Raw genomic sequence first — 72,089 nt, 5'->3', positions numbered from 1 at the left:
ACTCCATTTTTTCTAAAAATTGTTGAGACAGGAAATATAACCTTGAGTCATTCCTGTCTGTCTTTCCGTAAGTCATATCACTTCTAACTTTTTGAGAAGTCTGTGATTTTTTTTCTTAGATCATGTCTAGATAGACACACAATTTCATACACATACAGTGTTTCTCAAACTCCAAAGTGCATGTGAATATTCTGTACATATGAACCACCCTGTTCACAGGCAGACTCTGATATAGCAGGTCTGTGGTGGGGCCACTCATTCCTGGATTTCCAACCTTGTCTCCCATGATGTTGATGTTACTAGTCTAATCTAGAGATAACATGTTGAACAGCAAGATTCAAGATGTTATCAGGGCAGAAGAGCTTTTGGTCAGAAAGAGGGAACATCCAACTTCAAATCATTTGTAACTCTGCGTGACTCTACTTGTTCTAGAGAATTTAGACACCATAATCCTGAGGAGCCAAGTGGGTAGAAGAGGCTGAAAAATGCCCCCCAAAAGACTTCACATATAAACCCTGCAAACTATAACTGTTACTTTATATATCATAAAGGGAGTCTTTGGAGATATGATTAAGTTAAGGATTTTGAGATGGAAAGGTTGTCCTGGATTATCCTGATCAGACCTAAATCATATGTATCTTCATAAGAGAAAGGCTGAGGGAGACTTTACATACACATAGGAGAATTCTATGTAAATATGGAGCAGGAAGAGGTATAAAGATATTGACCTTGATGGTTATAGAGTGATACAGTAGCAAGCCAAGGAATTCCAAGAGACACCAGGAACAGGAAGACACAAAGAAGGAGTCTCCCATAAAGGCTCCAAAGAGAGCAAGACCTTACTGACATACTGATATAATCCTGGGGATACTGATTTCAGACTGTGTCCTCCAGACCTGTGAGAAAAAGTTGTACTGTTTTAAGCCACCAGGCTTATGGTTATTAGTTATAGCAACACGGAAAACTAATATAGGAGGATTTGTCAGAAACATCTAATTACATATTACCCTCATAGTTTAGGGAAAGTTTCCTCAAGAACCCAATACTTATATGAGTAATTTATTTTAGTGCTCACACCTCCATTTAACGTTCTTGGAGTTAAATATTTTAATATTCTACATTGGAAGCCAAAGACTTAGAAAATTATGAAACAAAAAAATTGCAAATTCTTACAATATTGGAGGTACACCTATAACACTAAAAACTAAATTTAAAAAATAAGAGCACTAGAAAATATTCTCCAAATAAATCAAGGAGTTAAATCAGTAGGTTTATGAATATGATGCTCTTTAAATGTCACTTAATACTTTTCAGTGATTAGGTTTTCCAAAAATGAAATTCAAGTAGCAAAAAAAAAATTGTCAATTCTAGGCCATCTGCATATGTTTAGCTGCAATATGATTCTAATCAAATCACAAATGGAAATTAAATAAAGTCAATTTTGATTTATACCTGAGGTGTCTCAATCAGAACATTTCATCAAACTAATGAAACTAATTCCCACATAATGTTATGAAGGTAATTGGTGCAAAGCAATAGAAAAACAAATTTTCAATAAGCACTTTAGCAGCTATTTTCTATTACGATGTACTCAAAATCAACAGAACGGGAGAAGGGTATATAGCTCAGGAGTAGAGTGAATGCTTAGCATGCACGAGGTCCTGGGTTCAATCCTCAGTACCGCCATTAAATAAATAAATAAATAAATAAATAAATAAATAGATAAAAGCCTAATTACCTCCTGCCTCAAAAAAAAAAGTGTACAATTCAAAGTCAATAGGAATAGAAGATACACATATATGTGTATGAGTATGCATATGCATGTATGTGCCTAAATGTACTACATTAACAATCCATAATTCTATGCTATCTTAAGGGGAAAAAAATCCAGCAACCTTCATTTTAATCCAGTTTTAACAATTAATACGTCTAAAAAATCAGGAAATAAATGAAATGAGACACTCAAGCCTGGGAATTTTCTTTTTCTTTGTTTTCATTTTATTTTTCTATCAACAAAGGTTAATTTAACCTGTAAAACAGTCATGCAAATTGTCTCTATTTCCTATTTTGTGCATAGGTAGAGGTAGTAGTTTACTTCACTTCTTGAACAAACGAAGAATTCATAAAATATTTTTTTAATTTAAATATGAAAATCAAATGGTTAAGTGTACACTGTTTAGCCAAAAGATACTATAAGGTTTATTCAGAGAGTTTCTTCTGCAGGTACATGAATCATAGCTCTAACAAATTTTAATTCAAGTTTCTCTTGTGCTACTTACTTGCTTTTGTTATTTAATGTAACTATCATGTTATCTCTTAATTCTTAACTTTTTAATGCTATCTACTGCCTAAATCTTATAAAAGAAGGAGACTTAGGTGTCTTATAATATCACCTCCTGTGATAGATACTGTCTTTTTCTATCCTTTCAATATCCTTAACCTAAACATTCTATTTGAAACAATGTTCAGTGTTTTTATTTTTATTAGGCAAATAATAATAATGACGTTATTTATATTTTGTAACTTGTATTCTCTTTTACTCAGAATTAATAATTTATATGTTCTATTAGATTGTTTTCCTTGCATATAAACATTAATTTGAAAATTATAAAATTTAAACACTTTCCTCCTTCAAGAAAAAACACACTAAAGAATTTACTAGTTCTATGTTTTTTCCTTAATGACAACTCTCTTGTATCTCTTTATTTTAAATTGGTGTCATTATTTGCCAACAGATCCTACAAATTTCTTTCTCTTTGTTTTCCCACCTTTCTGGTGAAGATTATTTTCTTACAGCTTTCTCAAAAATAGTTCTTGAAAGCTAAAGTTGCTGTGCCCTTGAATATATAAAAATGCCTTTATTTACCATAATGATTGACTAATGTTGTCAGGTATAAAACACTTAATCAAAAGTAATTTTACTTTAGAATTCCAAAATTTGTGGCAGTTGGGACTAATTATTTTAAGAGGTTTATAAATTTACTTCTGTTGTATTTTACTCTCATTTTCAGCTGAATCCATATTTCAGTAAATATATGGCTGTAGTAGTATGAATGGACTGAGAAATTTTCTGGTTCTGTATTCTCATTCTGGCAGCCAACTAATACAATTTCAATGTTAAATAAAACATACAAAACACTTCATTGGGATCAGGAAATAATGCACCATCAACAAAGATGACAAAGTATCAGTCAAAAATATTAGTGAAACAAGACAGAAATATGATAGAATAGACTTGACAACGTACATCTAACAAATATATTTTTCTCCACTCATTAAATAAATGTAATCTATTGCTCTTGGAAAAAATTCTGTCATTCTTCAAATAGACACCAAGGTTAGTATAATCTGGCCCCTATATTTCTCTCTAGTCACATCTCCTGACTCTCAGCATATTGTGTTTATAATTCTGCTGATCCATGAACTTTTCTTAGCTCCTTGATTCTTTAATTGCTTTAAATCCTTTAACATTTTGTACCTTTAAACCTTAATTATGTTTTATATCCCTTAAATAGTCCACATGATTAGTTTGGGCCTTCTTGTTATAAGAGCCTTGATTTTCATTTCTAAGCATTTTTATATATTTATGCTACTTAAATGAATTTAAATAATATTCATTTCAACTCTGTCTTATCTGAAAGGGGCTCTATTTTGTTCAATACTATATGCCCATGACGCTATACACATGGTCCTGATGTATTATTTGATGTCAAAAACTAACCTTCCAATTTTCGATTTTCATATATACATAACAGACACGCGCACACACACACACACACACACACTTCTTTTACTACCTATCCGTTGAACTGAAGTATGATCATTGGGCTCCTATTAGTATGCATAGTTTAAAAAACTAAATAGCATATTGTTTAAATTGTTACTATAACTTTAAAATATATTTCTTGTCTCTCAGTAAAAGCCACCAGAATTTAATGTCATTTGCTAATTTATTTTAACCTGCTTAAATACTATGATTCAGTAGCAAATTCCTTTTGAAGCTTATTTCCAGTCCAGCCAAGGAAGTACCCTGAGGCTTTTAAACTGTTTTTCTTGCAAGGTTTGTTATTGTTTCTACAACTAACCATTAAGAGCAGCCAGGTGAATAGTAACTACACAGAAAGCATATACAATTCAAGATTGTTACACAAAAATCAAGATGAGTCAGGATTTTCTGACCATAAAGACAAGGATGCACACAAACCTGTCCTTTCACATTCATGATGTATTTACAATGAATTATGTTTTTAAACAAATTTTGCTCTGTTATTAAAAAGTGCACTTGATTCACCTAGATAAACATAATTGAAAATTATCAAGCCAGATAAGTAGTAGTGATAGATAAATCTATTATTTTTTTTCTGCTGAAACAAAGCTATTATATAATGCAAATTGAGGAGGAAAAACAAGACAACATCTTCAAATATCAACAATTTTGCATCATTTAAACTTTAGATATAAAGGGAAGTAAATGGAAGGAACAAGTGAACACAGAATGGAATTCTACTAAAACACATTATCTTGTTCTCCCCACTAGAATGATAGACAATATAAGAGATACTTATTTTCTATCTGGAGTTTTGTGATTATCAGAACACTACTTCCCATTAAAAAAAAAAACAAGTTTATTTGGAGATAAGTAAATCAAACAGGAGAAATATAGAAATTATAACTTTCTTGAGAGTATCTATTTGATATAGTCAATACATATCTCATATGCAGGCTTCATTTTTTTCAAAAACAAAAAAAATCCCTTTCTGATAAACTATATTTCATAGTTTAAAAATAGGTGATGTATTTTGTATTGAAGATTGATCTGATTTAATTTCATCAATTTCAACTTAATGTAAAACACTTCAACATATTATTTATTTAATGAAATAAATACCTAGAATTGGAAAATTTCAATAAAACTTAACACTTCAAAATTCTCTTTGTTAAATTAGAATAGTCAATGTCTAGTGGACATACTGAAAAGTTTAAGCATAGACTTAATTGATGTTTTAAGAATTCATGAGAGTATTTTAGTGAGGAAGGCTTGATTTCTTTGAACTTCTTTAGTCAGAGTAAAATATATGTGGTTACAATCAACAACAAAAAAATCTCATTGGCTTAATATCATGAGTATTTGTCATTTTTATTCATATTTAATCCATTTAGAGACCAAGATTCCATCCATGTTTGGTTCTATCCTTCCTTATGATCTTGAGGTCTTAACCACTGAAGTGAATAAAGAAGAAACAAAAAATAGAATTATATATGGGGAAATTTTTTTTGTGACTAGTCTGGAAATGTCATTAGCTTATTCATCCAGTTAACCAGAACTCAATCACATGGCTACACTAAATACAAGGAAATCTGCTAAGTGTGGCCTAAGTATACATCCAGGAAGGTGAATAAATGGGTAGAGCGAGCAAACTGCAAATCTCTGGCAAAAATCCAGTTATCCCTTTATGAAAATGTTTTAATCCCTCTCTTAATATAAGCTTGGTTTCACAACATAGTGTTGCAAGCCAAAGAACAGACTGCCATCTCGTTTATCTGAATAATGTTCATTTCCACAAATACACACGTATTTTCAGTAATTTAATTATTACACATACCATATCTTTATACAAATATGATATAAATATTTTTTTCTTATTTCCTTAAAAGTTCTCTATATTATCAAATACAATTTCTAATTTCTTTCCCCTTATAAGAGACTGAAAGTAACTATGAGAAATTATGCCAGCTTTTAAGAAAACACAAGATACAGTTACCTTACAAGTTAGATCAAATTTGGTATTAATTTAATAGCATATTCTAATCAAGACTAAACTCTAGTTTATATTACCAAATAATTGTTCCATTGGTCAGAATGTCTGATCCAAAGAATGACAGAATGATTCTCTTAACAAAATTTATATTCACACTAAGGTAATACAAATTTAAATAAAACATATTATTGTCTGCATCACTCTAGAAAAAAACACAATCTGTAGGTAAGAATAATGTAGATTTTACTTTTTGAAAGCAATGCATATTTTAATAAATATGACCGTGGTGAGAAATTATGGCACATACACCAAATTTATATGTATGTTAAAGCTAAGTAGTTGTTTTGGTACCACATTAACAAATGATCATTTATCTAATAACTATTTAACTATATGGGCATAGTTGTGAATTTGTGACCCTGATCAAACCACTAAATTTCTCTGTGCCTAAGCTCGTTCCTCGTCTACAATTTGTATTCTTTTAGTATCAATGTATCAGGGTTATTGCAAGGTTAGATTATTTAACTGAGATTAACTACATCGAATGGTGTCTGCCACTGAGTAAACACTCAGTAAACTCTGTTTGTATTTGCATGTGTACTTTTTCAAAATACATACAATCCTCGAAAATATGCATTCCTTTCATTATATTACAGATGAGGGAAACAAGCCTCACAGTGTCCTTCGTAAGTCACTTATCACTTCTTTAGCAAAGAGTTAGCAAATATTTTATTGAATTGAATAATAAAGATATGAACTAGGATAGAACTAATAATATATAATAGATAATGTATAAAATGTGATGACAGAAAACCTAATAAAATGTTTAGGTTTTGTTAGTAAGATATTTCAAGTTATCTTTAAAGTGGCAACCATGTATTATTTCTAGATAATATTAAATGCATAATGTCTATAGATATTAAATGTATTTCCTCCAAAACTTCAAAAACTATGTGAGAAGCATTTTTGCTAAATTTAACAATATGTAGTGATTAACTTACTGTGTATATTAAGAAGCTAATGAAACGAAGGAAAGATGTGCTCCAGAAAAGTAGAATATGAATCAAATATAAAAAAAAAAGGAATTCTTGTGACAGTGGATCTATGCAGGAGATATGTGATTGGAAGTCCTAAAATGATTATATAAAAATCCTACAGTTGGATTTGCACATTGCAGACCAAAAAAACACACATCCCAAATAGCAGTCAGAGGGCTGTGGATTCCAAGTAGAGGTCTTTAGAAGAAAAGCAAACAGAACTGGTGTTTGAACATTTAATTACATTGTTGAAAAGTAAGTGGCAGAATTGTTTACCATGTACAATTAAAAATAACTAAGTAGAAAATCACATGAGGGAAAATAATGAGACAATAGTTAAACAAAGGAAAATAAAGAGATGTAAAAGAAAAAATATTGTATTATATTACTTAGACTCAGTATTGATTAGTGTTTACATAGACAGACTGTAAAGATTATTTAATCAAATACTTTGGTTTAACTATGAGGGATGATGATAATGAAAATATTGGTGGGAATATTTCATCTTCCTTGTAGCACTCATGAGATTATGCATAAAATACATAAATCATGAAACAGCCTTTCAATCGGGGAATCTAGAAAGAGAGATAAGTTCTGTGAAAAGGTAGTGCATGAATTAAGAATGGCTGCTTTGAAAGAGTATGAACATAGAAAAGAAATAGAGAAAGTGAGTAAAGGTTTTCATTGTAAGATTCATAGGCATATTTTAAAACAATGAGGATATACTGCACTAATGAAAAAAATTTTTAAGTTTAAAATTTTCTATTGTGTAATATATTTTTCTGATTCATTAAAATATATGTCTTAAGCAAGCAGCTCTATTTTCAAATATGAACTTTACTTTATAAATCAAGAGTTACATTCTATAATGTGTATCCCCCTCCCTACAAATCACATACAAAAGATTTGTCCAACTCTCCTCTTTCAAAATACTCTTCTATTTTTCACATCTTTCCTTAACTAGCAGCTACATTCTCTGTATATATCAATTGAGATAAAAGCATCATAAATCCAACATAATATTGGTCAGATGTACATTTTATTTCATAAAGATTTGAGAATGTTTAAAGATAAGCATGTCTGTAAGAATGCATGTCTTAGCTATTCAGTTTGCAGACAGTTCTAAGTGTATATGTGTATTCTCAAGTAGTTTGGAATGAATCTCTCATGTCTAAGAATTTGAGAGAAAAACCTATACCCATCAGAAAACTGTATCTCTAATCGCTTAGAATTGGACTGTTTTTCAATTTCAGTTGTTATTCTTCCTTCATGTTTCTTAGCATTTTAGAGTATCTCTTCAATTATGCCCAAATCCTATGACTACATTGTAGATAAAATGTTCTCCTTTAAATTATGCTAGACTTAAACTCCCACTATTAAATGCCTTAATCAGTATTATGTAAGACATCACTATATGTTTCTAATCAGTAAACATAATATTTGTAAGTTTGCCAATGGAAATGACCCTCAATTAAGTAATACTGGTTTCATTAGAAATGCAAAAAGAGGGACCATAAACATCATTTTATACCGTCTATGTTCTATCTTCTTTATAGGAACTTAACCCTTCAAAAAGGGAATAGGTTAATAAACCATATCATCTGAGTGTCTATATGAAAGACCATGTTAAGAAGTTGAAATTTATGTTAAAACACAAAACCTCTATGAAGGCAGATACATAAAAAGTCTACTTTTTGAAGCAAAATAATATAAAAAGCATGAGTTCTAGGTCTTAAGATTGTAGTGACAAGATTAATACGATAATACATAAATGGATCATTTCTATTAGTCTCATACTTTTTGGTTGCTGCATCTGAAGTGAATGTAACAGAAAATGGAGCACATAATTCGTAGACACCATTAATCGATTTCGAGCTCATATAGATTTTAAACCATTTCTGTTATTTTCCCCCTTTTGGTATGCAGTGTCTTATTAATGCATGCATAATTCAATAACATTTCAGGCTGTTGAACTTTAAAACACAGCAGAGATCTGCAATTATATTTGAGTAATTCACTTTGAGAAATTGCTGGCATGTACTATAATTCTATCATTTAAACCTCTCCTTTAATTTTATCTGTTGATAATTTCAATTATTTTATATTGCCAATAAGTCACTGATGACTATACCAGTGAGATTCTGTTATAGATATTAGTCAGAGAAGCAAATTAGCTTAAGTCGTATACTCTGCAGACAGTGATTTTTTTTTTAATACTGAGAATCGGCTTTTAATATTAATTTTACAGCTGGTTTATTGGGTGTGCTATTCTTAGAAGAGAGTTTGTGTCAGGTGTTTCTCCTTATTTTAGTAGACACAAAGTTGTACATTCCTGGAAAACATTTCCAAGCTCGCTCTCTCGCTCTCATTTGCTTGCTCACTGGTTTAGTTTTGCTTTACAGGTGAAAGAAATTTCTCGTAAATATATTGCTGTGGCCAAATGTTTTGTAAGGTTTTCTGTAATATTTGATATTTATAAAGCTATCATATTGCCCTTTCCATAATCCCCCATCATTCTATTTTGCATAGAGATTGCCAAATTCCAAACTGTTCATTACTACAACAAATTCTTTGAAGTCTGCCCAACATGGCATCACAAATTCCATCTCTTAGAGGACCCTACACGTAGCCTTAGAAAATTTGTCAATTATTCCACATACCTTTTGAAAACGATGCCTTTTTGTTTTACAAAGTCACACCATTACCTATCACCTTAATTTGAATAGTATAATATAATATAGGGATTTACAGTGTCTTTAAGCTATTCTATTCATGATGTTTATTAGTGTTTTACGTATTAAAGATTGAAGTTAATCAGTGTAATTTAAAAATTGCTTGTGGGCATGAGCCATATTTTGTACTTCATTTAAACCACATGGTACTTCCCATAATGAAAAGCATTTTGGCAAGTCAATCTAGCAACCTCATTTAATAATATTTATTTTAACGTTATTCATTGCCTACCTACTAAGCACCAGATACTGTATTGAGTATTCAATACATTTGGCTCATGAAGCTCTATTCAGGTTCCTAACAGCAAGTAGCAGCTTCTTAATTTGGTTATGTATGGGACCATTCAGATGATTCTAATTTTATTACACTTTGCTTTATTGCACTTCACAAATACTGTGTTTTTTTTAATAAATTGAAAGTTTGTGTCAACCCTGTGTCTAGCAAGTCTATCAGCCCCATTTTTCCAAAAGCATTATTTTTAAGTTACGTACATTGTTTTTTAAACATAATGCTATTGCATACTTAATAGACTACAGTCAAGTGGAAACATTAATTTCATGTGCACTGAAAAACCAAAAAAAAAAAAAAGCATGACTCACTTTTTTGCAGTGGTCTGGAACTAAATCTGCAATATCTCTGAGATATTCCTGTACTTGAAAAATTCTGTGCCTATTAAATTCTGTGCTTAATGAAAAATGCATGTTAAGTTGGCTTTATTTTAGATTTTTAACTTATATTTTGTTGGCATCAATACAAAATTGGCACTGGCCATACTGAAGTATACAAAACCTAGAAAAAGGATTAAAAATTAGATGTTGGATTTGAGGAATATATAAATGTTGATACTTCACCAAATAAAACCCTGTAATCTGTAGAATGAGAGAGATTTTTATCAAGTAGCACTGACAGGCTTTCTTCATCCAAAAGCCAGTTGAACCATAAAGGACCTCTCACAGGCACAGGCAAGTAAGAAAATGTGCAGAAAAGAAAAAAGGCAAAGTTCTGAAAGTCAAACAGAAGTATCACAAAGGGAAGCTAATTTCAGTAAAAACTGGCAGATACAGAAGAGATATACTAAGATTATGTTAGACGAGAGAGAATTACTTTACAATTTGTGAAAATATGACCAGACATAGTTGGAGGTAGAGAAATGAAACCAATAAAGTGAAGCAATGTGGACAGCAATACTGAACACACACACATACAGACATGCATTTTCTGTCAGATAGTAGGTAACTGTGATGGTTGATATTATGTGTTAACTTAGCTAGGCAACAGGACCCATACTTGATTAAATACCAGTGTGAATGTGTCTATGAAGGTATTTTTCAGATGCGATTAGATTAACATTTAATTCAGTAGACTTAGAATAAAGTAGATTATCCTCCATTAAGTGGGTGGGTCCCACCTAATCAGTTGAAGACCTTAAAGAAAAAGACAGGTTCAGAGCGAGAGGGGCAGGAATTCTACCACCATACTTTCTTCAGATTCTAGCTGCAACATCACCTCTTTAAATCTCTAACCTGCTGGCTGACCCTGCTGATTTTAGCCTTGCCAACCTCTTCAATCAAATGAGTCAATTCTTTAAAATAAATCTCTCCTTTCTCTTGTGTCTGTATCAATATACCTGTCTCTCTACCTATAAATAAGGATAGATCTATTGATATATATAAATACGGATGGCTGCGATAGGTCAGAAAAAGAAAATAATGCTCTAAGATTGCTCTCCACGGAAAAGGCGCCATGAACGGGTAGCAGTGGTCTCTTGGGGTGAATTTTAGACACCCCTAAGCCGCCGGGAGAAACAACTCGCCCCAAGAATGTGCAACGGAACTCATGCCTGGGTTAATGAGGCCTTGGACCTTGGCAGACACCAGAGAGAGCCCCAGGCTTCTGTACTGGAAACCTGCTTCGCTGCCTCAGGCCCTGTGGGCTCCTGGAAGGTTCTCAGGTTTGCAGCCCCACCATGCGCACTTCACTCCCACCCCCACACAGCCCGTGCCGGCGCCTGCCCCCCAGTACCTGGCAGGTCTCACGCAGGCTCCACTGCGTTGGGGGCGGCTCAGAGGTGTCTACAAGTACTGGGGTATGCCCGGTAGACGACAGGAACTAGACCCCTTACTAACAAATCTGGCGTGAGCGGCCTCGGGCGCCCAGACCACAGGTGTTTCCCATCCCCGCTCTGCCCTGCAGGCCACCGTAGGAGCCCGGAGATCCCGTGAGATCCCGCGAGATCCCGCTTCTTCTGGGAGGTTGGCGGACTCTCTGGCGTCTCGGCCTGATTCAGCGATTCTCTGCGCTGCCGCCGTTGCTCGGCGCCGCCCAGCTGGTCTTCTCCCTGGATATTGATCTGAAACATCGTCAATTTCCTGGGGTGAAGTCTGAACCTGGCCTCCGAGCTCGAAAGGCAAGGAGAGACTGAAGAAAGAGACAGTCCAGTCCAGATTGGTAAGTGGCCGTTTTAATAAGTAAAGGCCTTGCTTACGAGGCTTGTCTGGGGTGGTTCGAAATGAGTAGTTATCCCTCCCCACCTGCCAGAATCTAGGGAGTTTCTATGAGGCCTTAACGGAGTTAAGCCACATGCATAGTCTAAGTGGCCTCGACAACACATTACTTTCTTATGGTTCAGTCCTGGAAGGGACTCCTGGTGCAGGAAAAGTGGGCAGGGCATGCATTCCAAGGACAGAGGAGGGGTAAGGAGCCTCTAATTGCCTGAATTGAGCTCATTTGCCTTCAAATGCTCTCCATGACGTCCTTCAACACTCCACCTGTCCTGACCGGCTCTTACAATATTACAGGCCACCCTCTTCTGCAGTGTGCCCTGAGCTGTCAGGAAGGCGTTTTATTAGCACAGAGATGCTGGCTGCGTTGGTGGCAGATGCCACAGCAACAATTTAGGCGCATGTAAGAGAAAGAACTATTAAGATAATGATTCCCAAAATAGGTAGCCATTTTTTCCACCTGGAGCCTCATGATCTGAAACACTGATTTAAATCTCCTAGGTTGGGAGCAGATCATTTACCGAGTTCACTTGTGTCCTCAGGCGTCTTAATAAAGAGGGTGCATTAGCAGACTCTTCAGGTAGGAACACACAACATTCTGTTTGGATATTGGCACAGGTGTCTCATGGTGAGACAGGAGTAATGTCCAAGGCTATCCTATTTTGGCAGGTACCTTTTCTCATTAGTGTCTTTCAGTATTCCTGAAGGAAAAGCTTTAGCGTTTTAGGCTTGCTGCTGGGTAAGTGAGTAAGGGCTTCTATATGTACTATAACATTCTCTAGGCCAGTGGAGGGACCAAAAACAATGGCCAAATGATTGTACCAGTGGAAAACAGAAAGTGTCTATCTGGCTTTGAGGAGAGGGGAGGTTGGCAAATTTCATTAACGTGGGGCAGATTCTCCCCTCTGTCCAGAGAAAACCTAGGGTGCAGCAGCCCAACCACCCAGGTGGGAGCCATGGCCAAAGATTTGTGCTGCACAACCACTGTGTCCCATTCGGTGCTACCCAGTAAGTACCTGGGCTGCTTAATGAGTCAGTGCCAGGCCAGTTGCTTTCCTTCGATATAGCAGAACGACCACCTGGTTCTGGTGACACCCACCCCATATTCCTGGTACAGTTCTGTTGGTTCTGTTTAGAGTGATTTTTCTGTTCCCAACTTAAGGGTGCACAAGTGCTCAAATGTTTGTAACCTGGGGTAGGTCAGAGGAATCCATCCCCAGTCTGAGTGTAACCACAAGTGGCTCTGATGCTGGCAGTTTTAGGACCCTTTTGGTCAGCTGTTTGGCACGCTGCCTGAGTAGTTTGATTGACCAAAAAAAAAAAAAAGAGTACCCATGCCTAGTGTTATTGGTAGGGTGTGCTGCAGACCAGGTGTCTGGATTAGTATTGGTGGTGTAAGATGAATTAGGAGTACTAGTCCTGGCTTGTTCTTCCTTAATGTACTGCTTTAAGGTCCTCCAGGCCTTTCCCTGGAGTGGTGATAGCACCATGGAAATCCTGATGAGCTGATACAGGCAGCCCACATACCTAACAGTTGAATAGATTCCCTTGCTGGTCATATGAATGGGCCCACTGGTGAAAGCTGTTTCCATCAGGGCCCCTTCTGTGACTGGAAACCACAGTAGAAGAGTTAAGGTTAAAAATGCATATATTTAGTAGGAACTTTGATGGGAAGGTCTTCCCTTTCTGTAAGAACTACACTGTGGCTTGATCCTTAGATATTAATGTGGTTGCTGCTTTAGGAAATAGACCTGGTTGTACATACCATGTGTGTTGACCTGGAGAGGCAACACTGTAAGGAAATGAAATAGACAGGGGATGGAACCTGATGCCAGACCAGGACCTCGACCTGGTCCCCTTTCTCCATGGTGTATGTTTAAACAGGTCCAGCTTGCAGCAGGACAGTGGAATCTCAGGGGGGATTAAGTAGTTTCCTCTCACCAAGGAGCGTGAAGTAAGTCACTCATTACTCATCATCATCCACCCGTCGCTTCCCATTGTCCAAGCCATGGGGTTAATCCTTTTAGAATTATGACATGGGCTCCTGGGTTGTCACTAGCCAAACCATTCTGAGGTTAGGCCACTGGCTACTCTGGTTCTTTTCTGTTTCCATCCAGATGATATCAGTGTCAGACTGAATGGTGACTGTAGTCCATGTGGACACTTTGCCCCCACTAGACCTGTCTGTGTGTTTATTTCTCATTTTTAATTAAATACTACACTGCATAACTCAGTACATGGTATATTAGAACATTAAAAACAATAATAGAACTATAAGCTTCAGTATTTGTGCTAGGAAGACAGAAATATTACATGCTTATTTTTGATGCCAGCCATTAAAATACCTAAAATTGGAAATGTCATTAAATTGAATAAAGGTTTTGATTAAAATTACACATTTAGATATTAACGAGCTTATAACATTTTCTGTCTGATGCCTAAACCCTTCCATGTTCTCAGTTTAACCTATTTGCTACCTTCAAAAGAACAAGAAAAACAAATGATAATGAATTTATTTTTATCTTTCATAAATAAAGGTTGGTCATGAGCAGGAAATAAGCATGTGACCCAGTCATGAATCTGAATAAGTAAAATACTCTGAGAATAAATGGCTTTCCCAATGAAGCAAATTGATTTCTCTAGGACAGCAAGTAATTTAATCATCTTTTCTTCCTTTGTACACAGTACCCTGCTCTCCTGAAATGTTTACATTTACCTTACAGGAGGAAATTGCTCATCTCCAGAGACCTTTACTCATCTGACTCACTTTGCACTCATATCAAAGGCTCATTTTGGTTAAGAATTTCCCCCATGCTAAAAAAACCCAAGTATTTATGTCAGTATATTTTCAACTTTTCTCAATATTTTAAATGCTTTGGCTCAAAACACCTTAGCAATTATCAGAATAAATCCATTATTGTACTACTATAAATATACAGATATTCACTTTATTTTTAAACTAAATGAGCTATATATTACACTTAGCTGTCAGATTTCCGTTTAAGGAGACTCAGTAGGGAAACCAGGATATGTCATTAATGTAACTTAAAAACTGAAAACAAAAATTAGTATGAAATACTCTCTTGCCATTGATTTAACAGAAAAGATTTCAAGAGAAAATTAGCAGTAAAAATACGTGGTAACAACAGGCATAAATTGTATTTTGTTTTACTTAACACAGCACTGCAACCTACCAGTTTATGAAGAAGTATAGTTATACTCTCAACACCACAGTTTGATGTCATTGATTAAATAATATGGCTGTTAACACCTAAAGCAGCAGTAGCTTAAGTAACACTGTAATAAAGTGATTACTATGAGCACATTAGGTAGGCAGAACAATAAAAGTTTGTAAGGGTCTCTAAATATTGTAATTTGAAGAAAACTATAAATGATGGTCCATTGATTTCTGTGTAATATTTTCTGCTTTATGCAGCAGGAATAAAACAAAAGTATCACATAAATAAGCACTTGGGGTAGTAATACATTGAAAAGTATTTTGTGGGAAATTTTCATGTTTTCACTAAGAAGATTTTATTTTTAAACTCATGGGTCTGTGCATGTAAATTGCATAGCAATATTTATAGGGGAATAGGAGAGATAAATAAATGGAAGGAACTTATTTAAAAATCAAACTTGAGGACTGCCTACAAATCAGAGTGAGTTTAAGATTGTGACATTTATTGTAAATGGAACTAAAACTTTGAATTCTGTTGTAAAATTATTGTTTTATCTTACAATTAAATGATGGCATTTATCAGAGGTTTGAACAATGTGGTTCACAGAAAAGAAGTATTTCTGTCAGACCAGGCAAGGATTAAGAATTTCTAAATTCTACATACATCTCTGAAAGAATTCTACTCTCCAACTTGCATTTCATTATCTGCAAAATGGCAAAGGATATGCCCTATATTTTCATTAACGTTTTGAAGGAAAGAGGGTGAGCGTGCTTCCATTCCTTGTGATAGTGCCAGTTATTTCTATGCTGTCCTAAAACATAAACCTCGGAGTGACTTTCAACTTTCCTCTGCCTTTTACATATTAAATCAAAGGCCACTTCTTGCTTTGCTCCATAGCATAGTTTTTATTTTATGTTACCTTAAAAGCACAGCATGAAACAGGACTAGGGCATAGGTAGCATGTAAGTGATGGGTGAATAGGAGTGAGGGAAGGAAAAGTCAGAGAGACAGAAGAGGAAAAGAGGTCAGCAAGGGACTTTTCTCCTGCAGGTTGGAAGGACTCCATTCATCCAGGACTTCTGAGAATCATAGTTGCCTCCCAGAATTGTCTGTTTAAAGGAAGGTTGTCTGGGACAATTATCGTTGGGCTCCTCTCTTCCAGCGGATCTTGGGAGAGAGGAGAGGCACTCAGCGTACTTCCCAACTGCGCTTGTCTGTAGTTTTGGTAAACAGCCTGTGGCAGAAAGGACACAACTGTATACTGTGCACTGGAGTTAGCCTGCTGTAGACAGAGGTTGGCCTAGAGGTGGAATGCGGGAAAACAGAAACATCTAACACACAGAGCCCCATTTTCCTGGAAGTCTGTAAATGCGGACAGATAAAGCCATCATTATGCAGTGCTCCCCACTATCTTTATGAAACTATGCCTCACATACATTTAGGATATATCATAAAATCAGAGTTTAGGTTAAAGGAATCTTGGCATCAACCTTAACAGCCTCCTCTGAATTTTACTCTGTGCATGACAGGAAGAGAGACCGAGATGACTGAAAACAGTGGAAAGTGTTACACTTAGAGAAGTCTTCTAATATGAATAAAAACCTGAAATTTAAAAAAAAAAAAAAAACCTTTAGGAGTAGAATTTTTAAGAGACAAATGAAAGGACATATTTTCTTTTTATTGTAGAAGTTTATGACAAGCATACCTTCTACTTTTTAATGAATCGTCCCTTTGATCTATGCAAATGCTCCAAAACTGTAAAAAAGAAAAAAAAAGTATTCTGCTTCAACCATTCATATCACCATAGTTCTAAAGAAATATTTTGCAAATAGTAGTGAGAAATATATCCTTATAGTCAGTCTTTATATCTGAGAATGCGAGTCACCAGCTTTGTTCTTCTTTAAGAATATTGTTTCTATTTCTGGCCTTAACATTTTTGTTTACAGTTTATAATCAGTTGGTTAACACGCACACTCTGCAGCAATTAATTTAAATCAGTTTCATTTTGAATGTATAGGTCAATTTGGGGGAAAACCAGCATATTTAAAGTATTGAGTTCCCTATTCCTATGTGCATGATCTGTCCTTCCATTTGTTTATATTTAAAATTTTTCTCTAAGTACTATTGCATATTTTTCTGTGTGGAGCTATTACATCTATTTTGTTATATTTAGTGATAGGCATGTGATTTTTGAGGTTCACACAAAATTAAGCTGAAATCGTAAAGAATTCCCTTGTACCCACTGCTCCCACACATGCACAGCATCCCACTGTCAATATCCCACACTGTAGTGTTACTTTTGATACAACTGATGAACCTACATGATACAAAATTAACACCCAATGTCCAAAGTGTACATTAGAACTGTTCTGTAGGTTTTGACAAATGTAAGATGGCACGTCTTCATGCCATCTCACTGTAGTATCATGCAGAGTAGTTTTGCCGCCCTAAAAGTCCTCTGTTCCACCTATTCATTCCTTCCTTTCCCCAACCCCTGGCTACCAGTGATCCTTTTCATGTCTCCATAGTTTTGCCTTTTCCAGAATGTCATGTAGTTGGAAACATATTATATGTGGCATTTTCAGTTAGCTTCTTTCACTTAGTGAAACACATGTAAGATTCCTCCATGAATTTCTTTTAATTGCTCAATGGTATTCCATTGTCTGGATGTACTGAGCTTTATTTTTCCATTCACTTACACCTCTGTTGCTTCTGACTTTTGGCAGTTATGAAGAAAACTGCTGTAAACATGTGAGTGTGATTTCTTTTTTTAACATTTATTCAATTTTGCACTAATATAAACTTGGTTATTATATACTATCTTCTTATGTACTGTTCAACTCAGTTTGTTAATTTTGCTTAAAATGTTTGGATTTTTATTCGTACCAGAGATTTGATGTAAGTTTTCTTTCTTGTACAGTCTGTAAGGTTTTGGTGTTAATATGCAAGCTGAAAGTTTCTCTTCTTGTATGATTGTTATAAAGTTTAAATATTAATGATATGCTAGCCACATATAATATCTTGGAAATATTCCCCTTTTTTCTATTTTCTAAAAGAATTTCTATGAAATTAACGTTAATACTTCTTCACAATACTGTAAGAGTTCACTAATGAAATTTTGGCAATGCTGTAAATAATTGATTCAAGTATGTCATAAATTAGAACTATTTATATTGATAATTTTTCTCTAATTAGAAAATCTTTTTTTCAAGAAATTTCTCTACTTCATTTAATTTAAGAAATTATTGATATTAAATTGCTATTCTCTAGTAGCTTTTAGATAGAAAGAATTCACTGTTTTTCATTCCACCTAAGTATAAATTGTAGCTTTGATTTAATTTTTAGGCAGTCTTCCTGCAGATATGGACATTTTATTAATGTTTTCCAAAAATCTGCTTTGGCTTTGTTAGAGTCCTCTTTTATATGAATGATTTCTAAATAACTATGTTTTGTTCTCATGTTTATCATGTCCTTTCTGCTTTTTCCTATGTGTTGTGGGGACAGAGGAGCTATTTACCTGCTTCTTGTGATGGATACTTAAAATACTGATTTTGCAGCCTCTATTTCTATTAAATGAATTTTAACTATAAACTTCCCTGTAACAATTGGTTTTGCTGCATTCACAAATTTTATTCATATTTTCATCATATATACCATCAAACTATATGCAGATTTATTTGTAGATTTGCTCTTTAACTTACAAGTTATGTTACTTATTTATGTTACAAGAATGTCTATTTCTTACTTTCTAAATATGTGAATGTTTAGGTTTTATTATTACTAAGTTCTACTTTGATTCTGCTGTGCTGATATAAAACATTCTAAATACTTATATTATTCAAAATTTTAACACTTGATTTATGGACTATTGTGGTCTAAATTTGGGCTGTGTATGTTCTATTTTGGTGAATGCTCCATATGAACTTGAAAATAAACTGTTCTGTTCATATAATGCTTTATAAATGAAAATAAGATTCAGCTTGTCAATTACATTATGACATTTCTAATTTACTTACTGACACTATCATCTGATTTCTTTGTAATTTACTGATAGAGGTGTATTTAAAATCTGCAGTATGATTAAGGATTTGTCTTTCTATTACAGTAGTCACTGTTTTATATAGAATAAATAAAAATATAGTATTTTTTCTTCCTGGAAGTTAGCTCTTATCAGTATAAATATCATTTTTTATCTCTAGTAGCACATCTGGCCTAACATCTTATTTTATGCAAGGCTGGTATGTCCATAATCACATTCTTTATTTTTAATTGAAGTGTATTTTTAATTGAAATATTGTTATATGAGCTTCAGGTGTGCAATCAATAGTGATTCAATATTTTATAAATCATACTTCATTTAAAATTATAAAATACTGTTTAAAGTCTCTGTGCTGCACATTATATCCTTGTATCTTATTTATTTTATTATTACTATTATTATTTTTATTTTATACATGGTAATTTGTATGTCTTAATCCCCTCCCCCTATTTTGCTCCTCCATCACTTGTCTCCCTACTGATAAACACTAGTTTTTTCTCTGTATCTATGGGTCTGTTTCTGTTTTGTTACATTCATTCCTTTCTTTTGTTTTTTAGATTCCACATATAAGTCATAATATACAGGATTTGTCTTTGTCTCTTATTTCACTAAGCATAATACCTTCTAGGTCCATCCATATTGTTGTCAATGGTAAAATTTTATTCTTTTTTATGGCTGGGCTATAGTGTATCTATATACCCCACACCTTCTTTATTCATTTGTCTGTTGATGACACTTAGATTGCTTCCATATCTTGACTGTGGTAAATAATGCAGCTGTGAATATTTGGGTGCATTTATCTTTTTGAATTAGTATTTTTGTTTTCTTCGGGTATATGCTCAGGAGTGGAATTGCACAATCATATAGTAGTTTTATTTTTATTTTTTGCAGAAACTCCATACTGTTTTCCATAGTGATAGCACCAGTTTACTTTCCCACTGACAGTAAAGTAGGGGTCCCCTTTCTCCACGTCCTTCCCAAAATCTGTTATTCATTGTCTTTTTGATGATAGCCATTCTGTCAGGTGTGAGGTGATATGTCATTGTGATTTTGTTTCATATATGCTTAGTGATGCTGGGCATCTTTTCATATGTCTGTTGGCCATTGGTATATCTTCTTTGGAAAAGTATCTAATTCAAATCTTTTTCCTGTGTTTTAATTGTTTTTTTGTTTTTTTTTAAATATATATTGAGTTGTAGGAGCTCTTTATATATTTTGGGTATTAACCCATTATCAGACATATCATTTAAAAATATCTTCTCCCATCCAGTAGGTTGTCTTTTTGTTTTGTTGTTTTGCTGTGCAAAACCTTTTAAATTTAGATAGGTCTCATTTGTTAATTTTTGCCTTTGTTTTCCTTGCCGGAGAAGACAGATCCAAAAATATTGCTAAGACATGTCAAACGGTGTATTGCCTATCTTTTCTTCTGGGAGTTTTATGGTTTCTGGTCTTACATTTAGGTCTTTAGTCCATTTTTGTTTATTGTTGTATATGATGTGAGAAAATGTTCTAATTTCATTCTTTCACATGTAGCTGGACAGTTTTCCCAGAACAGCTAATTGAAGATACTGTCTTTTACCTATTGTATTTTTTTGCCTCTTTTGTCATAGAGTAAATGACCATAAGTATGTGGGTTTATTCCTTGGCTTTTTATTCTGTTCCACTGATCTGTGTGTCTGTTTCTGTGACAGTACCGTACCATTTTGATTACTGTAGCTTTTTATTATATCTGAACTCAAGGAGAGTGATGCTTCCAGCCTTGTTCTTTTTTCTAAAGCTTTCTTTGGCTATTTGGGGTCTTCTGTGGTTCCATGCAAATTTTAGAATTACTTGTTTTAGTTCTGTGAAAAATGTCATGGGTATTTTGATAGGGACTGCATTAAATCTGTAGATTGTTTTGGGTAGTATGGGCATTTTAATGATAACTAATTCTTTCAATCCGTGAACACTAGATATCTTTCCATGTGTTTGTGTTATCCTCAATTTCCTTCATCAGTGCTCTGTAGTTTTCAGAGTATCACCTCCTTGGTTATGTTGATCCGTAAGTATTTTATTCTTTTTGATGCAAAAAAGTGAGATTGTTCTCTTCTTTTCTCTCTCTGATAGTTTATTATTAGTATATAGAAAAGCAATGTGTTACTGTGTATTAATCTTACAGCCTGTAAACTTACTGAATTTATTTATTAGTTATAATAGTTTTTGATAGAGACTTAAGGGTTTTCTATATAAAGTATCATGTCATCTGCAAATAGAGACAATTTTACTTGTTTCCTCACAATTTTGATTTTTTAAAATTTATTTTTCTAGTCTAATTGCCGTGCCTAAGACTTCCAATACTATTTGACATAGAAATGGTAATCATTGGCATCCCTGTTTTGTTCCTGATTTTAGAGGAAAAGCTTTCTGTTTTTCACCATTAAGTGTAACGTTAGTGTGGATTTGTCACAAATGGCCTTTATTATTGAGATATGTTCCCTCTTTACCAAGTTTGTTGAGCATCTTTATCATGAATAGGTGTTGAATTTTGCCAAATGCTTTTCCTGCATCTATTGATTTTTCTCCTTCATTTTGTTAATGTAATGTTGATTGACTGCTTTGCAGAAATTGAACCATTCTTCCATTCCTGGAATAAATCCCACTTGATCAGGGTATATGATCCTTATTGTATATTGTTGACTTTGGTTTGATAATATTTTGTTGAGATTTTTGCATATATATTCATCACAGATATTGGCCTATAACTTTCTTTTTTTTTTTCCCGAAGTGTCTGTCTGATTTTGGTGTCAGAGTAATGATGGCCTCATAGAATGAATTTGGGAGTATTCCCTCCTCTTCAGTTTTTTTAGAATATTTTGAGAAGGATAGCTATTAACACTTCATTATACATTTGTAGTTCCCCTGTGAAGCTATCAGGTCCAGGACTTATGTCTGATGGTATTTTTTGATAACTGATTCAATTTCAATACTAGTAATTGGTCTATTAAGATTATCTATTTCTTTCTGATTTAGTCTTGGAAGGTTGCATGTTTCTAGAATTTTATCCATTTCTTCTGGGTTGTCCAACTTGTTGGCATTTAACTGTTCATAGTATTCTCTTGTTATTGTCTTTCTGTTATACCACTTGTAATTTCTCCTCTTTTATTTCTTATTTTATTTGTGTCCTCTGTCTTATTTTCTTAATGCGCTTGGCTCAAGGCTTATTAATTTTGTTTGTATACTCACATTTTTTTTTTTTTGGTTTGTGCCAGCATGGTATATATATTTTTTATCATTTTTTACTTTGAATGTTGTGTATGTTTATAGTTAAAATGAATAGTTTATAAGCAGCATATAATTAATGATGTAGTATACTTGTAGTGTATTTATAGTATATAGATGGCTGACAATTTATTTTATAATATTTCTAATTGGAATATTTCTTTTATATATACTTAAAGGTATACTTATATTTTGAGATTAGGTCTAACACCATACTCTGCTATTTTTCCATGTGTTCTTTTTTCTTTTTCTGTCTACCTTCTTTTGGATCAATCAAATGCTTATTATTCTTCTATTTTTCACTTTTTAGTATTGCAATTATAATTTAATCATTTTGACGGTTATTGTAATGATTACATTATGTATCTTTGAATCATTATAGTGCATCCAAAATTAATACTTTTACATTTTTAAGGCTAAAAAAAGACCTAAGAAGTTTTTAAGGCAAACAATTCTGAAATTCCATTTGCTCCCTTCTATTTGCATATTCTGCTGGTGAATATTTTAATTCATATGTGTTTTAAATGCAGAAAGACTTTTCTTTATAGTTTTGATAGTAAATATTTACTTTCATTTACCAACCTACTTATTCTGTTGAAATATTAATTTCTTTCTGCATGACCATGCTTCCACATCATTACACATAGAATCTGTACACTTTGGCATGGAGAATGTTTTTAGGCATTATTTTAGAGCTATAGTCTGACTAATTTCTCTCCATGTTGTGTGTTTGTGTGTATGTATGCGTGTGTGTATGTGTGTGAATGTGTGTTTTAATTAAGAAGATACCTTTATTTCTCTTAAGTGAGCAAAGATATATTTTCTGGGAGTAGAATTCTTGTTGAACTTTTTTTTTCTTTCAGTATTTAAAGGTGTCATCTGTTGTCTTTTGGCTTTAACTGACACCTTTTTTTTTTTTTCTTTTTTTTCTGGGCAAACGTCTATGTATATAGATGATTGTGACCCATTTGGGTCTTTGATTTGTTTGAAGGCCTTGACAGATTTCCTGTTTACCCTTTCTTCTAAGGGGTCTTGACAAAAAGTAGGGAATGGTTACTAGGACCTGTGTTTCCACAGGCCCAGAACTGCAGCTTCAGGAGCCTCAACATCACCAGTCAGATTGACAATGTCTCTGCTCACACTTTTTAAATATATGTGTGTGTATGTGTGTGTGTGTGTGTATCTCACTTAGGGGTAGGCAGATATCTCCAGGGAAAGTACATGCTCAGTTCGAACTCAGTTATTTATAATTCTCCTCTCTCTGGGATCTTGGGCAACTCAACTCATAGCAGTTTTGAAAGTCTAAACTTAAACAGGGGTTTCTCCAATTCAGTTACAAATGGAGTCCCCTGGCTGCTGCTTCCCACTTGGCCTCTGTTCTCTTTTATATTACTCTTCTCCCTACAGACTCTTGGCTGATTTAATTGCTCTCTACAATCAAGAGAGTAATTTTTTTGAGTGGGGGTATTTGGGATAATTTTTTACTGATTTTTCTGTCAGTGAGAAGATTTAGTTAGTATCTGCTGCTTCTCCATCTTGTCCAGAAACAGAATTTTGTGATCATCTCTTTATATGCCATCCTAACTTTCCTTCTCGTACCCAACACAGTGTTGACACACATACCTCTTCAATGAATATTAATTTAATTAAGCATTGTACAAGCCACTTTAGTAACATAACCCCTTAAAACTACATGTAAATGAGAACCAGGCAAAATTCTCAATCTATGAGTACTTTTGAGAACTACCTGAAATATGGAGTGAATTCTTTTAAATGAATAGCAAGTAAAAATTTTAACTATTGTAGAGAATCTGACTATAGAAAAGATAAGTAAAATAATGATCATAATGTATTGTAATGTGTACATTCATAGATAAAGCAAAGAATCATGTATGAGCAGAGAAGAGGAGCATTTTGAATTGTACTGTACTGGATGGAGAATTTAGAAGGCTTCCATGAGGTCAAACTTTGCCTGAAACCTGAAGGCAAATTAATAATCCAAGTAAAGAATAAGGAAAAGGTCATTACAGACAAGAGGAATGGCACATGTGAAGGCCCAGAGGTATGAAAGTAAATCTGAAACATGAGGAAGGTGCACGCAAATGTAGCTAAATGCTGGGGGCATAATTGATCCCATTAAATATTAGTCAAATAAAGAAATGATAGAATTATAAATCCTGGACATTTGTTAATCCCATAGTAATCACCCCTGTATATGAATAGCCCTAAGGATGGCTTTGATAAATTATGAAAGATACTAGAATATAGATGAAGACTGAGTTATTTAGGGTAGAACTCTAATCCATATTAGCTTATGTGTTGGAGAAAGACTAGTATGCCTTCTACAGAATATTCACTTCTGCTACTCTTGGGGGCAGTGGGCTTCATTAGATCAAAATCATTCTTCTGCTAAACACAGAATATATTTTATTATATAGTAGACATTCTGGATAAAAGTTCAGTGCTGCTTTAAGACTATAATTATGGTCAGATCACTTATTAATAGCACAGTTGGTTTAAAGTACAAATCCCATTTACCTTTTTAAAATGGAAGTGTTGATGTGTTTTCTAAAAATACAATATAAGCAAAATAGTTTTCCCCTGCAGAGTATTTTTTGATTCAAAAGAATGATGTGATCTTACCTCAGTTCTCAAAGCTGCCAAATAGTAGGCACTCATTAAATATATGAAAATAAACCTCAGTGAAGTGGTTAAAATCATCATTTTGTCAACAATGTTTAGATTACACATTCTGCCTCTAGAAAAATCCCTTGTTCATTTAAATGTATTAAATGTGTAAAAATCCTCAAACCCTCATTAAAAGCACCAGACTCCTGAACATAAAGTTTACTTAACACTTTATTTTACTATTCAGTCTAGAAAATGGATTGTTATAATCCAGAAAAACTTTTTTTCCAAGAAATGTGTACGACCTAAAGAAAGAAATGGTGAAAAGCTTTTTTTAAAAGCAGCACATAGGAACTTAAAAACCTCAAATAAGAAACCTAGTAACTGTCAGCTTAAACTTGTGATTCAAAACCAGCATTAAAGAATTAGGTTTGCCCTGTAAGTGCAACGTAGAGTTTCTAAGGAATAATAAAAAAGGAATAAGTTTAATTGCCAATATGTTACAAATGGGTTTCATTTTAGTTCTCCAAAGTGTTGCCCTATTTTAACATCCTTTTCTAATTAAAAGCCACGTTTTAAGAGCTTAACTGTTGATACTCCTTCACCCTTTTATTTTAAATTATTGATATGCACAGGCCTGATGATGCATTCCTCGGGGCACATGCTGCCCCAGATGAATTCAATGGCTAATTTTCTAGGATAAAGATTTCTATACCGATCTATAAAAATCAAAGAAGTGGAACATTGCAGACTTAAAACTGTCACCAGTTGTTCAAACTCAGACAATGCTTCATAGGTAAATAAAGGGGGCTGCATACTGGAAGCTTCTTTAAATGATCCTGTGGGTATTTTGTTGTATTTATAAATTAATATAAATTATCTTGATATTGATAAATCTGTGGTTACAGCTGTACTTAAGAAAAAGGTAGATCCTTAGAGTCTATGATTCCTTTCTCTTTCAAAGAAACATATTTTATTTTTCAAAGAAGCTTAGCTTTTGTAATGTAACTTGTAACTTCATTTAAAGCTAGATTTGTATATTTTCAAATGTGTGTCACTAGTAAATAGTGATCATAAAGTAATTAAAACAATAAAGATATTCATTATCTTTATTAAGAATGATAATATATTAGATGGTACCTTCATTTTTTAAACTGCTTGAAATAGCATTGTCCTCTATAATTGGGTCTTAAATAATTAAATCAGCAAGATTCAGTAAGCGCCATAGCAGTTTGTTAGTTTCATAGCTACTAACTTAATAATAAAACCTCTGTTATCTCTTCATTTTGTGTAATTTCGACATTTCTAAAATGGTGTTTCTTTCCCAGACTTATTTTTGACTAAACTTATTTTTGTTCTAAAACTCTTGAAGTCAGTATTCATCAAAGTGTGCAGTGTCCAGAGGCGGAGCAGTCCAATCGTGTAAACCTGAAAAATTGTGAAGAAAACTGATTTTCTCTGCTCCTTTTGCATTACTGGCTGTATTTAGCAAAGTGCAACAATAATAAAATAAAGCATTTGAGCCTTCAGATTAAAGTCCAATACATAATAATAAAAATGTTTTAAAATGGACATTTGATAAATTGCAGAGTGGCAAGTCAAAGAAATGTAAAACACACTTGAAATTTCCCATTGCACAGTATGTCTCTGTCCTGCAGAAAATAGAAAAAAAATGCTCATAAAATTCTCAAGAGGTTGGTTGTTGAGGCAGTGAAATTTTGTCTGACCATGTCTATTGAAAATAGGAACAGATAGCAAGGGAAATCTCTGAAGTGTCACGTGGAGGAACTTAGTTTGGATATAGTTTTTTCTTTTTTCTTTTTCTTCTGCAACGAGAGTACTGAAAAAGAAGTCTGTGTTTCTATCCACGGAAATGTTTCCCCTGTCGTGAGCTGAGGAGAAGCAATTTTTAACTACCTCTATTTATTATGTGTAATCCTTACTAATTATATTAGCTAACATGTATAAAAAACTAACTCTGGTGCAGGCATTCTGCTATGTGTTTTATATATTCTCCTTGGGCCCCATGACATTTCCATGAAGTGACTATTACTAATTATCCTCTTGCTGTTGATGAAGAAACAAAACCTTAGAGGTCCTACATAGCTTTTGTAATATCAGGGAGCTCAAAGTAGCTGAGCTGGAATCTGAACCCATGGTTGTCTGCTTCCAGAACCTAGTTCTTTTCATGCCATATACCGTCTGTCATTGTAGAAAAGTATTTCAGACAACTCCCACTTTTAAACAGATAAACTTTGTTATGTTAGAAGTTAGTGTTGTAATAGCATCCACTGTAGACATAAAATGATGTGTTGTTCATGAGCTGACACCTTTTAGCCATATTGACATCTTTGAAGTAGAGGGGAAACTGTTATATGCTTAGAATCTACACTCTAATGGTTCACTTATGTACTACATTACTTACCTATATTGTTTTTTGTAATTAAAACTATACTCTGTTTCCCATTTTGTAATGAAAAAATTGTGGTCACAAGTGTTAAAGAATTTCCCATTTTTGCAGCTTTTATTTTCGTATGTTTTAATACTTAATTGAAGTTGCAAGAGTACTTAAAAATTTATACTCTTCACCCAGGTTTCCCAATTTTAAAATTTTGTCATATTTGGTTCCCCCCTCTCTCTCTCTCTATATATATATATAATATACTCATTGGGGTGTATATATAATATACATACTTAAGTGGCCCAAGGGTTATATATAATATGTAAAATATATTATCTGTGTATACATATATAAAAAAAGAGAGAGAAAGAGAATAGTATATAGGTATATATACTTATTTTATACCCTGGTTCTCATCAGTCTTTTTCTAATGAGACTTGGCATCCACTCCTGAATCTTACCTGAAACAATTATAAATATCATGATCACTAAATGACATTTTTTGAGAATCTCCATCATTCTATCATTCCTTTACATTTATTTGGTGGAATTCCACACTAAATGAATAAGTTTACTTTCTCCCTCCTTACATAATTGTTTATTTAATTATTTAAATATAAACACATGCTTTCTCATTTTATTTATTGGGTTATGATGCATAGATATTGTTATTTGTTTTGATAGTCAAGTTGTCCCAGATTTCTCCAGTGGGAGCACCTTCAAACTGGATCCAGTGTCCTTTTTTTTTTTTTTTTTCACATACCCTAATTTTCTTTTCTTAAATTTCTTAATTGTTACTTTCTGGGGGAAAAAAAAAGTTCCAGGCTTATTTTATACTTTACTTGTCTAGTTCTGTAATGAGCCAGTTACTCAGAGAGCCTTAGATCAAGTTTTCACACTGAAACCTCCAATTACAATAGAACATCACAGGTGTTATTTTATTCTCTCTCTATTTCTATGTAGTACTTCAACAATGAGAAAGCTGGCTTCATTTATCCTCAATAAAATTATTTTGCTCAAACTAAAAAAAAAAGATTAGTTTTATTATTTTTCATACTGACCCAGACTCACACATGTTAATTATGACTTAGATTTTGTCTAGAGATTTTTATTTCTAGATTGTATACATTATCATGAAAATTCTGCACTTTAAAGTTATTTGGTTAGTTCTTTTCTCCTCTTAAATGTTAGTCATTCAAAATAAGATTGTTCTTTTTTTTTCTGTTTGTAATTCTTTTCATCTTTTTTTCCATCCTTATTGATTTTGTTTAATTTTTTACAGTGAGTTCCAAAAGTAAAACTATGCAAAAGATATATTTAGAGAAGTTTTAAACCATGAGATCCAGCACTTCCAAGTTATTTTCACCTACTCACTATAAATAATTGCAATTTTGTCTGGCTTGTTTTTATTGGATTTCTTTTTGCAAGACTAAGCAGATACATGAACATTTAATTTTCCCTTTCTTCTGGAAAAAAAAGGAAAATATATACGCTCTTTTGCAGTTTGCTTTTCTTATGTAACAATATATCCTAGAAAGCACTCAATTAGTTAACGGAAATGCTGTATATTCCTTTTTGCAGCTGCATATGACTCCCATCTGAGGAGTTACCACAGTTTGCTTAATCTTCCTATATATGAACATCTACTTTGTTTCCGAAATGTTGTAATTATAAAAAATGCTGTAATACATATTTTCATATTATTAGCTACCTTCAGTGATGTTTCTGGGTCAAAATGTAAATGTATACACGGTTTAATCAATGTAATCAAATTTCCTTTCATGCTGTATGAACCTGTGAGAATGCTTATTTTGATATGTTATCAAGATTTTCATTTTTCATAATCTGATAGATGAGAAATGATATCTCAGTATAGGCTTGATTTGCATGTGTTTATAATGAGTGAATGAGAACATCTCATATGATTAAAGGTCATTATATCATTTTGTGAATCTCTTTTGTTATGTTTTGCACATTTCCTGCATGGTTGTTAGTCTTGATTCCTTCAATTATAAGAATGTTTTATACACTTAAAACTAACATTAACCCTTTATCTCTGATATATGTTGCAAATTTCTTCTATTTGTTACTTGTTTTCTGTGTTCATGCTATTCAAGACATGCAAGGTTTTTATTTTTTTTAATTTTCACATCAGATAAATGAATTTTCTATTGCAACTAGGTTTTGAGTCAAATTTAGAGATTCTTTCCCATAACTCAGATTAGAAAGGAATTTATCCATGATTTGAATGCTTCATGTCCTTTTAAATTTACATATATCTATCTATCTGTTTTACAATTAGATTTATTTTTCTTTCAGTAGGTGGGTTGAGCCCATTAACACTCAAGGATAAGGTAGTATATTGGGTCTCAAGTTTTACATTACTTTGTGTTATACTTACTATGCTTATTATACAATAATTATTTTTTTCTTTCTTTATACAGTGTGACTTCTTACATTGTTTTTTAAAATACTTTTGATATTTAAGAAAATTCATATTTTTACTCTAGTAGTTACCACTGTTCTTATACCTTTTAAAATTGTCTTTAGGCTCCTGTTATCTTGTTTAGCCTTTGAATGTCTGGTTAGTCAAGTTTAATGCCAGACAGAGGAAGATAAAAACTGTATTATACCAATTATAGGTGAAAAAAAATTGTTGAACTTATTAAAACAAAAAGTAGAAAAGTGGTTGCCAGGGGCTAGTGGTTGGAAGAAATAGGGAGAGTTTGGTAAAAAGGTACAAATTTCAATTATAAAGTAAGGTCTGAAGATCTAATCCATACCATGGTAATTATAGTTGATAACACTGCATTGTTGAGTATTTTTGACTCCCACCTATTTCCTATGGATCAGATAGTGTGCTTAAACTACTTTATTTTTTCTTTCTCTCATCTCCCTTTGTTACATTAATTTTTATTTTTCAGAACATACAATATTACATACTTTTCTTCCATATATGTATACACTTTAAAACACTTAGAACTACTTTTAACTATACAAAATGTTAACCATCATTCCTTTTGCCACTGTTTCCTCCATTATCTCTTTTTTTGATGAAGGGCATCCTTTTGTAGAGTCTCAAGAAAGAATTGTGGCCCAGTATGTATTCCCTGAGTGTTGCATTTTACAACTTGTTGCTGTCCTCTAGTGTTCTTGGTGTTAGAAGGGTTACTGAGTTGGATATAAAATCCTTACCTCCCACAATATTTACTAACCTGCTATTCTCCTCAGCTCACAAATATTTGTGTGTGTTCATACTGATCTTTGCTTATCTTTGTATCTTGTGCATTTTAGGCTGAATGTTTACGTCCCCCAAATTCATATATTAAAACTTAATTCTCAATGTAATGGATTTGAAGGTAGAACTTTTGGAAGTGATTAGATTATGAGAATACAACCCTCATGAATGGGATTAGGGTCCTTACAAAAGAGACCCCACAGACCTCCCCTCCCAAGTGAGGGCACAGCAAGGAGGCAGCAGCCTAAGAACCAGGAAGCAGGTTCTTACCAAACATCAAATCTGAAGCTTCCTTCGTCTTGGAGCTCTCAGATGTCAGAAATATTTGTTTGTTTTTCAAGTCACTCAGTCTATGTTATTTTTGTTATAGCAGCTTGAATGAACAAAGACATTTTGTCACATGGATCTGTTTCTAATTCCCCATTTCCGTTCTGATTAGTTTTGTTTTCTTTACTTTTAACTCAGATCATTTGTGAACATTACCAAAACAAAAGCCTCTCTCTCTCTCCCTCTCTCTTCCTCTCTCTCTCTCTCCCTCTCTCTCTCTGCATCTTCCAGCTACTGCTTCATGAACCACATCTCTTTTCCATCACTTATTGTGCAGTACTCTGTCTCATTATTCTTCTGTAGGTGGCAGTAACAGAAGGGGGACAAAAGCTTATAATGGTGAATAACCTCAGATAGCATTATAAATGTTTCTAGTCTACAAACACTTATCACATGTATCACGTGGATAATATCTGTATTTTAATTATTTTGGTATCCTATATGGCTAGCACAGTATTCACCCTTAGTTGATACTTGGTGATATGTGTAAAATTCATTTAAATGTTAACAATTTCACTACTTTTAAAATGTAATTTTGGAAATAGAGAATAATTATCACTAATTTCACGGTAACGATGACATCTTAAAGTTGGATTTTATCTCTTAAAGAAGAGCAGTGACACTAATAGAATCATGCAAATCATATGTTAATTTTATAGACAAGTACATCACTGCTGTAACTATTCCCAGCTTCCCGCCTAACTGAAATCGCCCAGGTTATAATAGCCTAATCAAGGTTCAGAAGTTTGCACTTAGTATTTCTGGGATTTTTACCAAGAATCATGAAGGGGCTAACAAGTAAAGTGTTAGGAAACGTGCAGAATGAAGCACATTTCCAATTGATAAAGGTGAATAGATAACAAAGCTGGTCCTAATAACTCAATCCCTGGTAGTTTTCTGACTCCAGTTAATACCCAAACTTAAGGTAACAATGGCTTTTCACTTTCTGTACAATGATCTCTGTTTCTTTTTGTTCCTCAGAGTCAGAAAAGCAAAAGTTACCCAAAAAGGGATTCCAGAACAAGGCTACAAACGGGGCATATTGAGGTGGTTGAGGCATAGCCCTGAGCAGCAGACTGTAGGGGCTCCCAGAGCCAGGACAGGCTGGTGGTCCATAGTTTGTGTTGCTAATGCACTTAGTAAAGTTTTTGCTGTTCATCAGTTGGGATCCAGATAACCAAACTCCTTTTTGGCTGAAGATTTAGAGCACTTTAAGGAAAAAAATAAGAATAAGAGTTTTAAATTTCACTAAATAATTTGCAGCAGGAGTCAAACCTGTTTAGTTTTATATTGTATCTATAAGTAGATAAGAAAATATGATTTAAATTAAACAATTTATACATGTGAAAATTTTAAACATGGCCTGATGTATAATAGGCACACAAAATTGGCAACTACTGTTGTTGCTGCTGAAATATTTGCTGGTGTAGCCAGAGCTCTGAGTCTGCTGATAACTTGGTCCAAATAGTGCTCCCATATGTTGCTTGACTGCTGCCCAACTTGAATTCTCTTCTGCCTTAGGCTTCTCTGGTTATAAACACAAGAAGCCTGGATATTGAAGCATAAATATTTAGAGGAATCAAATAAGTTAGGAATTTTTGATACCTCCCATCCATATCCTTAAAAATATGTGCTATCTTTATTTTATCTTGATCTTACATGACCCCGGATCTGCTGCTGCTGTTATTTTTACCCCCAAAAGCATATGTGACAGCAAAATATGGAAGCATGAAATCACCATCCAGAAAAATGGCTAGACCAGAAAGGAACATGAAAGATGATGTGTACTTGCAGTTTCTGAGTGATTGATTTAGAAATACAAAGTAAGCAAAATTTCAGGTAGACGTGAATTTAAGAGATTAGAAGGTCCTCATAAGAGACACTCTTTTTAATTCAATAATGTAGGCAGTTGACTAAAGTACTTTTCATGTGTTGACTTCATTGACATAAACATGGAGTATATCTGGCAATCACTGAAATGAGAAATGTTCACTCTTGGAAGCTCACTGGTGAGGATGATTCAAAAGGAAGCGCCAATTTTGAATACTAACTCCACTCTTGTTTTTAGGAATATCTCCAACTACTTTTAAATCACTTCCTGAAAAATAATTTCTTTCCTCAAACATTGTTCAAATATGAAACTTTCTCCTACTACTGTGAATACAAAGCCTTATCAAATATTTACTTAAATTGTAGCCCATGACACAATATTATAATAGGATAGCTGTCGGTAAAATCATAGCAGTTTATTTTAATGATGCTCAGTTTCTTCATCGAAAAAAAATGTATTTGTGGGGAGGGATGTTATACATATCTCACAGCTTATTCTTAAGATTTAAAGAGCATGTATTGAAATAGTGAGGGTCATAAAAAATATGATGTGAATTTATCAGGTATTATTCCTTTGAGCTAGAGTATGTTTATGTTCACACATAAAGAATTCAAAGTCCATGTAACCAAAATGAAGTAATTTGATTGCATCTACTCCTATAATCTCAGCTACCACAGTTAATGTTTCTCTTTGATTCATTTATTTATGTGAACACATTTGATAGTGAGAACGCATTTGATAAGTGAGAATGCAGTGATGAGTGAAAACAGACACAGCTCTCTGCTCTTGAAAAGTTTGTAGATGTTGACCAAGAATTAAGCCAATAAATAAGTAAGTAGTAGTTAACTATGGGAAACGAGTAGGGAGAGAAGACATTTTTCTAAGCAGAGAAAAACAACATTGTAAACTGACTATACTGCAATTAAAAAAAAAATGTGAAAAGGCTCTCTAACAGGGAAAAGAAAGGCCCATTCAAGGAGCAGACGATGATGGTGACCATGACAGGAGGATGCAGAATCACTAATAGCACCAGCAGCCAGTGTGGCTGGAGCGAGCAGAGGGTAGTGTTAAGTCCTGGAAGATTATAAGATAAAGCTGGAGGTGGTGGCAGATGCTAGAACATGTACCACTTTGCATTTATCAATAATATTTTTATCTTAACAGCAATGAGATAAAAACTAGCAAATATGAATTAACAAACACAATGTTGTTATGAAGACAAGGAAGATGTGTTAGTTTCCTAGGGCTGCTACAATAAAGCACCACAAACTGGGTTCTTAGAACAACAGAAATGTATTATCTCGCAGTTTGGAAGCCAGAAGTCTGAAATCAGATTGTTGGCAGGGCTTTGCTCCCTTGGAAAGTTCTAGGGCAGGATCTGTTCCAGACCTGTCTCTGAAGTTCATAGTTCCTTGGCTTGTGACAGGAAAGCTCCAGTCTTCAGATGATATTTTCCCTGTGTGTGTGTGTGTTCTAATACTCCCCTTTTATAAGGACACCAGTCATACTGGATTAAGGCCCTCTCTAACAGCCTCATCTTAACTAATTATATCTCCAAGAACCTCATTTCTAATTAAAATCACATCTTAAGATCCTGGAGTATATGAATTTGTGGGTGTACACAATTCAGCCCACAAAAGAGGCATCTTTTAATAGCACAGAATTGATCATTGGTATCAAACAAAATTTTTTCTTTTTGTTTGTTGATGTATATTTTATTTATTTTACTATTTACTTTTAAACAGTATCTTACAACTTATATTCCCCCATATTTGGGGTCTTCTAAAATGTTGACATTTCTTTATAGACTAAGTAACTAGACCAGTATACTTACATAAACCATATAAAATTTATACTAGGGTAACTGCATATTCATCTTCCATAAATTATTAGCTTTAATTTGATAGATAGACGAGGATTGTATTGCCCTTTATCTGTTTTCTAGACGTAGAACATTTAGATTAAGATTACAGTCAAGGCTCACATGTATTCCCTGTATCTTTCATAAGAAACTAGCACTGTGCAGAAGTGCAAACAATGAAAGGTATTTTTAGAAAAGCGCAGAATTTAGGAGGAGGTGAGGCATAAAACAGAGGTGACTTAAAATTTTGGAGGAGAGAAGCGAAATAGAATTGGAAGGATACAAGAAAAGACAGTAGAAGCATGAATGTGGTGGGACCTTCAAATATCTGGTGAAAAACAGCAGAAGGACATAGAATTCAGGTAGCAAAAACAAAACAACAGCAATTAAAAAAAAACTCTCAAATCACCATCATACTGTTAATTAATATTAGTAAAAAAATAGAGTTTAATACATTCAAATAACAAATAGAATATTCTGAGCAATGAAAATTAAAGAAAAAAGGATTCTATGTATGCATATGTATATGTATATATGACTGGTGAAAATAAACATATAGAACAACTGGTGTGTAAATATCCTGAGATGTTTCTAAATGAAGGGGGTGAGAACAGAACATGTGACAGAAAAAAAACATGTGGAAGAAATACATAAAGGCACATATATAAGTAGAATTCCGCAGAAGAAAACTAGAGAGTAGAGAGTAATATATATTATATTATATTATATGTGTGTGTGTGTATATATATGTATATATACACATATATATATAAAATACCAACTCTAAGAGCTAAAAGTATCCTGAATGTTTAGATTAGAAAATGATCAAGTGACTAGGATATTGTAAAAAAAAAAAAAAAAAAAAAAAAGAAAAGAAAAGAAAAAAAAAATGAGGTATTCTAATGCAATTATTTTGACTGTAAAATGCCAAAGATGAAATAAAAAGGTAAATACTGAAAAATTACTTAAGCATCCTTTCAAAGATTCCTCTAGATTCCACAGCATAGAGTACCTTGAAGCCCCTAAATAAAATATAATTTATAGGAAATACAAATAACAGAGTCTTTCTACCAGCAGAACCTTTATACTAACAGAACCTTTCTACCAGCAGTGTTAAGTGTGATTCTCTATCACTCTGTAAATATTTCTTTATGCCCTTTCGGAGGTGCCAGCTGGAATTTGGGTAAGTGTAGTGTCTGTTACAGTTGGGAGAGAGATGTTTATGCGCCAACAAAAATCATGTTGCTGCACAGATGATGCTCTTCAGCTTGTCGTCCTTTCAGTATATGTCATTTAAAATGTGTGAGTGGTGACATCAGTCACAGTAGTTGATTTTTTTTTTTTTAGATTTGCCCCATAAACATAAATTGGACAACTTGAGAAATACAGTAAATAAAGAAACTAAGGAAGCTGAAGGAAAAAAAAAATGAGTGACAGAGAAAACGATTTTAGCATTCTTTAATTTAGGGAGAAATTTGCATAGCCCCAGGCTTCAGTTTATATTTACTATATGGATCCAGTCTGTAACCATTGCATTTGTCAAAAATGAAAGTTTATTTTATTTTAATGTTTTTAATTGAGATATATTTGATGTATAGTATTATATAAGTTTCAGGTGTGGAACATAGTGATTAAGAATTTTTAAGCTTTATACTCCATTTATTGTTATTATAAAATGTTGGCTATATTATATGTGCTGGACAATATATCCTTATAGCTTCTTTATTTTTTACATAGTAGTTTGCACCTCTTAATCCCCTGCCCACCTCTTGCCCCTCTCTATTTCCCTCTCCCCACTGGTAACCACTAGTTTGTTCTCTGTTACTGTGATTGCTTCTTTTTTGTTATATTCACTAGTTTGTTTTATTTTTTAGATTCCACATATATGTGATACCATACAGTATTTGTATTTCTCTCTCTGACCTGTTTTACTAAGTGCGATACCCTTCAAGTCCATCCGTGTTGTTGCAGATTGCAAAATTTCATTATTTTTTATGGCTGAGTAGTATTCTGTCGTATATATACCACATCTTATTTATCCATTCATCTTTTGATGGGCACTTAGGTTGCTTCCATATCTTGGCTATTATAGACAAGGCCACTATGAATAGTGAGGTGCATGTATCTTTTCTGTCTCATATTTTTGTTTTCTTCAGGCATATGCCCAGGAGCAGAATTGCTGGATCATATGGTAGTTCAGTTTCTACTGCATAAGAAACCTCTGTACTGTTTTCCACATTGGCTACACAAATTTACATTCCCATCAGAAGTGTACTAGGGTTCCCTTTTCTCCATATCCTTACCAACATTGGTTATTTGTGATCCTTTTGATGATCGCCTTTCTTACTGGTGTGAGGTGATATTGTGGTTTTGATTTGGATTTCTCTGACTATTAAAGATGTTGAGCATCTTTTCATGTGCCTGTTATCCATCTGTGTGTCTTGTTTGGAACAATGTCTATTTAGGTCTTCTTGCCATTCTTTTAATTGGGTTTATTTTTGGTGTTGAGTTATATGGGCTATTTATGTGCTTTAGGTATTAACCCATTATCAGGCATATCATTTGCAAATATTTTCTCCATTCAGTAGATTGTTTTTTTATTTTGTTGATTGTTTCCTTTGCTGTGTAAAAGCTTTTAAATTTAATTAGGTCCCATTTGTTTATTTTGGCTTTTATTTCCTTTGCCTGAGGAAACAGATCCAAAAAAATATTGCTCTGATTTATGTTAAAGAGTTCTGCCTATGTTTTCTTCTAAGAGTTTTATGGTTCAGACCTGCATTTGGGAGAACTGTTTTGTAAGTATCAAAGTTTACATTGCTGTGATAAACATAAATTATAATGGGAGTTATACAACCAAAAAATAGATTATTAGAAATAGAGTTATTAACTGTGTAACTTTTTATTTATTTCTTATGGATAGCAATATGTTGTGTCCAAGGCTAATTAACCTAGTTTATAAAAGCAAAAATTACTTGCACTGTGTTTTATAAATGAACACATTGATCTTCTATCACTTCCTTATATGCCCCTCCGAAGGTACAGTGAGCTTAATATAACAATGAGCTTAAAGACATATGAGATGTAAAATATTGTTTATTTAATTCATTTGAAGCTTTCTGCTACATAACGTAGTGTTAATTTTACATGTGTTCTTGTCCAGTGTATAATGTTGATCATAATTGACAATATTTATTAAAGAAACTAAATATATTTCCAAAAATATATTAAAAATCAATTAATAGGAGAGATTCATGAAATATATTATTTTAAAATATCTTTAATCTTCATGATTTCAAAGTGAATTTTATTTTGAAATAAAATGCTTGAAACAAAATTTATTTCTAAGAGTTGAGAATATATTAGAATTTCTAGATTCAATCCAGTAGTGGTCAGCCTCTTTCTGTGGTAAACAGGAAAAAACAACTTTTCTTTTTCTTATTATGTAAGAACATTGTCATAGGATGGAAAAAAATATAAAAGCCAAGCAAAGTATTAAGAAATTCAAAGTTTGACTAATTTTGTTTATTCAAAAATGCTGCCATTTATTACAAAATTAAACAGAAATTTACTTAACCAGAAGTCACAGTAGGTCAACCAAATGGGTCAAAAGATCAAAGATGGATATAAATATGTATTTAACAGTAAAAATAAACATTTTAAATATAAAATATGTAGAAAAGAGAATAATGGAAACATTTACTACTTAGTCCAAGTGTAACTTGATATAACTGGTCTAATTTATTACAAATAAACTGTTAGTGACTTTGAAGAAGAAAAATATGTATGTCTAGTGTATAACAGTTACACAAATACGTGCTAAAATGGGTTACTTCTTTAGGACATGTCTTTTTACTAACTAACCTACTGAAGTTTTGTTCTTACTGCTTTGTTTGATGGTGTTTTTGTTGTTGTTGTTGTTTTTACTGTTCAACTATGTAAATAGCTCATATCAGATATATCACCATGCATTATTAAAGACTTGATTATAGTTTCTTAGATTAGATTTTCAGAAAAGTGAACACTTTTTAACCCCAAGAGTCAGATTAAAATATAATTAGCAATAATTTGTTTATGTTGAATTCAGATCAATTGAATAGCAATAAAATAGTTACCAATGTTTAGGACTAATGTTTATTGAGAACATTTAATCTTCACAAAATCCTTAAAAGTGCAAAATATATTTTATATATTGTTGGTAAGCAAAATATTTATATTAATATAATTAAGATTGAACTCCACAGCTATATAAATAAACCATAAGTTTGGAATGTATATATACAGCTCACATGAAATTAATTTTATATGTTAGACACACTGAAATCTAAGACAATTCAACCAATGAGTTAAAGATCATATTGGCGGGGAAGATAGGTTCAAGTGGTAGAGAGCATGCTTAGCATACACAAGGTCCTGGGTTCAATCCCCAGTACCTCCTCCAAAAATAAATAAACCTAATTACCTCCCTTTCCTCCAAAAATTAAATAATAAAAATAAAAAATTAAATAAATTTTAAAAAGATCATATGAATGCCCATTTTTCCCAATACCCCTATTTAAATAACAATGCCAAATGACTAAAGTAAGAATAGCATAACAATAAAGAAGTTATAAGGGTTTGGGAGAGAATGACCCTTCAACATTGACAAATGAGTTTAATTATATTCAGGAATATAAAATATTGATAAATATTGTTTAAATATAAGCAGAACAGAAGCAGCTACAGCTTGGATAACACTAAAAGGAAATATGGTATCACTGTCCAGGTTGAAATACCAGAGGGGACTCGCAGTAATTTGGCAGATAAGGTTGATGGGTGGTCTATAAATGTAAAGATTAAAACATCAAGTGAGGAATTTAACTCCAGGGAAATCAAAAAGATATAAGGCAATTCTCTAGAGAAATTATATAAGCTTCAAAGGAGAGCAAAGGTTTTTATGATATCTGTGGGTCATCCATGGTAAACATTTATAAAATACAGTGTATGGTGGAGGTGGCACCAGTTTTTGAGTGAGCACTCTTAAAATGAAGCTGTTCCATTAACGTGTAGCTTTATCTGAGTAAATGTCCCAGTTAGATTTTTTTTTTTAAGGTGCTCTTAAGGAAATAGACTTTTATAGACTAAAGCAGAAGAAAGACACTTTACTATTTTAAAGTAAACAATCTAGTACTCCATTCCTAAATATGAAAGGACACCTACCAGACAAAATTGAAGACAGGAAGATAGGAAGGTAGGTAAGCAGCTAAACAAAGAACAAATTAAAATAAAGACTGGTTATAGATATGGAAAAATATAATTTATAGATAAAAACACATGAGAAAAGCTTCCTAAGAGAGAGATTAAACTATATATAAGGGCTATGCTGTATACTCTTTAGTATATAGATATATAATAATATAAGAAATAGAGAAATATAGGATAAAAGGATATTATGAAAAAATAATAGATGGATGTAGAGTTAATTAAAATAAAAACTATGATTGACAAGAAAACCAAAGATTCAAAAGGACAGAAAACTATATTCAAGTAAACTCTCATAAAATTAGAAGCAAAGATTAAAATAAGGAAATATGTGAGAAATGATAAGAGATAGAGATTGCTCTGAAAGTACAGTACCTGAAAATAAGAATCTAAGAACTTTTAAGAACAGAAATTGTCAACCAAATAATAAAATAACATTTCAAAGAACACTTGAAGAATAACTTTCTTTCTGAGACAAAGGGTCCACTGAGTACTCTGTCAGATAATCTGACCCTGGAAACACACTATGGAATCTCACATCTAGAAAAATGAAGAGAGCCCAAGTGATTCATATCACTTGCAAAGAAGTACATGTCAGTTTGGCATAAATCTTGTATCCGCAAGTCCTTTTGCTAGAAAGCAGTGGAACAACCCTTCAAACTTTGAGACAGAAATGGTCTGCATGTAGATTTATTAAAATCTTTGAAAATGAAATAAATAAGTCAAAGACATCAAGGGAAATTATCTGAGAAACAGGAGATAGTGGCTTCCATGTCAAAAACAGTGAAGAGGTGATTCCAGAGCAGTAGCTTCAGTTCAGCCCTGGTGAGTAAATAGTTCAATTTAGAGGCAGAAGACAGAGGACACTAGGATAGATGTCTATAGGAAGGAAATCAGGATACTGCTAAACATATGCTACGTTACCTACACATCCGTGTAAGTGTGAAAATAGGGCAAATCATTTTTTTTAAACAACAAAGTTAATTTAGAAACATCACCTACACCCACACAGATGCACCCACACATACACACAGAATGGCATAAAAGAAAATGTTAATCCATATTCAAAGCAAACAAAAATATGGCAGGATTTTCAGTGAGTGAAGCGTGTTAGATAAAAAAAGAAGAAGGAAAAATATCAAGATAACCTTTAAACTGTGAACATTCTGTCAGAGTCCCAGATTCATGCTATTTTATCAATAATAAAGAAAATAGACTTAATAATTTGATCCTTCCATAAAGAATATTTATATAATTAATATTAGAGGAGTACATTGGCTTCAAATTTACAACAAATAAAGACAAAGCACTGTGGCCTTTTGTAGATACAGAACCATAATTAACAGATTTGAAAATGTTAAAAAACATAAAACAAACAAAGATAAAGATAGTGGTAAGAAATAAAATAGATAATGAAATAACGATACTTCACCCCTGCACCATGTGATTTTACATTCTGTAGATTTTTAGTATTTTTTATGTTTGGTTATGATAACCTCACTCAGTGTTTTTATTCTTGAAAAACTTTTTCGGCTGTTCTCTTGGTTTTCTTACTTCAGATGATTGTTACAGTAATTTTGTTAGGTTACTACAAATGAAAGGTCACATTGGTATTTCGGTTGAAATTGTCTGAATTACAGTAGATTGTTTGGCAATACCATTCATTGTATACCACTATATCCTCTTACCTAATTTTTTTTTCCTATAAGTAAATTTTTGTAATACTCTTCAAATGACTCCTGCACATTTACTGTAACTACTCACAAGATAAAGTTTTCTGCATATATGTAAAAGATTGTGTGCGTGTACATATATATATATATAACTTGTCTGATCACCTTATTGAACATAATTTCTAGAACTAATTGCTTACAGTTGCATTTCTTATATTTTGTAAGTAGATAGTCACAGAATTTATACAAACAAAATCCTGAAACTTCCATTCAGTTATGTGTATTTGTGTTGCTTGTCTTTTGCCACTGGCTAAAATTTCCAGAGTATTATTCATTAATCTTATCTATGCTTTTGAACTGAATTTCATCCTAACATTTCATTGTGAATATCTTGCCATAAATAAAATAGATACTTTATAGAATATATTTGTATGATTTTATGTAAAATAATTTAACTATATATATTTAATTTTTTAGTTTTGAATACAATTTTATTTAGCTTATTATTTTGATTAAATATGTTATAGATTTTTAAAATTAATGCTTATATTTGTATCATAATGATTATGCAATAGAAAATAAATATTGTACTTTGCTACCTTCAGATTTCTAATGTTTTGTTTAGAATTTTGTGTTAAGATTTATTAATATGATTGATTTGCAAAGTTTTTTGCTTTTAAGTAATTTTGGTATTAGTCATACATGATTTATAACATAATTTTTTAAATATTTATTTTTCTGTACTCTAGAATATTGTCATCTGCATTGAATTTTCTGCATCTTTCAGAGCTGCAGACTTTGAATCAAATGTAGCTTATATATAAGGGCTAGTCTGGTATATAGAGATCATTAGAAGACACTGGGTACTGGAGATGAGAACAAGATCTTGACTGACAAGACACAGGCTGGGATCCTGGAGGAATTTAAGTACCAGTGGTTCATAAGTCAGCACACTGCCAAGAGCTTTGTAAAGTCAGTTGAAAGGAGGGCAGGATCTAAAACTAAAAGATAATTTATGAAGAAATGAAAGCAGACAATATCATGGGTGAAATGTAAATATTAAAAAATAGTAAATATCTATTATTTTAGTGGGTGAAGCTCCCAAGCACACAGCTAACCATGTAAGGATTCAGTCAGGAAAGCTTCCTCCTGGGAAAATAATAGAAGCCAAGGCTAAATGTGGTCCAGTAATTCTGGCCAGTGAGTTAGTGCCCTGTGGCTGACAGCGTGGGGAGAGAATGCCTGCATACCCTCAGACAACTTTCGAGGAGTCAAAGGCCTCCAGACAACAAAGTGGGCCTTTTGAAAATATGCCTCATGACCATACTCCTTAACAAATTGTGCAAGATAATAAGTAATAAGGGTCATTCTTATGTAACTAGATGATTTCTGTGGTTTCTCATTCTAATTTTATATTTTTAATTATCAGTCTGTATAAATAGAGATTAACTTTTACCAGGCTTGGACGACTAATTGTTTAAATAAAATTTAAAAAATAAAAAAGTAAACAAAGATCTAAGACAAACAAACATGAAGTACTAAAAGATGATAGTATTTTTAAAAATCAGGTAATTTTCTTCTTTCACCCAACTACAATTGCACATAGAAGCAGGTTAGCAACAGTTACTTAATGGTTGCAGTATTAAATATTAAGCAGAAATAAAAATTAAAGCAAAGAGTGAGTCTGTATTCATTTTATTTTGACAAGTACTGATGTGGGCAATACATTTAAGTTATAACATGTTATTATATCATCTTATTTTAAAATAGAATTGAGCATTCTGGTTTTTCTTGTCTGGCTATAAGGTGTCTTTCCTTGTTTTAGCCAAATATTGAAACTTCCTTTATGATACATTGAATGTAAATCAAAATAGCATATTTATTAAAACTGATTAAGTCCTTAACTAATTATAGTTACATATCAAAAATATTTCTTCAAAAGAATATACAAATAAAAATTTTAACACGGATAAGGCCCAAATGATGAATTGTAAGTTTAGTAAGACTTTTTTAAAAAATCTATTAGTAAATGAAGTGGGAAATTTTTATTTAGAAATGACAAAAAAATAATATTGCTAATACAATTATAAGTCATTTTTTTCAAATGTCAAAGAAAAGGTATGGACTTATAATTCTTCATTTATCTTAAAAGACTCAGTGGCAAATGTTAAAGATCGATCTTGTCAGACTCTAATTTTAATAGTTCAAAATAACTCATATGTTTACATATTTACTGTTGATTAAGGAGTGGTGTGAGAAAAATAAAATGTATCAAGGCCCCAGATTCCCAAATAAAATTATTATTTTTTAAAGTTCTATAAATTTAACTAACAAATAATAGTAAGAGGCTGAAAATACCAGTGCATGGATGTTCATAGCTTTCTCCTGAACAGAGCATTTGGACATCACAACTGAGCTTTTTTTTTTTTTTTTTTTTTTTTTTAAATCACTTCTCTTTATGGGGAAAGAACTGATGACAATCAATTTGTAGTGAGAATTTCGAGCAAGCAGTCAGAGAAGAAATCCTGTATTTCCAGGGGTAGCTGTATCACAGAAATAGGCAGGAGAGAGAAAGGCTCCCAGAAGTTTCAGAGTACCTTAGTAAAGGGAAAAAAAAAAATTCGTAAGACTCTCAGTAGAACATGTCTATATAACCCTTTAAATTTTTGACAAAAGAAAACGTTAATGACTGAAATGTAGCCACATTTACTTTAAGGAATCATAGAAATTGAATCCAGTCTATATTTAATTGCAAAATATATTGCTAACATCATAACAGATATATCAATATCTCCATCATACAGTTAAGTCTGATAATTTGCCAAAATAAATCCTAAAATTGTACATTATCAGTGGTTGATAGAAACCCCAAACTTTTATTAAAACTTTTATGATATATTTATAATTTTCAGTTAATAGCTTTTCGTCATCCTTGATGAACACTAATTCATACAAAGTCTATAAGGTCAGATACTTTGAGCCTTTTTCTTTATGGTCTGACAAAGCCAGAGTTTAATCTCTTTTTATAGCCCATAAATTTAGTGATGAAAATGGAGAAACTACACACTGTTAGAGATCATCTTGATGCCTAATTCCTATTTTATGAAAGCACAGAACCTAAAAAATTAGATCAGGTATAGGAAAAAAAATATTGCAGGTATATATTATTGACATTAATAAAAATGTTAATAACCAAAAACAATGATTCATTATATATAACTGTCAGTTATTCAGGAAGTATTTGTATAATGAAAACAAAACATCTACTTGACACTTTGCCCAGTTCTACTTTAAAATAAGATGAAACACCAAGGGTCTACTTGAAGACAGATGAGACAGGTTTTTGTTTTTTAACAAATCAGTGTGTGACTTTTGACAAGGCACTTAACCTATGTGGTTAAGACAACCTTCTGTGTGATACCTGATGATTGGTGTTAGTTACCACTGTATCTTCCAGTGACTTTTGATGATTAACTAGCCACATTAGTACACATATACACTTAAGATAGTGGATAATAATGAGAGGTTTTTATGTCCTGTTTATTATAGCAAGCTGTTCAGACTACTGTTAGTAGTAACATTGAATAATTTATTTTAAAAATCTGTTCTAGAAAAAAAAAAAGGAATATTTTGGTGAATAAGTAAAATTATTTCCTGGCTTTTTTTCCCATTTGTTTCCCCATCTGAGATAAATGAGCTTAAATGACAACAGAAATACAATTGATTTTGTTGTATTAGAATTTTGGCTGGGTGCGTTTGATAATTCAGTCAGACCCTTCTGTCAGTATCAATTTGTTAGAGCATTTGATATTCTAAGAACAGTAAGGATTTTGCCATAATAATCCACAAACTAAGAATAAGGATTCAATGCATTAGTTCCAAGGAAAAATGTAGCACTTTAGATTGATAGGTATTTTTCAATTTTACTTCTCCAATTTTGTAAGAAAAAAGAATCACATTTTAAATTTCATTATACAGAAGTCAGCAATAAGTAGTACTCTTCCTTTTTTAATCCACTTGTACATCTGTTTTGTATCCAGATTTTATACATGCATAGACTCTATTCTTTTAACATTTATGTATCTTGTTTACAATACATCATTTCCTGATTATCATGATTTTGCTGCATATTATGCTGCTGTAATGCATATTGCTGCATTGTAAATTATACCCAAAGTTAAAAACTAATAACAACAAACATTATCTCACACTTTCTTAGGGTCAGCAGTCGAAACATGACTTCATCTTGCACCTCTTGGTCAAGGTCGCTCATGAGGTTGAAATTCCAAGTACTGACTGGGCAACAGTGTCATCTGACTGCTCAGCTTGGCAGGGATCTATGCCCAAACTTGGTTGGCCTTGGACACCTCACCACCTGGGGCTCCCCACAGGGCTGCCTCATGACATGGCAGCTGCATTTTCATCTCACAAAGCAGTTTGAGAAAGAGTGAAAGAGAGTTCGCCTAAGACAAAAGCCACAGTCTTTTTATTACCTAATCTCTAAATTGGCATCACATACCCACTGTATACTATAAATTCAAGAGACACCTTGTAGGAATGGATTATGCAGGGTTAGAAGACCAAGAAGTAGAAATCACTGAACTCCTTTTCAGGCTGCACACCACACAGCGTGTTTATAATGAGAATGTCTGTGTGATAGGGCTAGTGCCACTGATATATTCTTATTCCAGAGTATTGTGACTTTCCTTGGGACTTTATTATTCTAACAGGCTTACTGAGTTTCCAACAACAAAAATTTTTATTGCTATTTTGATTTAAATTGCATTGAATATATAACCTATTTGGAGAGATTGTAAGTTTGTAATGTTGATCATTCATATCTGTGAAAATGGAGTAAATGCTGTTGATTTATTTATCCTTTGAGGTCTTACTGTAAAGTTTAAAATTTTCCCCTTTGAAGTTTCTATATTGTGTTAGATTCATTAATTGATTGTTCATTTATATGCTTATTTATTTAGTCATACTTCACATGCAGTATTGCTGTCCTGTCTGCTAAGAACATAAAGAATTGAACAAAACAGACAAATTTCCCAACATTTAATATAAGTTGTATTTGTTTAGAAGAGAGAAAAAGAAGAGAGTGTAAACAAATTAAGTAATGTTTATAGAATATGAGAGGGTGAAAGTGCTGTAAAATGAAGCTAGGAAGGGAGAGAAAGAATGAGGGAAAAAAAGAGAATGTAATTTTAAACATAGTGTTTAGGTGTCTCCCACTGAGAAGTTAACATTTGAAAAAACAACTTGAAGTTAATGAGTGAACAAGCCAGGTGAATACCAGGGGAGAGAGCATTTAAGGCAGAGAGCCAAGGAAGTGGCAAATCCTGCCTGTGCAGGCTTGGTTTGATTTAAAAGATCAGTGAGACCTTTGTGACAAGATCAAAGGGAACCAGTGGAAGGTGACACCAGATCTGAATGGGAAGCGAGGTCCTGTCATTCCTGTTAATAGCCATTCATTCGCCTCTATGAGTGAGAGAGGAAGTCCATTGATGATTTTTGAGCAGAAGAGAAATATACTATGACTGACTTTTATTAGGATCCCTGTGGAGGCTATTGCTGGTAGCCATATGGAATGGAAATTTAACCCAAGGCAGAGTAATGGATCTGTTGATAAGTCACCAAATTCTGGATATATTATAAAAGTGTAACAAAAAAAAAATTCAGGCAGAACAGATACAACCTATGAAAAAAAGATAAGTGTCAGATGCTCCTAAGGGAACTTTACATGATCAACCAGGATGTATTAGCCATCAGCTGATACAGGAGTATGAAACATACTGGAGTTGGTGAAGGAAGACCAGTAATTCACTGTAAAACATTAAAGTGAATTTAAAGTTGAATACATAAATCTAATATCTAAGATTCTGTGCTAATTTGGGGTCTTTTGTTCAGTGTAACTCCAGGGAACCCCTTCTTTTTTCAATGTATATATTCAGGGTATCCTATTTTCTTTTTCTTTTTTGTTTCATTTTTATACATGCAATTTTGGGGGCACATAAAAGGGTAAGATGTCAGCTACATGAAGCCCGAGGAAGAGCATATTTCAAGAATAGCAGCCAACTGTGGCAAATATTCTAGGGCAGGAATAATCTGGATCATTTCAAAAAGCTAGTCAATTGGAAAACAGTGAAAATGTGGGACAGTAGTTAATTAAAGGATATGTAGTCAGGGCCCACCATGTTTTGTAATCCAATTTAAAGAGTTGGAACTTTATTCTTACTGCCTTGGGAAATGATTGAAACAATTTAAGCAGGGACATTACATAAATAATGTTGTTTGGAAAAGTTTATGATAGCTGACTATGTGGAAAATGGATTAGAAAAGCCAGGATTAGAAGCAAAGGGGCCATTAAGTGTGTGTTAGAATAGTCTAGGGGACAGACATTGGCAATGTGGGTGATTGCAACTGAGGTGGAATATGCAGGGAATTTAACACGCATTTTAAAGTTGGAAATTGAAGAGCTTGATGATGAATGAGGCAGAAGTTTAGGTAAAGGGAAGGGCCAGAAATATGCCCTTGGTTTTTACGTTGTAGATGTGATACTATAAGCAGAATCGGGAGATGCTAAGGAGGCACAGATAGCATGGGAGGGAGGGCCGGAATCAGTAATTATATTTTGTGTCCATGTTAACATTAAGATGTTTTAGATTTTCAAAGGGAGATGTCAGAGGAATTCACAAATGCAATTCTGAAGATCCGTGTAGATGATGGAGCTGAAAAACAGATTTGGGGGTCAACAGCATGTATAGTATTTACAGATAGGAAAATTGATCAAAGAAGATGTGAAGTTAGAGAAGAAAAGACAGACATGGGCCAAGTTATTTTTTTTAATCACATATGCTTACGTATTCAGTTTAATTGGAAGTGGAAATACTTCAAAATATTCTAGTAACTGTATCAAACATACAGCATCTTTACTCCTTTATGTACCTTAAGGAGTTCTTCATACATTTACTTGTATCAAGAATCATAATACAGTTAATATTCAAAGAGGTCCTGCCACATTCTCAACTTTTATTTCCTTGGTCTTTCAAGCTACATTTTCTTTTACAGGCTGTCTCTAATATTGAGTGACCTTTTTCTGTAACAAACTGGTCTGAAATACCAACATGATATAATGTCAGAGATCTTACACCATCTGTCTTTGTACGTACTTTGTATTAATCATTCACCCAGAAGATTTTCATATATTCTTTAAAAGGCCATAGACCTTTAGAGCCGCTAATACTGTTCTCAGCATCATTGTAGTGTAATAATTCACAGTCTATGTGTAAGTAAAAATAACACTCTTGAAAACCTCAAAGAAAACTAGCCTGTGCAATTGAATCAGGGTTGAACATGTTTAACTTAGAATGTGTTTATCACTAAAGACATTAGGAATTAGAATAATTTTAGTCAGAAATGTGAAGGAAATCTATTTAAAAATTCAGCTAATACAGAATATATACGAGATAAAATTTTGGTGATCAACTTGAAAACAAAAGATTTTGAGTAAGGACAATAAAGAAATTTCAGTTGTTTCTTATTAAATTCCTTTGATGCAATCAAATTGTTAAGTAGAATTGGCTGTTTCCTTTCCTACAGAACCAAGGCTAATTGTCTTAATGTCAGTTAAACACATTATCAGACTTCATTCTATTACTAAACATATTTACTCTGTTTTAGACAACAACTCTTTATTATGCTTTTATTTTTTTCTCTACAAGGAGATTTTGGCATAAAAATGTCTCTCATTTATAATTACAGTCTTAGCAATGGAACATTTAACTGTTTTCCATATATAACATTTCTAATAATTCATATACACAAAAATCTGAAGCCAAGAACTGATACTGTTTTTAAAATATATTACAAAATGTACAGCCAAAAATTCAACATAACTGTATTAAAATGTCACATTTAAAATCTGGTTTTCTAAAACTAAATTTCAGGAAGAAGAAAAAAAACCGCTTTTTGTAAATCTCTGTTACATCAAAATATTGCATCTGAAACACTGTGAATCCTTTAAAATCCCTGTATTTTCTTAACTATAAGTACACAAAGAAGAAGGTATATCTGGTCCTCCCTTGCTCTGCTGTAGGTTGTATTGTTTTTTTCCAACCTTGTTACTACTGAGAAACTATTTTCCCAAAAGATACTTTGAATCAATACTATTATTAAAAAAAAACAAACTTCTCTCCTGGGAGCTGGGTAAATATTTAAGAAAATAATATTCTTAAAGTTGAAAAAGGTTAACATTTGACAAGAATTAATTTCTGGGATGCCGTCACAGTCTTACTTTAACAAACCTAGCAAATCCTTTCTTATAAAATTAACTCACTTCCAGAGTTCATTTAAATTGAATTTAATAGTAGCCACTGTATATTTTAAAAGCTGCAAATCAGTCTCAACCTATGTTATTTAAAGATATTTCTATTAACCTTTGATGTTATTTTCATAATAGAAATTGTATATATTGTTTTTAGCCTCACATCGTAAGTAATATTTTATAGAAATATGTTTTAAACACTGTCTTGTTATTTCATTTTATGATTGCACAATAACTTATAAATATTACTGTTTTCCATCAAGAAAGTAGAGCATAGTTCGCCTCATCTAGTATGATACTTTTGCAAAAGTGTTTGAGAGAAAATTGAAAGTATGTGCGGTCTAATTGAATTTGCAGCTTCTGAAAATATCAATAAATAGAATGTGCTTGATGGCAGGATTGAGACTTGAATTCTGACATACTTATTGAACAAAGTATTACATAATTTTGTTTTTACTTGTTAGTGTAATTCAGAAGCAGCTCACCCAACTGATAATGAAGACCCATTGAATTGTGGGACTCCTTGCATTTTTCTGGGCTTGGATATTCTGGCATGTGGTTTATATAGGGTATTTTGGGGAATCATATGTCCAGAGGAAATGAACATTCCACTGGAAAAAGTAGCGTATAGCATAAGTGATGATATTACAAGATTCATGTAATTCTTTAACTTCTTTCTTCATAATTTACTGAAAATGAAGAGGCATGAAGATATAGACTTAAGATGAAATATAGTTGACTGATGCACTTATGTATATCCATTCCCTCCTAAATCCTCACTTAAAATAGGTTAGAAAGTAAATATTATATATACACGAAAAGATGTAAATAATTAGATAGGAAACCTGGTCAAATGTGAGGAAAACTGAAGGAAGATAGAAATATGCTGATTGACTTGGCATAGTGGTACAGGCAAAAAACAGTCAGATAAGAGAGCAGTACAAATATATTTTAAGAAATGCAAGGTGTTAATATATTATATTGTAGTTCTCCTTTCTTAAAACGTATACTCCATAATAAAAATAGAACATAAAACAGCAAGAGAAAATCAGAGTCCAGGAATATAAGTGAAGAACTTAACGGAAGACTGAGAAACAAGCAACTCCCAAAGTAACCATGAGGGGACATCACAGAAGGACAGCTGTGGACCACAGCGACAGGCTGGAGCTGGCAGTCAGTGTAGAGGAAGAGGATGGTGGATCATGGGAGATTATCTTCAGTGAACCCGAGGGCAATTTTTATAGTTTTCTTTCATTCTTTCCTGTCAATGTTTGATACTGAATTAGCAGCAGTACAAAAAAAAACAAACAACACTATGCAAGCAAATAAATTAGTCAATTATTAAAGCTAGATCAACGGAAGAGCAGCATAAATGTGCATTAGAATGTGCGTCAGCTGTGAGCAGCATTTACGTGGTCATAACAGCAATTCAGCCAAACAGTTACGATGCAACTTTATTTATCAAAGGGGTAGGACAGATTGTGTATGTGTGAGTGTGTGTGCTTGGGTGTCTGCACATTACAGCGTGAGGGCATTGTGTGTGTGTGTGTAAAAGTTGAATGTGGTAGTGTAATTCACATCCCTAAGCATCAGCTTTGGAAGAGCAATAATGACTAAAGTTATTTTTTAAAAGGAAAAACAGGAAGAATAGCAGAAGCATGTTCTTTTAAAATGTTTGCCTAATGCCAATAAGTATATTATTTTAAAATATTGTGCTAAATACCAGAAGAAAGAGCTAAAAAGAATTGAAACTTTTGCCTTTGGGAGGTAAGAATTAAGAGGGCAGGAGAGTGTGCTGAAGAGAAGGGCTGTTTTCCTTGGTTTGGGTTTTTGTATGCTTGGAGAAGCCACTTCGTTTACACAATTTCATAAACTTGTAATTTGCATAAGTTGGAGCTCTTGCCAGCTTGTTTTATACCGACTAACCACAGCAACATTCTCTGTGTGGGCTCAAACAAGCTGCAGCAGAAGCAACAGGCACAGCCCTGTGTCACTTTATCTCAGTCCACTCAGTGTCCCTCATCTCCCCGTCAGTTTTTCCCTGTGACCTGGAGACGTGCAAACCCATGGGACATTCATATCACCTTCATATGCCCCTCACTGAAGAATCGTAAAGCACCTTTTTCACCAATGTGAGGTAGAAGTCAGCAGATAAATTGTCCTTCCTCTCCAGGGATGGATTGCTGAAAGGCAAAGTAACATACTGCTTCTCAGAAAAATGGTTTTACTTGATACAAAGTTCCTGGTAAGCACCCTGTTAACACATGGTTTTATCTTCTCTCTGACATTCCTCGTCTTACAGTTTCCCCACCTCTGATTTCTTTTGGACTGTGCTTCCTAGTAGAGTACTAGATTATGAGCATTTGCCTCAAGGTCTGCTTTCTGAGACGCCCACAGTAAACAGCTGTTACCAGAAACGAACTGGTGGTAAAACGTGGCATGTATTCACACTGCCAGTGCTAAGGATTTCACTTTTAATTAATTGGGATGAGGCACAGAAGTGGATGGAGAGGTGTTGGCTGTATGGGAACTGTGGCACTTGAAAGGTATGAGGGCAATGATAATGATCATGACTGAAGAGTGGGCTGGCTTCTGTTAATGACAGAAAGCCCACAAGAAGGAAAATTATGGGCTCAGGGAGGCCACCTGGAAATTGAAGGTGTGCTGTAAAACTGCAAAAGCAGAGAGCTTCTGTGGCAGCTTTGAGTAGACTCTCATCTCTTACAGACTAAGGGCAGATTTTATTGAAAATGAAGCCACAGATCTAATTGTAATGGTAGCAAAGCTGACAATTAAAATTAATAGCCAGCCTTGACAGTGTCCCTACCTTTTAGCAAGACTCTGGTAAGGCAATATTGTGGACTTGTGACCTGGCAAGATTGAGGAAATTGAACCTGAAAAAACTGAATCCTTGTTTTCTCCTGAACCCTCTGGGCTAAAATAAACAGCACACACATCCTTTGCAGTCTTACACGTGAAAAACGTCCTCATGCCTAAATACGGACGATGACCTCATGGGAGGAAATTTCCCCATAAGATGATGTTTTTCCTCCACTGTGTCTGTCTGTATCAGCCCTCATTGCTTTCAGGCCATTAATCAGAATCTCTTCTCAGAAGAGCATTGGAAGGGCAGTGCGGTTCCTTCAGCAAAATAGAATATAGAATCTGATAAATGAGTCCTGTGGAAACTGGGGGAAAACTTTCTGAGCAGACTGGAAGAGAATAGGAGTAAGACTAGTGGGGCATTAGCTTGGATTGGAGAGAATTTATTTATTTGACCATAGTGTGGCTCAGGATTTTATGCATTGAAGGGAAAGTTGGACCTAGTCCTCATAGTTCTCTGAAATATCTCCATGAAAGTTAACCATGATATGGCCTAGAATAAGTAAGGTGAAAATGACAGAACAACTTGTTGGAGTATTGAGTAAGGGGGTAATAAGGCTCAGAATACATTTAGTGTTGTACTGTCTAAGAATTCTGTCTTCTGGATGAGCCCAGAAGATACTCTCTTCACTGAGGAAATGAGGCATGCCCTGGTCAGGGGACCTGGTATCTTTGAGAGACTCCATGGTGGCTGTCCTCTATAGGCAAAAGTTGGTAGTGGGCACCGTTGCCATGAAACTTGAGTCCATAGTATTACTAATATTGGAGGCTTCAGAATGGCAGCATTTAGCTGTGAAAAAGCAAGGTGGAAATGACTGCTATAGAAGATAGGCCAGAGCGAAACAAGGTGTTTGACTCTCAGTGACATGATACATCAGACTAGTATATTATCATGCTCTTATGGTTATGCTAAGTATACAGTTAACTATAGTGTTCTTGAGTTGTCTAAAGTTAAGAAAAATGAACAAATTAATAAAAAATAAAGTAAACAAAAATCAAATAAGAGCTGGTGAGCAAAAGGCTAAAGTCTACCATATCATGAAGAATCATCTTTCACCCAGGGTCCTAATGTAAATCAGTCACAATCTCTTGATCAAACAGTTTTGAGTCCTCTTGAACAAATATACTTAAATGACCATGCATGTATATATAACATATATTCCACAGATGGTACCCAAAAAGATCAGTAATCAATTGTGAGCTTTTAGATTTTCAATCTTAGTTGGCACTGCTATAAGAGCACCACAAATGTTATACAAGTCAGATAATTAAGTGAACTTACTAAACTCCACAGAGAATACTATTATAAGGCTTTATTAAAGGTAAATAATATAGGAGGAGAAAGTGAGTGTAGACAAATTTTGACACTTCGAAGACTCTCAGGCATAGCCCCCAACATTCTTTTTTACAAAGTTTTTTTTTTTTTTTAATCTCAAGATTTTGAATGACTAAGACTTGTGTGAGGAATTTTGGTTTGAAAAGAACTCTCCAAGAGTTTCTAACAGTGTTTTTGTTCTTCTTGTCACACAACCACCAATAAAAAAGCCAGCCTTTGGAGCTACTGTGGGATTTTAGACTTTAAACGGCATATTATAAATTATTATTTATCCCATTTGAGTAGTCACTTTGACTAAAAGTTAAGTATCATAATTCCAAGATTCTGCAAAGATAAGCAGAGGCAGTCCCAGTCTAGCTGTAAAATAACTTCTTATACTGAGACCTAAGACACTGTCAGATTTTCCAATTAATGTGTTGCGAATAGAGTTTTGGTTTAGGCCTGTATCACATTGAGCTCCTCTTGGAGGATATACTTAGAATCTGATAGAATTTTCATGTCTATTATCTCACATGTGGAATAAAAGGACATTATTGTAGGAAATAACCTATTTCTGAGCAAAGTAGCAAGTCAAAAGCAATATCAAGTGCCAGATGGAATTCAGATTTGAGTTCCGCCATCAAAATCTTGAAGAATGAAAGAGTAATGGTTCTCATCGATCTCCATTCATTTTATTTCTCTGGCCTCCATGAAAACTAGGTGATTATGGCATATAAATAAGACGATGGAAGTGAGTAAAGTGTATGGTAAGGGATGCAAACCACCCTGTCACCTGCCTCATGTCTACAAACTCATGAGGATTTCCCTACAACTAACTGATCGAGAAGGAATGAATGCAGATCTGGCTCACAAGTAATTTAGGGATTTGTGTTGGTGACAGCCCGTGGAAAAGAAGAAAAATCACACTATATATCTTTTTAGAAATGGCTCCTAGTGAGTAGAATTGTGAGCATTGTACTTGTCCATGTAATTCATGTGGATTTCTGTGAAAGGAGAATAGGCCTAAATGTGGATATATATGGTTGCCTGATGAACAACTGAATGTTTCATCAGGAGTTTAGGAAGAATAAGACTTGATGGGAGATGAGAAAATGGAGTTCACAGAAGGAGGTACAGAAGTAAGCACAAAATGTACAGATATTTGAGTCTTAACTACAGCTGCCCCCAGAGAAGAATGTCAGTCATCTTCTCAGCTGCTCCAGGGTCAGTATAATAACCTTATTAACAGAAGAGTCGTGACAAGGGTAGCAACTATGAAATGACCCAATTTTATAGGCTTTCTCTTGTCAAAGCTAATTCTAGCCACTGCCGCTGATAAGTGTCAGTGTCGCCACTGATAAGTGTCAGTGTCATCACTGCAGATACCAACAGTGAGCACTTTATAGGGAACCATTTAGCCATTTGGTAGTAGATCACTTATAACAGATCTTCCAGCCTGGAGAAGGCAACAATGCATCCTTACGATATTGGATAACCATTCTAGATAATTATGTGATTTTCTAGATAAGTATTTATCTTCCTCATATTCAATGCTTCCTTCATCCCCACTGTCGGAGGGCTCAAGGACAGTTTATTTATGCAATGTCTCACAAACAACACCACTTCAGAGAAGGGGATCCATTTTATGGCAAAAGAGTAATGGCATAATGATATATAATTTTATTTATTTATATATATATATATTTTTTTTCATTAGATCAGTATAATGGCGGTTAAAGGCTCTTCTAAAGAGTCAATATGAACAAAAATCCCCACTGGACTGAGTCATTGTTTCCAGCATGTCTTCAGTGCACTGCTCCTAGAGAAGATATATGGCAGGGTGCCTCAACAGCAGTAGATCGAGAACCAAGGAGTGGCAGTAGGATCGGCCCCTATCTGCAACACTTCCAGTATATACTTCACATCTTTGCAATCTTAGGTACTACTAGTTTAAGGTTTTTGCTCCTAGGAAAAGAATACTTCCCTCAAGAAAAACATTGAGGTACACTGAGCTAGAATCAGAATCCACCTTCTTGCCATGTTGGCATCTTCACACCAATGAATCAAGAAGAAAAGACAGGATTTACAGAACTGATTGGGTAATCAACCCTGTTTACCCAGGTGGGCCATAGTATCCTGTACACAGTGGGGAAAGGGAGAAATATGCCTGGACCGGGGAGATTTTCTAGGGCATTTCTTGGCATATCCATACCCAAAAAGAATTCAAATTGGTAAATTGAAAATGGCAGATTGCAGCAACCACCTGATAACAAGGGCCAAGTAACTGTGTGCCCAAATCTCTTAGGTTTGAAAGCCTGTAGACCCATTACTATTCAATCAATCAGACCAGTAGAAACTCTGGGTCAAAGTGAAAGATATATTGAATGGCTTGTGGAAGAAAAAGATTAATCACACCTTGGGAACAGCTATACTGATGGAGATTGGAGATTGTTTTACTAAATTCCTCTCACTTTGTCTTTTCAGACATTGTGGCTGGTCACCTGGTCACCTGGTCACCAAATTGAAGAAAGTTCTGTGATTGTTTGGATTTGTATGTCTACTCTTTCAGGTAAGAAGTGACAGCATATTATTCTTATAAAATTTGGAGGCTCCATAGTGTTAGATGGGAGCTGGATAATAAGGACACAAGTGGTCTGAATGAGTTAACATGACTGTTTAAAATAGTTTTTAAATATCGCCTCAGATCTTCTTGAATCTGTTTTCTGGCCGTTGGGATTTGTTTCATCCTAGATTCAACTGGGGCAGCTGACCATAAATAGGTTCTGCTCATGATAGATCAATTTTGTGGATTAAGAACATTAAAAAGGCCAAATTATTCCGTGTCTGTCTATTGTTATGTTGATCACCAATCATTGCATTGAATATATTAAGTTATTTGGGATGTTTTCATCATGTTAATGTCTAGTTCTTTTATTATTAGAGGGTGTGTTTATTTGCTTAGTAGAAATTCACAAAAATTTTTTTTCTGAAATTCCTTTTTTAAAATTCCTATTCTTACATTACCTAATATAATAACTGTATTTACTATATGATAGATGTTTTTGACATGAATTACTGTTCATGCCTGATTACCAGGGATTAAGGACAGATTCAGGGTGATGACCCCAAGCAGAAATAAAAAGAGTGTCCATTGCCTGTTGATGTTTCTCAGGAATCTTAAGCATGGTAATATGCAAAAGTATATAGATACAGTGGAAGAGAGAAAGTGAAAAGCTGACACCGAGGGTAAATAACTAATAAGCAGTACCTTAACAATAACTAGTTGAACCAGATTATGTGATTTTCTCTTATCTTTCTCCAGCTAGGTATTTGCCCCTTTATTCATAAAATCACAATTTTAGGAGGAAGTGTATAAAAAAAAATGAGAGGGAATGTTGGTATCAGTTGTCATTTTTAATATTTGCCCTTTATTTGATAAAAGGTTAATGGTGAAAAATATATACAATCTGTTAATAGGATATGTAAGATTATTTGAGTTATCTTTTCTCTCACCTATACTATGGTGGCATTAACTAGATAAAAGTAAATGAATCATACGAAAGGCATTCATTAACCAAGGCATATCTGCTCTCCTCGTATACAAAACAGACAATTTCAACTTATGCATTCAGTCTCGCTACATATCTATGTATTTGTGTCCACACACAAATGCACACACACAAAAAAAAGAGAGCAAAGAATGACAGAGAGGGAGTTTTCTCCTGATTTAAAATAATAAAATACTACAAGGATTTATGTAAAACAACATAAGAATTGGAAGAGAAGTTGGTCAGAAACACACACATATATTCTCTAAGATGTGACTTATTTACAGTGATGTATATGAAGAATGAATTTTATGTATTCTAAAAAAATTACCCCAAGGGGATCATAAATGCAGATTTAGATACATGTTAAATTGTTGAGCATTAATTTAAACACATGTTAAAACACAATTATTAACCCAAGAATTTTTTATGTTTTACAATGTTAAGAATGTTTTCCCCTGTTTATGCATAACAAGTCTTATTTAAATAGAAATAATTTTTGGAAGACTGATTATTTAAGTATTTGTATGTAAACCCAAGTGTTCATTTTATGATTCTGTTTAAACCATGCTTTAAATTGAATACAAATATTCTTGAAATATTTTCATATGAAAACTAGTGCCCTTCCAGTAAAACCTAAAGGAATCATTTTAATGTTTACAATCTCCATGAATAGCTCATTTCAGTTGCAATGAATATACCAGCAGTGACTGTATAAGCCACTTTGGGGAAAGGCATCTTACCGTCATAGTCTGTTTTGTATTAATAAAGCACTTTTTTGACAAGAACCCCAAATGGCTTTGCAAATATTATTTCATTAATCCCCCAACACTCTTGTGGCAGGTATGTGGCAAAAAATGATTATTCTTCTTTGTTATTCAAATGAGCTAAAGGTGGCCTCTGTGTGTTGTTCCCTAGGTTGTTTGTTTATTCACTGCAAGCTGACACCCATTAGTTTGAAAGCCTACCAGTGCCAAACTCAAAATTTACACATCCAATTATTTCATAAGTAGTTCCCCCAAAGAAGATTTTTAGTCATTTAGAGCCTGCCTACTTCACATAGGTGTGAAACTTCACCTTGCATGTGCCGTCCATTGATAAGGCAGGGCCTTGTAGTTCTAAGACTTCAGACTTCTGTGACCCTTTGTAGTTCCCTGACACAGAGACGCTTAGCCATGCTGCAGAGCAGCATCACCTAGACATGTAAGAACCCTCTCTGATCCCCTCTTTCCTGAGAGTTCCCTGACTCTTCTTTCCTTGTGGTTGGTGCCCCCGCCCTTTAAGTTTCTGGATGGTCTCATGCTCTCAGGGATTTTCCCTCTCATGCAATACTGTCTAAGCTGCCCAATAAAGCTTATTGTGAGTTATCGCCTCTTATAATCATACCTTTTTTCTTGATCATCCCCCAAGTCCCTTGTATGTTATACACACTTAGAGGGAAGTCAGGGTTAGGTAACTGGTGGTTGTGTAGTAAGCTGATAGCAAACTCATTACATGGGAAACTCGGCTGTGAAATTCCCAGCTCAGTGCTTTTTACAGGCACATCTGTCCCTTTAGGTTATTGTTTTCCATAATCTGCTTTATGCAGATACATATGATCCTTAGAGTGCGCTTGTCTTATCATGTCCTTTCACTGTTTCTACAGAAGTTTAGTGGGTGGATACAGGATATAATAAAACATAAAAGACTATGTTCAATACAGGGATTTAGTTAATTTTTATAGAGGGGTATTTTTTAGAAGAAATAAAGTTAAGGTATGACCTTGAATGTCATATCAAAGTAACCAAATGCCTATGGTTATACACATAAATATTCTTTACTTTCTCCTATAATTAGCACTATATCTATGAAGAGCAATTGTTAACATGGGGGAATCAATAGCGATTGTGTATATTTTATGTTTTTTCTATCTATAGTGCAGTTTTATCCTTAAGAAGGTGTCTGAAAAGTAAAACCTAATTTAAGGGAAGTGGTTTTGCTCTGAGTATGAAAGAAAAAATTTAGAATAAAGGAGACAGAGAAGACAGGGCATGCTATAAACATTCTGGAGTCTGTGGGTCATATTGTAGCAGCAGAGGTGGGAAAGAATATGTATATAATTGAAATGTTATCAATTATATGAAATATAAACTCTTGACTCATTGAGTCCACTAATTTCATACCATAAGTGAATGAATAACCTGAAGGAAATAGGGGAGAGGAAAAAACATAAGGCCAGTAGGGGAAACTGAAGGCTCTGGTACTTACAGCTACAAAAAACATTAAACATATCCCAGCCTAGCCAGAGTAATGCATACATCACACTGAAGTCCTGTTTATCTGAGTTTTTATTATGTAATATGTTATGCTTGACTTTCAACAAAAAATACATAAGGTATACTAAAGACAAGGAAAAAAAAAATAAAAACACAATCTGAAAAGTCAAAGCTTGCTTCAGAAGCAAAATCAGGTATGATACAGATTTTGGAATTATCAGTTAGGAAATTTAAAATAACTATAATGAATATAGAAAGAGCCTTAATGGAAAAATAGACAACTTCTAAGAACAAGTATGTAATATAAGAAATGGAAACTCTAAGAAGGAATCAAAATAATATATTAGAAATAAAATGCTGTAATAGAAATGAAGAATACTTTTGATGAGTTTTTCAGTAGATTGAACATTGCCAAAGAAAGAATAATTGTGTTTAAAGATAAGCCAATAGAAGTCTTCCCAAGCCAAAATGGAAAGAGAAAGATGAGTAGATAACAGAAAAGAGGATCCAAGATCTGTAGGACATTTTAAAAAGTGGTGACATATGCATAATTGGAATACCAGAAGGAAAAGAGAGAATGGAAAAGAAAAAGCATTTGAATTAATAATGGTTGAGGATTTTCAAAATTCATAGCAGAAACCAAACCACCGATCCAAGAAGCACTGAGAACAACAAGCAAGATAAATGCTTAAAAATTTATCAACCAAAAAACCACAACTACGTTAGGCATATGATATTAAAACTGCAGAAATCCAAAAACAAAGAGAAAATCTAGAATGGAGCCATAGGGAGAACATCCCATACTTTATGGAGGAATTAGGATAAAATTATGAGAGACTTTTTGTCAGAAACCAGGTGAAAAAGTAGGGAGTAGATTGAAACACTGTTTCAAAAACAAAACAAAATTTTTAAAAACCACCTCAGTCAAGAATTCTATATCCAGCAAAATTATTTTGCAAATGTGAAGTAGGAAAAAAGATTTTCTCAGAAAAACAGAAACTGAAAGAATCACTCATAAGTAGAGCTACCTTGTAAGAAATATTAAAAGAAGTTTTTTACAGAGAAGAAAAATTGTATAGGTCAAAAACACAGGTCTATTTAAAGAAAGGCAGAATGTCAGAGAAAGAATAAGGAAGAGTAAAGTAAGATATAATAGATAACTAGAATGTGATAAACAGGAAGGAATTGGGAATACTGTCTTATAATGTAACTGCATACTCACAAAGTGGTATTATTATTTGAAATTGGACTTACTTGAAAGTGGGCTTAGATTGGTTTTAAATCTTGCAAACAGTAAAGCAATCTGCAAAAAATTTAAAATAAAGACTAACTGATACGCTGTGTTTGATAAAGTTGCTTCCCGTAGGATTTTAGTTTAAAATTTTGATAATGCAATAAATGTGTTCTGAAATTTAAGAGTTAAATAAATCATGAAAGATTATGGAGCCAGGTTTCTCACTGTTGAAATGGAGATTTACAGGAGAGGAGACTCGACTGGTCCACATGATAATGTGAAAGAGTTCAAGATAATTCAAATCTATTTAGCTTAATATACACACAGATGCCTATATAAAGAAGTATTTATAGATCTGTGTGCATATCCAGAGGTTAACATATACACACACATTTCTTTACTCCATCAGCTAAGAGAGCATAAAAGAAATTATATCCCAGTGGCAAAGAGCATACCTAGCACCCAGCTGTTGGTTTCTAATACCATTCTCTAATAAAATAAAGTAGGACTTGTTGAAGAAATGGCTGATAACTGGGACAGGAAATATAAAACGTTGGCCTTGAGCATCTCGCAGCACCAGAAAAATAAAGAGATGCTCAAAAATAATCAGAAACCTTCCCTGTTGATGGGGATATGTCAAACGGACACAGGAGCCAACTGACAAAGCTCCCAGTGGCGAAACGGGAACAGTTTGATCAAAAATATAAATAAAGTTATACTGTTTTTTTTTTAACTATGCAGTAAACATCCACAAGTCTATACTGATACACACAAATTATTGAATAATTTATATTGGAAGAGAAGAAACAAATAATTTCTCATGCAGAATTCCAAATAATTGACATACATACTCTGCTTTAAAGGAGGGAGAGCATAACTCTACACATAAATGTGAGCTGTGCACAATGATTTCCTTCCAAAGGGTACTGTGTTGGAATGGAGAACAAAATAACTTTAGAGTAGAGAAACTTGACAAACACTACTTCATCCAGATGATCAAGGTCTATGTTAACAGTCACAAAATTTGTTGGTGGTGTGTACCTTTTTGTATGATGTAGTAGAAATAGCACTTGACAGCTATGATCTTCCTCCCCTAGACCCATAACCTCAGCCTAGTCATGAGAAAAATGTCAGACTAATTCCAATAAAGGAGCATCCTACAATATATTTAACCACTCCTCCTTAAAACAGTAATCTCCAAAAAGTAATCAAAATTATGGCAAATCTGAGAAACTGTCTCAGCCAACAGTAGCCTAATGTGATTTGACACTTAAATATAATATGGTAGCTGATAAATCCTGGAATTAAAAAAATATATTAAGTAAAAACTAAGGAAATCTGATAAATCCAGGACTTTAGTTAATAACCTATCAGTATCAGTTAACTATGACAAATGCACTATTCTAATGTAAGATGTTAACAATGACATCTTATTAACAATAACATAGGAAAAACTGCTTGAGGTGGGAGATATATGGTAACTTTCTATACTATCTTCTCATTTTCTTGCATAATTCTAAAATTGTAAAGTATGAGTCTTTTAAAAATAGAACAGATCATATCATAATAAAATTTATATGGAACCTCAAAAGAAAAAGAAGAAAAAGAGGCTGGAGGAATAATTCTCCCAGACTTCAGACAATACTACAGAGCTACAGTAATCAATTCAACATGGTATTGGTACAAAAACAGACATACAGACCAATGGAACAGAATAGAGAGCCCAGAAGTGAACCCACAAACTTTTGGTCAACTATCTTTGACAAAGGAGGCAAGAATATGCAATGGAATTCTTCAGCAAATGGTGTTGGGAAAACTGGACAGCAGCATGTAAAGCAATGAAGCTAGAACACTCCCTTACACCATGCACAAAAATAAACTCGAAATGGATTAAAGACTTAAACATAAGACAAGATACAATAAACCTCCTAGAAGAAAATATAGGCAAAACATTATCTGACATACATCTCAAAAATGTTCTCCTAGGGCAGTCTACCCAAGCAATAGAAATAAAAGCAAGAATAAACAAATGGGACCTAATGAAACTTACAAGCTTCTGCACAGCAAAGGAAACCATAAGTAAGACAAAACGACAACCTACAGAATGGGAGAAAATTTTTGCAGATGATGAAACTGACAAAGGCTTGATCTCCAGAATATGTAAGCAGCTCATATGACTTAACAAGAAAAAAACAAACAACCCAATCCAAAAATGGGCAGAAGACCTAAACAAGCAATTCTCCAAGGGAGAAATACAAATGATCAATAGGCACATGAAAAAATGCTCAATATCACTAATTATCAGAGAAACACAAATCAAAACTACAATGAGGTATCACCTCACACCAGTCAGAATGGCCATCATTCAAAAGTCCACAAATGACAAATGTTGGAGAGGCTGTGGAGAAAAGGGAACCCTTCTACACTGCTGGTGGGAATGCAGTTTGGTGCAGCCACTATGGAAAACAGTGTGGAGATTCCTCAAAAGACTAGGAATAGACTTACCATATGATGCAGAAATCCTGCTCCTGGCATATATCCAGAAGGAACCCTACTTCAGAATGACCCATGCACCCCAATGTTCATAGCAGCACTATTTACAATAGCCAAGACATGGAAACAGCCTAAAATGTCCATCAACAGATGACTGGATAAAGAAGTGGTATATTTATACAATGGAATACTATTCAGCCATAAAAATGACAACATAATGCCATTTTCAGCAACATGGATATTCCTGGAGAATGTCATTCTAAGTGAAATAAGAGAAAGAAAAAGAAAAATACCATATGAGATCGCTCATATGTGGAATCTAAAAAGACAAAAACAAAAAGAACATAAATACAAAACAGAAACAGACTCATAGACATAGAATACAAACTTGTGGTTGCCAAGGGGGAGGAGGGTGGGAAGGGATAGTCTGGTAGTTCAAAATCTGTAGATACTGACAGGCATATGTAGAATAGATAAACAAGATGAGACTGTATAGTACAGGGAAATATATACAAGATCTTGTGGTAGCTCACAGCAAAAAAAATGTGACAATGAATATATGTACGTGCATGTATAACTGAAAAATTGTGCTCTATACTGGAATTTGACACAACATTGTAAAATGACTATAACTCAATAAAAAAGTTAAAAATTAAATAAAAATAATGTAGGAAGTAGATAATGTGCACATATGTTGTAATTAGGGAAATCTATGCATATTTGTGTTAGGGTTCTCTAGAGAAACAGAACTTTATATATATATATATATACATAGAGAGAGGCAGAGAGAGAGAGAGAGAGACTTATTATAGAAATTGGATCATGAAGTTGTGGAGACTGGGAAGTCCCATGATTTGCCATTTGCAAGCTGGAGACCCAGGAAAGCATGTGCCATAATTCAGTCTGAGCCTGACGGTCTGAGACCCAGGAGCATGGATGTGGAGAACAGGAGAAGATAGATGTCTTAGCTCAGGCAGAAAGAGCAAATTTGCACTTCTTCCACCTTTTTGTTCTATTTAGGCTCTCAGTGAATTGAATGATGCCCACCTGTACTGGTGACAGCAGTCTTCTTGACTCAATCTACACAAATGTTAATGTCTTACAGAAACACCCTCACAGATACACCGAGAAATAATGGTTTACCAACTACATTGGCATCCTTTAGCCTAGTCAAGTTAATATAGAAAGTTAACCATCACACTTGTAGATGAGAAAGATTATAATAAAAATAGTAGAATGTTTTTAATTAAAAAATGAAAAGTAAATGTTGAAAGTAGAAAAAAATTGGGGAGAGTATATCTCAGTGGTAGAGTGCGTGTTTAGCATGTACAAGGTCCTGGGTTCAATCCTCAATATCTCCATTACAATAAATAAATAAAAACCTAATTACCTCCCCCCACAAAAGAAAAAAAGAATTAAGAAATAAAAAAAAAAATTGAAAATAGAGAAAATTATAGACTTTTATTTTTAAGTTTTCTTTAATATTTATATCACATTCAATTTTCAATTAAAATTATACATAAAAATAATAAAACTTCTGATAAAAGTCGTGGAATTATCTAATGGAGTGCCATAACAAACTTATAAATAGACAGATTTAGATACTTTTTCAGAGCCACATTTACTTAACCATATTGGAATCAATAGAATTGAAACCTTTCTGGTTTCTATAAAAATAACACATTTGGGCCAGGATTTGTGACACCCAGGACATGAATTACCCATCACTTTTTTAACTAAAGAAGTTAGATGATCTGCAATTTGATGTATCTACACTCAATCATAGTTGCTAAATAATCTATCACTTGAGACTTAAAAATTAAAATAAAAACACTGAATTAGATGAATAATTCTATTTTTAAATACCATTTGCCTCTACATTCAAATATTTCAGAAAGTGGTAAATGTTATTCCATATAATAAACATATTTCTCCAATTCACTATGCAAATGTAGATGCACTCAAATACATTAAGAAAAAGAGAATTCCAATTTTATCCCACTGTTTTGAGGAATGCAGATAGCTCTCGTATGCAAATATTGCACAAACTATTCTAAGTTCAGTTCAGCACAGTAAACTTGCCTCTTTAAAAAGCCTGTTGCAAATTGGTCCCTTAGATCTCCATTTAATTATTAGCGGACTTTTAAAATAACTGTATTTTTCTCTTTGTGTTTGAAAGGGATTGAGAATGCCTGACTTTTTTTCAAAAGCTCACAGCTATTTCTTTAGAGGAGAATAGGCTTTGCTAGAGACCATGACTCTATTGTAAGGTTGTTTAAAGATATTAAAAATAGATAAAATTATGATTGTGTACAATACGTCTGCTTTAGTTATTTTAAAACAGTTATTTCTATCACATGTAACAGTAGGAAGAGAAATACAAAAGTGATTTTAAGTTATGAACCTGATTTGCATTACTGTTCTTATTGCCATTTTTTATATAAAAGGAAAGAAGTGGCTCATAACTAAAGAAATGTTTTTAAAATTCTGTCATTCTTTTATAATACATTTTACATAGAGAAAATTTATGCATTAATGATTGAAGTGAATCCAAAATACTAATGCTGTTACTTATTTCAAGACATGCTTTCACAGTGTCTTATAAAGAGCTAAAGATGTGTCTTGAACTCCTTTTAATTCATGGGATGAGGGAGTTTTAATTAGTAGAGGTTTGTGATGTGAATGATTGGCTGAAGAACTTGGGGTTGAGAATAATTCCTAAGTGGGAGACAGTTGGATTTATCTGAAATGAGGGCAAATAGCACTATCTGAATACAAGGTAATACGATAGAAACCACTTCTTGAACAAGAAGGTTCTGGCAGAAGGTATGAGTCTTGAGTCATTTCTCAGAACTACTGAGGGTTCAAGCCTTTTTGGGCTTGAGTGAAAAGACAAGGTTTTAAAGGCTCCGAAATGATCAGAACAGGAACTATGGACATCTGATTGTTTCCTTGACAATCTAATATGTCCTGTTTGCTGACTGGGATCTTTGGAACCTTAGAAAATCTATACACTTGAGCCTTAGGCTTAGGATAATTAAAATTTGAATGTCATATTTTGATGCATGTAAAACCAGCCACGCTGCAGCCTCTGATGAAGTATCCCTTCCTCTGTACCTGTTTGGGTACTTTTCTGTGGGGACATGAAATTGACATTCTAGTGAAAAGGTAATTGAATACATACTATAATATTACTAAATGTTTAAAGTAGCAAAAAATTTAGAGTTGACATTTTATAGTTTAAATATATTTTCATGTACTGCTCATATTACAGCCTGGTATTACAATTAATTTGAATAAGAAAGCTAAGCATAATTCTAGTTGGTGAAAGAAACAAGAACCAAGTTAACTTGGGTTTTTCATTATACACCCTATAGACTAAGTTCTTGGTTTGGATTTTTTATATTGACTCTCTTTTCTCAAGAAGAATTTGCCTTCTATAGTCCTATATCCATGAGTGTGTAAGATTCCCTTTCCTTCCTTCCTTCCTTCCTTTTTTTCTGTTACCTTCATACATGAACAGTTTTTAGAGTATATAATTTTGTCATTTACATCTCCCACCCCTGCCCTGATAGAACTCCGTATAAAATATAGAGAACTTAGCTTTGTAAACATTTGTTGTCTTATTTTTTTCAGGAAGTACTTCACTCTTGCCTACCTAAGAATTACTTTCAACTTTATATAGATCTGATTTATTTCCTTTTGGTTATTCTCATCAGTGGAATTGATGTTTCAAAAAACTACCCTCTGTTATCAAATTGCTCTGAAAGGTTGTACTGATGGAAAGGTCCATAATCACAAGTGAACCTGTCTACTTACTGCCACCTTCATTAATCCAGGAAAGTAAATTTTAGCACATTAGATGAGAAAAATACTCCATTTGTAATGAAATATTTTCATTGCTGGCAAAGTTAAATAGTGAGTTACATTTTAATTGATGATTTGTATTTCTTCTTTTTTGAGTTTCTTCTGCCCATTTCTGTACTGAGGTCAGCCACATATATTCTCTGGCATGAATAGTCTGCTGCAGTGTTTTTTTGTTTTGTTTTGTTTTGTTTTGTTTTTTAGGGCGAAGGGTGGTGGTTTTTCAAAAAAGTCTAAATTCTAAAATAGTTTTGTGTGTAAGTGGACAAAGTGTGTGGCTTTTTATATAGGATTAGCAAAAGTTTGTGGCTTTGTATGTAGGATTAGCATAATCCTTTGCTAAAATACTTACATTTATTTGGTAAATAAATATCAATAAAATTTACTGATTATAAGTATTAACCATATGTAGGCTCTGCTGTATGAGAGCCTAGACATAGAGCATCTTCATGAGCAGTGGTAAGTATAGAATTGTCCAGTCTAGACCCCCTTTACGTCCAGCCCCCAGCTGTTATTAGGGTCGACTGGCAATGGTTCAGAGGTGCCAGTTATCTCCAGAGAATTACCCTAATTCACTAATGGTAGCCACCTCACTACAAAATTTACAATATTACCCCTCCCTCAGGGAATGGCCCTCAGCCCATGATTAACAAACAATATGGGAGTTTAAAAGCCCCATCCCCTGACCTAAAATAAAAGACAATCTTGTGGAGTGATGTATGGTCCAGAGTCCTACCCATGTGAGTCAGACGCCTTTGCTCTTCTTTTTTCCTTTCCTGTACCGCTTCAGCTCTTTTCCTGAAGAGCATTTCCCCCAAAATTCAAGCTCACCTTAACCCCTCTCTCAGTCTCTGCTTCTAATAGATATGTCCTAAATATCCAGCTCACTTTATATTCTCAAAGAAAACTTTGAGGTACTTAGAGTGTTATTAACAGTGTTAAAAGATATTTTCTGAAAAAGAGTAAAGCCATGATTTTCATACTGATATAAAATTAAAACTGAGTTAGAGATTTTATTAACTCTTGAGAGAATCCTAACTGATGAGGTAACTGATTTAAAAGGAAATCCAAAGAAGAGACACATATATAGATCAAGAATGTTGAAATGGATATGTAAATCAAGGAAAAACTAATTTTTTTCTTCAGAGGGGGAAGAAGTTTTTTAGTTGAAAATCTACTGGTCATAACAGAATTTGAATGTCCATGGGAATAATTTGCTTGCTTACTGGTTACCTACCACTATTGAATTATAAAATAAATCAAAGGCAATGGAAGACTGGAATCAGATAACCTGGAGGTATGTCCTCTAGACACTGAATATTTTTCAGTGTAGTGTCTATTCAATGAATTACACATAGCTTTTTTTTTTACAAAAGCAATTAATCATTAAATAGAATCACATATATACCTATTTCTTTATTCAAGATGCATAGCTAATACTCTTATTTCTAATGTGTTTTTTCTATTATTTCTTTTTCTTTTCAGTTTTCTTCAATATGTTATAGGGTGTAGTTCCATATCAAGGAAAAGCTTATCATCATCCCACTAGACATCTAAGAGTAAAATTGAGAGAGTCAATTTATATATAAATAAAGTATACACACCATTTAAATAGAAGTTAAAGTACTGATTATGAGTTTCTTGATGAACAGTTATACACAGTTAAATAATCTCAAGATCTGTATAGTCACCAGCGTGCAATGTCATCAGTAATATTGATTAAGATGAACTGAATTTATGAAGGCATTCATGAACGTATGGATGCAGTATGATTATTCTGGTCTCTCCAGTTTCATCTTTGCCATTTTCATTGCACTCATGACTTTTAGTGAGTTTATATGACTTCAAGTCTTTCTCTTTCAGTGCACTAAAAATGCTCCAATGGCAGGAACTTCATTTGTTCATCACTCAGTGACTAGTACTCAGTCTGTTATAAGAGACTTTCAATATATATTTTTTACCTGCGAGTGAAGAAGACAAATTTAAGAAGATTAAAACTATTCCTGTTTGTTAGTTCTACAGGAATGGATGTGCCTAGATTTAAACTGTATATTAAATATTCATAACTGCCCTTTTGTATTCCTGCCCTTTTGTTGTCAGAGAAGCGTTTTAAGTGTGATCTCTTTCTCTCTCAAACACACACACACACACACACACACACACAGTGTGGCTTCTTCCTGGAGATGGAAGGAGGAAACTGAATTGCACACCCAACATTTTAACTTTTCAGGAGGCTTGCTTAAGAGACTAGCTTCTATCTTACCTAAATGTAAGTGCTAACAAGTAAAAAGCACTAAACATTAATCTGCTGAGAATAAAACAGTGGTTTATACTAGCACGTACTCACTCACCATAGTCCCTCCTCTCAGCTCAGAGTGGAACCTGTAGGAAGAAACCTCCAACTCCCAGGTTCTCCCTGAGGAGGTAATAAATTGGAGTATATACCCAATGCCCCAGCTTTTCAGAGCTGCCCAAGGGAATAGTCCCTGTCTTGCCTCTTTTGGAGTAGTGATAGGACTTAGCATACTCTACATGCCAGGGAGGCACTGAGAACTGGTGGCTTGGAAAGAGAGCTGGGTGGCTTGCTACTGCTCTAGAAGACCTGGGATACACAGACAGAGGACAACACAGCTCAGCCACCTCTCCCTTAGGTATGAACAGGATGGGAGAGAAGAGTGGAGCATACATCTAATGTTCCAGCTTCTCAGTGGGCTGTCTGAGGGACTGGTTTGTCTTGCTTAACTTGGAGTGATTATGGGACCTGAAGCAGTATAAAAGCAAGGGTGTTATTGAGAACAAAGGAGAACTAGGTGCCTGCAGCAGCTCCAGAGAACCTTCAGTACCACAAACACCATAGAGAGCAAGAGATTATGAGTTCCTTAAAAAAGAAAGAAAGAAAGAAAGAAAGAAAGAAAGAAAGAAAGAAAGAAAGAAAGAAAGAAAGAAAGAAAGAAAGAAAAGTATTGGTTTTTATTCAAATGCAGAGATCTTAACAAAAAATTAAAAGACACAAAGAAATAGGGAAACATAGCTCAGTTAAAGAAACAAAATAAATCTCCACAGACAAATCTTAAAAGAAATGGGGGTATATGAATTACTTCACAAAGAATTCAAAATAACAATCATATGGATGCAAGCTGAGGAAAATAAGGATGAACAAAATGAAAATGCCAACAAAGAGGTAGAAAACATTAAAAAGTACAAAACAAAAATGCTAGAGCTAAAGAACACAATAAGTAAGGGTGTTCAATTGTAGACTTCATCAGGTAAAAGAAAGAATCAATGAAATTAAAGACACTCAAAATTATTCAGTCAGAGGAACAAAAAGAACAAAGAATTAAAAAGAGCAAAAAAAGCCTTACAGGATTTATGGGACATTATCAGGCCAACCAATATACACATTAGAAGAAGAGAGAGAAAAGGAGGCAGAAGGTTTATTTGAAGAAATAATGGGCGTCAAAGACACAAAAATTACAAAGAAAATACCTATAGAAGATACACAAAAAGAAAATGGGAAAGGAACTTAAGCATGTCACTATGAAAAGCCAATGAACCAAAAAGGAAAACAGCAAAAAGAGGAACAAAAAGGGACAAAAAGCTATAAGAGAAACAGAGAATAACAAAATGGCAAACGTATTTCTTCCCCATTAGTATTTGTTTTATGTAAATCAATTAAATCCTCGAATCAATAAACAGAAGAATGATTAGATTAAAAGAGAAAGATCCAACTATATGTTGTCTACAAGAGGCATACTTTAGATTTAATGAGACGCATAGGCTGAAAGTGAAAAAATGGAAACTGATATTCCATTTAAATGGTAATCAAATGAGAGAAAGTGTGGCCATACTTAATATGAGACAAAACAGACTTTAAGTCAAAACTGTCATAAGAGGAAAAGAAGGACATATAATGGTGAAAGGGTCAATTCACCAGGAAATAAAACAGATATGTATGCACTCAACATTAACACACTCAAATATATAAAGCAAATATTGTCAGAACTAAATGGAGGTATAGATAGTAACACACTTACAGTAGATTTCAGTATTCTACGTTCAGTAATGGATAAAACATCCAAATAGATGATCAGTAAGAAAACAGTGGGCTTGAACGACGCTACAGATCAAATGAACCAAATAAACATTATGAGGAAAGGCAATCTCATGTGTTCAATATTTCAACTTTATTCAGTCACAAAAGAATGGACCTTGGACCTGGAACACTTCCTTAGTAAGAGATAAAGAGCCCACATAGCCTGTGTCAGACTTATCACCTTGTGTGGCGGTTTTTCCCTTTTCCTGGCTCAGTGTGTACTCCTTTGTCTGCTTAAGCATGTATATCAGTGGCCCTTAGGCATGCCACACCTTTCAGTATCTCAGAATCCACAAGTAGTTGGAGAGGAGTCCTGCTGCTGCAGCACAAGAAAGTACATGTGGGCCAGTCGCCCTGTGTTGGCTGCCAGGAGGG

The 72,089-nt window shown here is 33.7% G+C and overlaps 1 long non-coding RNA gene across 2 annotated transcripts; it reads left to right on the top strand.

The window, feature by feature from the left end:
* The first annotated feature begins 11,798 nt into the window (after window positions 1-11,798).
* LOC140698244 (uncharacterized) lies at window positions 11,799-67,672 on the top strand. 2 transcript variants are annotated; one of them, XR_012075884.1, is made up of 4 exons: window positions 11,799-11,977; window positions 55,945-56,166; window positions 56,712-56,796; window positions 67,394-67,672. It is a non-coding gene; the product is annotated as an uncharacterized lncRNA (long non-coding RNA). The 2 variants fall into 2 exon arrangements; XR_012075885.1 differs by lacking the exon at window positions 55,945-56,166.
* The last annotated feature ends 4,417 nt before the right edge of the window (window positions 67,673-72,089 follow it).

The sequence above is a fragment of the Vicugna pacos genome, chromosome 1 (genome assembly GCF_048564905.1).
Source record: "Vicugna pacos chromosome 1, VicPac4, whole genome shotgun sequence".
Taxonomy (NCBI): domain Eukaryota; kingdom Metazoa; phylum Chordata; class Mammalia; order Artiodactyla; family Camelidae; genus Vicugna; species Vicugna pacos.
The sequence above is the reverse complement of the archived record's forward strand: the minus strand, read 5'-3'. Positions and strand labels throughout refer to the sequence as shown.